This window comes from Sebastes umbrosus, chromosome 3, assembly GCF_015220745.1.
Source record: "Sebastes umbrosus isolate fSebUmb1 chromosome 3, fSebUmb1.pri, whole genome shotgun sequence".
In the NCBI taxonomy this organism is placed as follows: domain Eukaryota; kingdom Metazoa; phylum Chordata; class Actinopteri; order Perciformes; family Sebastidae; genus Sebastes; species Sebastes umbrosus.
The window spans coordinates 40930882-41002970 of NC_051271.1; the positions used below are offsets into that span (position 1 = coordinate 40930882).

Sequence of the window (72089 nt, forward strand, 5' to 3'; positions counted from 1 at the left end):
TAACACTGATCTTTTTAATTATGTTATATCTGTTATTTACAGCTTTAGGTAACTAAATTATTGACATGTTGTTCAGCTGCCCATTACTGACAAACATCAAACCACATTGTTTCTATGATGTACTGGCTTCTAGTTCCTGTGATAAACAGTTCCCAATGAATGGACCACAGGCTGCTCCATTCAGAGGTAGTGACCTCTAGTGGTAGTTAGAGGATTCCTATAAGATAGAGTAGGTCTAGCCAAGAATAAACCACAGCTATAGGCTATATTATAGTGCAAGCATTGAGAAAAGAGCAGTTTGGATAAGAGATAGACAGCATACTCATGTTAAACAGCAACAACCAAATCACTAGTAAATCTATGTATTACCCCCACTGACCCAAAGACCAGCACTTTGCCTGGTGGCCACCACCAGCCCCAAACAGAACTATTAATACAGACTGCTTAAGTGCAAATTCTCTCAGGTGACCAAGTTTGGTTTTAACACTTCTGGTCCAACATTTTGCCACTTGGATGACATTTGAGCTCGAGGCTAAACAACCAAATGGCTTCAACATGCGTCGCCTACATGAGGCTGGTACTCTGTCGGGAGGATATTGGGCTCTTATCCTGTGTGTTTTATTCGTATCTGATCTTATTCAGTTTGGTTTCGTCAAACATAGAGATCTCACTGATGTCTGGCTTGTCCAACATTGTTCAATGTAAAGCTCTTAGGAAAAAAAGTCCAAATGGACCGTGGTCCAGTTTTCAGACAAATAAAATAAGTGAGCTAAGGATTGTTTCAGCTTTCTTTAACAAGTGTGTACAAAGTGAGGAATAAAATAACCTCAGCAGCTCATTGACTGATGGTGTGATGTTTTATTTTGTTACAAAATATTTTAATTTTAAAAGGTAGCTCTAACTTAAACTCTGTTAGTTTAAATAAGATATATTGTGATCTCTTGTTAAAACAAAAACAGTTAAAGCTGCCAGTTCAGTTTCAGAGGAAAGGGGCTGTGCTCTCACTTCATTCTCTTTCTATTTATAACAGCTGGATGCAATCGACATGCAATCATATTTCAAAGCAGAGGATACTGTTGCTCTTGATTATAGCAGTTCCTCAGCTAATTGGTATGAACGTTTTTCATTGCAGATAGTTTCCCCAAAAAGCAAAAGTCCCACGAGGTTAGGGTTTGAATAGATCTCTAAATCATAAAAATAATAAATGAACAGGAAAAATAATTGTCCGAATTTTTTTAAGTGTAACGTTAGCTAAATTAGTCCTAGCTCTAGAGGATAAGTAATTAATGTTGTTACTAAAGGCAGGGTTGGTAGTCCAATTATAAACAATAACAACGGACGTTGCGTATTGTTATTGCCGACCCCGTCAGTTTGGACGAAAGTAACACAACGGTATAAACTTAAATTGTTTATATTATTGTTGATTTTATTGTCTGACAATGTCCTTGTTAATATGTGTGTTCAAAATCTCAAGCCTGTCTTTTCTGCGAAATCAGAGGCCTGTACTACGAAGCAGGATTTGGTGTTAGCTAGGGTTTCCGTCCTACGAAAGTGGTTCACTTCTTACCGGGGTAGTTCACCATGGTAACTGATGCTGAACAGCTAACCTGCTCCGGAGCAGGTTATTTTCCAGATCAGAGATCAACTCGTATGAAAGCACCGCCTACTGACCAATCAGAGTTCACTGCGGGGATCGTATGATAATATTACCAAAATATGAAGAAGTAACAGTCACAATCAGACCAAAAACAACACAGTTTAAACTGACAGATAGGACAGCTGGATTTATGCTGTGGGTGTTTACCACTTTGAATTATGTTTTTATATTTATTCTTTTGTTTATATATTTATTCACCGCCTGAGAGGGGGACGCAGCTGAAAGAGGGTTAAAATAGTCATGTCTGTCATGTCATGTCTGTGATTGGTCCGCCCCGTTCACGTGAACGCGCTCACAGCCAGACTGAGAAATCCTGGGTTGATTTACCGAGCTGATAACCACCGTTTTAGGAGCGTTTAGCGGGATCTCGTTTGTTAGGGTTAGTTAAACCAGATAACGAGAAGATACCCTGGGTATGATGAACTTGCACAGGCCTCTGATCCTCCCAGTATACATCTAGCTGCATTAACCAGAGTTAACCTCTTACAGCATACAAGGAGTTACTCTTAAATTAGGCACTGTAGTGGCTGTTATGGCTGTAATAGCGACACTGATTGTACATTGAGTTGTCAAATAAGGCCGTGTCTAGAAGGGAACCAACAAACTGGGGAAACTCCCGCAAGATGGTTAAGATTAGGCATTGACCTCGAATAGTTAAGGTTAGAATAGGTGGTTGGGCAGCGAGTCTTGCGAGAGTTTTAGCAAATCTCAAATCAGATTTTGCAATTTGAGGGTTCTCTTCCAGATATAACCGTTAATAATAACAGATATAGTTTGATGTCACACATCATCCCTGTGTGTCGCACACTGAGTGGGCAACCGTGGTTTTATGTGTCAGACTGTTGATGGCAGTGATGAGGGTTGGTGTGCAGTCTCTACTTTGTCCAGTACTTTTCCACTGACTGAGCTACCGGGCTGTGTGTGTGTGAGTGTGTAAGTGCCTTGTGTGCCTTTGTGAAGAAAATACAGCTGCACTCGCTGTACCTTATCAACCAATCAGAAGGGAAAGACAAAAAACAACAACAAAAAACAAAAAAGCAATCATTTGATGAAGTCCTAAACTCTTGGGGAGGAGAGGGATTCAGAAGCAGGATTTCACAATCACACAGCATGAGCATGAATTAGGCAGCAGTTAGTTAGAGGGGACAGCCTTGCCAACACTGGCACCTCAAAGTGTGCTTAATATGGCTCCCACAAAATCTGAAGCAAAGGAGGAGGTGTGGCTGAGTGAGGGCACAGTATGTGGCTCCCTCAGTGCCATGTACTGAGGCATCATAACAAGCTCTGAGCTGTTATGATGACTCTGAACACAAGTTTGGATTCATCACAAACAAACACATGCACAAACGGTGACACATTGATTATCGATAACAGTCATGCGCTTCCTTCTCTCGTTTAAAGCTGAAGTAGGCAAGTTGGAGTAAATATGATAAAAAAAAATTATTTTCGGTTACTATATCCTGACAGTAGAGACAGGTAATCTGAAAATATCATGTGCCTCTGTGTCCTCCAGTGTCCTCCTATGGCATCTGTGACCCGGCAGCCATGTTGAGATCAGCTGAGGAAATACCAAGCACCGCCCACCAGCAAACGTTCTCATTTTACAGCTAAACAGTACACTACAAGATATTTCTGAAAACATGTGAGGAGAGAAATAGGCATTACAGTAACAGAATATTGATTCATATTTGATCAGCGCTGCCTAGTTTGACCGTTTGATTAGAGTTCATGAGTGATTGACAGCTGCCTCCATTGAATGAACAACAGTTAAGGTTAGGCTTTGACCTGAATTCCTCTGAAATGATGGCCTTGTTCATTAAAGTGGCTTTATGGTTTTCATAAAACTATTTGTACCTATCTCTTTTATAGGTTAGTAATATCAAAAACATTCATCCTGCTCACGATATGGCCGGTTAGCTCAGTTGGTTAGAGCGTGGTGCTAATAACGCCAAGGTCGCGGGTTCGATCCCCGTACGGGCCACTTCGCATTTTGTTTGGTGTACTAGTTTGATAATGCAGAAAGCTACTAATATGCAGTATTCTCTCATCTCATTTCTTTACCACATGTTTATCATAGCCGCGGGAATTCTAGCAAACGTTAGGTCCTGTTAAGCCATAACGGAACATTCCGTTATATCTTTGTCAATGAGAAGCACAGATATTTCTACAGTCTTTTCAGTAGTTTTCAGTAAAACCAGACAGCCCATCAACTAAGCATCACAGTTCCTGAGTCATACTATATACTAAATAGATCTAACAAGCACAAAATGGCGTTACTATGGTTCCATGGTGTAATGGTTAGCACTCTGGACTCTGAATCCAGCGATCCGAGTTCAAATCTCGGTGGAACCTGTATTTTCTGGGAAACCGCTTCGCTAAATTATGTGAAAAACTTCACCTACATGTTAAATCTGTCTTCATGCCTTTTACTAAATAACAGGTAGTACTCTGGAATGGCAGATATTAATCTGCCATTCCAGAATGCTTTCTGGCATCATAAATACTATATACATAGAACAATCTACATCTTCATACTTGCAGTATTTCAGTAAAATGTGTGATTTTTTTTATTCTAACCAGAAAACTAAGATTAAATTAAGATCAACAATTTTTCCTTTTTATTTCAACTCACAATCAGCACCACAGATCTCAAATTCCGTACAAAACACATCACTTTGCAAACATAAATGAAAAAAGTCCTCTAAACATCCAAGGGTGATTGAGAATGTTTTTTAAGCCTACCTACCAAAAACCTTTTAAAGCCTTTCATCGTTCAAAATAATTTTCTATACATTTGAAAGCGCCGTCTGTTTCTAAATCGATCTAAATGGCTACAAACAAGAAGTAAACTTCATGTTCTCAGAGTAAGAATCCAACACTTGGAAGTGTTTCTGTACTGTATTTGATCCCAATTCTCAGCTATAGCAGGTAGGACTCATTTTAGCCAGACACAGGAGTCTTTATTATGAAGAGGTGCTGCAGTGTCTGGCACTGTTGTAGATATTCAGATCACTGACTGCAGCCAGCAGTGGATCCTTCTTTCATTTCTTCTATCTTTTCTTTGATGTTGCCGTCCCCTTCTGGTGGGAACTGGTTCCTGTATTTCTGAGAGCAAGAAAAGGGATGTTAATTAAAAAACAACATACATGCACCTTCTCAGCTGCTAACTGCATCTCTTATGCATCGAAAAGAAAATGGGCACACCTACTTAGGAGCTTTGTCTGGTGTCTCTGGATGAAGTATGACCACCTCCTCCTCTTCGCTGTCCGATATCTCAACCACATCTCCTGTAAGTCAAAACAAATTTCCAATTTATGTTTTCAAGTTCAAAATAAAACATACTCACAGAATAATCATTTATTACCCAAGGTTACATAAAATTTCAATGTGTTTGGGCATGTCAGCGTGCTAGTTTGACATCTGATTCCTATATATTGCATCACTTTCAAACTACTTTTACAGACGTAGGCAAAGTTGTTGGTAACGTTCCATTAAAGAGAGAAAAACCCACAATGGTCACTGAAATAACTTGAAACTGACAAAAGTAATAATAAATAAAAATGTACTGAAAATTAACTAATGAAAATCAGCTGTTGCTTTTGAATTGTGGTTCAACAGAATCATTTTAAAAAACAAACTGATGAAACTGGCCTAGACAAAAATGATGGTAGCCCTAGAAAAGATTGAAAATAATTTGACCATAGGGACATATTAAACTAAGGTGTGTCCTGTAATTAGCATCACAGGTGTTTTCAAACTTGTAATCAGTCAGTCTGCCTATTTAAAGGGTGAAAAGTAGTCACTGTGCTGTTTGGCATCATGGTGTGTACCACACTGAACATGGACCACAGAAAGCTAAGCAGAGAGTTGTCTCAGGAGATCAGAATTATAGACATCATTATAGACCTTCATGTTAAAGGTAAAGGCTATAAGACCATCTCCAAGCAGCTTGACGTTCCTGTGACTACAGCTGCACATATTATTCAGAAGTTTAAGGTCCATGGGACTGTAGCCAACCTCCCTGGACGTGGCCGCAAGAGGAAAATTGATGACATATTGAAGAGACGGATAATACGAATGGCAACCAAAGAGCCCAGAACAACTTCCAAAGAGATTAGAGGTGAACTCCAAGGTCAAGGTACATCAGTGTCAGATCGCACCATCCGTCACTGTTTGAGCCAAAGTGGACTTAATGGAAGACAACCGAGGAGGACACCAAATCATAAAAAAGCGAGACTGGAATTTTCCAAAATGCATATTGACAAGCCACAAAGCTTCTGGGAGAATGTCCTTTGGACAGATGAGACAAAACTGGAGCTTTTTGGCAAGTCACATCAGCTCTATGTTCACAGACGAAGAGATGAAGCATCCAAAGAAAAGAACACTGTACCTAATGTGAAACATGGAGGAGGCTCGGTTATGTTATGGGGCTGCTTTGTTGCATCTGGCACAGGGTGTCTTGAATCTGTGCAGGGTGCAATGAAATCTCAAGACTATCAAGGCATTCTGGAGCGAAATGTGCTGCCCAGTATCAGAAAGCTTGGTCTCAGTTGCAGGTCATGGGTCCTCAAACAGGATAATGACCCAAAACACAGCTAAAAACACCCAAGAATGGCTAAGAACAAAACGTTGGACTATTCTGAAGTGGCCTTCTATGAGCCCGGATCTAAATCCAATTGAACATCTGTGGAAGGAGCTGAAACATGCTGTCTGGAGAAGGCACCCTTCAAACCTGAGACAGCTGGAGCAGTTTGCTCACGAGGAGTGGGCCAACATACCTGTCGACAGGTGCAGAAGTCGCATTGAGATTTACAGAAATCACTTGATTGCAGTGATTGCCTCAAAAGGTTGTGCAACAAAATATTAAGTTAATGTTACCATCATTTTTGTCTAGGCCAGTTTCATTAGTTTGTTTTTTTAAATGATTCTGCTGAACCATAATTCAAAAACAATATCTGATTTTCATTAGTTAATTTTCAGTGAATTTTTATTTATTATTACTTTTGTCAGTTTCAAGTTATTTCAGTGACCATTGTGGGTTTTTCTCTCTTTAACGGAACGTTACCAACAACTTTGCCTACGTCTGTATGTGTTGATGCTCTATTCTTGTCTGTCTCTTTAGAAACAGAAATCATACCTAAACTAGAATGGCACTCAGGGTGAATTGAGGCATTTTGTTAATTCACTTGTAAAGCCTACAGAGGACATCTCCATCTACAGCGAGGCAGAAAAGTTTATCCGTGAGCAAAAGGGCTTAAATCATGGAATATCCCTTTTCTATTCTGTACTTTACTCTCATGATAAATATGACACGACCACATTGTCATGAATACAGTGAAGAAGACTGGAAGGAGGCAGTGCACCTGGTGCAATCAACCTTCACTTGCAACAGGCTTGCGGACATTCAATATAAAATATTACATAGGCTCCATATAGCCCCTGTTACCCTCCACAAAATATCTAGAACCATCTCTCCCATTTGCGGTAAGTGTAACACAGACCTTGGGTCTCATTTCCATTACTTTTGGGGGTGCAATCGGATTGCTAGATACTACACATAGCCTGTGAACTGAGCGGGATCTTTAAGACTACAATAAGAAAGGATCCAGGGTTATTTTCACTGGGTTTGCCCTCTAAAAGAAGTTTCTCTCTCGAGCAATCATTACAAATTGCTGGACAAATTTCTGCTCCTTGCTCGTAAATGCATCCTGCTAAAATGGGTTAAAGACATTCTGGTACAGGGAGATCTTCAACGTACTGCCACATGAAAGGATGAGTGCGGTCCTTAGGGGTAATGAGGGCTCATTTATTAAGATCTGGAACCCTGTCCTGGACTATCTACCATCAGAGCTCAAACACACTCCGTTGAAAGGCCAGTAGCCTTCAGGGTGGAAGCAAATTATGCCTAGTGCCACGTAAAACATAAAAGATATTTCTATGATCACCCTTTTCCATTCATGAGAGTCTGAGGACAATATACTTTACTCTATGAGATATTATCTGCTATTTCTATTGTTGTCTTTTCTTTTATATTTATTTTTACAGTCACATTTAACCACTATGTTATTTTATGTCAAATGTCCTTTCTCATCTGTTTTTATAATTCATTTATTGGATTTGGGGGAGGGGGGTGGGGTTCTGACTGTATTTAATAACTGTTGAACATAACATTGCCGTGAGCCTTCTGTTCTGAAAATAATAAAAACATGTTGAAAAAAAAAGAATGGCACTCCGAGAGCGCAGACCTCCGCCAAGCTGCCCGAGTACAATTCCCCCCCCTCTCCGTGCAGCTAGCACCATCATTCACGTACATTTTTGTTTATATTGAGATCAGCTGTACGTAGCGGAGCATCGTAAAACACTTCATTCAAACTGGACAGAAACAAACTAAATCTCACCTAAACCGTCGCCGTTACTCTTTCCAACAATCACCAAGTGTGCTTTGGTCCAACTCAGCTGGAATTTCACAGAGTTTAATGTGAAAAAACGCTGAATCTACAGGTGTGTCCCCCCTCCTTTAACCCCCCCCGCTCTCTCTCTGCAGGCAGAAGGAAAGAGGCAGGGTGATGCGCCATGAACGCGTCATCAGTCACACTGAGCATGTCTTAAAGCCTGTGTTGTTAATGCACAGGGTGACCGGAGTTATTAAAAAAAAATTCCCGAAGCCAGATCACTACCAAAATCTAATGGATTGTTCATTGTGCCACACCCCACCCCTCCAAAGTATTTCATTCAAATCCATCACAGACTTTTGGAGTAATCCTAACCAACTAACCAACAAATCAACAAACCAACAAACCAACAAACCAACAGACCAACAGACCAACCAACGCCGGTGAAAACAGAACCTGCTTCCTAGGCCTTTGGCCTTGGCGGAGGTAATAACTTTTAATTGAAAATACCTCCTCTGCTCTCCTCCTTTTCATGCTGTTCCTCTTCCATCTTTGTTACTATTTCCTCCTGTTCTTCACCACTGTTGTTATTTTCTTCTCCTTCTTCTACTTCATCATCCTCCTCCAGTCCCCAGGTGTTCTGCAGCCCCTGACCTACCTGACCAACACCTGGGACGGGCACCACTGGGGAGGGCACCCTGGTATGTATGGTTAAGGAGCCACAGGGGATATAATATGGCAAAGTGACAGATAGAAAAGGTAAAAAGGCACATTCTCCTGGTAGATACTGCTGTTATTGGGGCTCTGTAAAGAATACGTCTTAGGTGGCGCCTCGGCTTTCTGGACGAGGTCATTGGCTCTATCCGTCACATCTGTCATCTCCACTGAGGTCTCCTCCATTTTCAGCGCTGTGATTCGCTCCTGTGGCATAGACTCCGCAAAACCACACCTACCACCTGCCTTCCTGGAATGTGTAAAAGTACAGTTTGTGAATATCTTCTAATGACAACAGTTAAAATAGTAGGGGCTGGGAAAAAAATCAATTCACCTATTTATCACGATTTCTTTTTACGATTTTGAAATAGATTTTTGAATGCCAGAATGGATATATTAGCTTCATTTGAGTCTATGAGAAGGTAGAAGGAAGTTACCGCTTTAATTGTTGTAGTCTAAGTAATGGAACATCGGTAGAGGGCTGCGTGGATACGACCTGCACCCTCACATGTTAAATCCAGTGTGGTAAACACTACACATCCAGTAAAGGATGGAAACACTTTGGGTATCACACTTTCACACATTGACAGGAAAAGCAGAGCTAGACATCACGGCTGAAGCTGCATGCTAACTCTGTCACGGACAGGAAACGTTATCGTACTGCAGTAACGTGCGGTCAAACCAGCCGCCACTCTCATCTCCGCGGTTCCATTTAACATAAATGTCAGTATATGGGTGCTCTACAGTTGTAGTGTCGGCCCATCCCGGAGATGACGGCTAGTGTGACCTAGTGACGGACTTGACGAAGTTAGCGGAAGTATACAGTACATGTGTGACTACGTCAGGTTTTCAAAATAAGGTGTTAACAAAGGGAACTGTATAAACAAAATACATCTATGGAAATAAGATTAATTGGATTATATTCACCAGAAGTATAAAATATTACATGTCCCTTATAAGTTAAAAATATAATACCAAAAATGTAATAAAAATGTCTGACACATGACTGATATACTTGACTTCAGGAAATCTCTGACTACATTAATGCTTAAAATCAAACATTTTTACTGTATAAATTTTGATATTTTCCAAAGTAAAAGCCCCTATGATTCAACTTTTCCCAATGGTCTAGTGTTAAAAAAGTTTTAAAAAAAAAAATCACAATAAATTGTAATATCGAATCGCAATACTTAAAAATTCAAATACATATTGACTTGGCACCCAAGTATCGTGATAGTATAGAATGGGGAGATCGGTGAATCGTCCCAGCCCTATAAAATAGAGGTCAACAATATGTCCACTTAATACTGAAGTGTGATTATGTGATGTCACTGCTCACCTTGCTTTCTTGTCGTTCTCCAGAGCTTTGCTGATGAGTTCTGTGATTTCAGACACTTTGACGCTGGCAATTTTACTGCATCTCATAACCTTCAACACCACACACACAAAATAAATTGGTGTTAACAGTTTAGTATTTTTCTCATGTGAATAGGTTTTTTTGTGGGTTTTTTTATACACTTGACTTGTGTTCATGTTTTCTCTTTTGTGTGTTTTAGAGAGCAGCTCTTCCAGCAAATATGGACGTTTGTGAAGCTCTACACTGAAGTAAGTGACATTAAAATAATTGATCTTTATGGCTGCCAAACTAAAAGCAGCGGTGCCGCACTCTCCGTTCACCTGCTCTTTCAGCAACATGATGCCCCCGCTGGACTGGATGGAGCAGATTTCTCTGTGTTTGTTCATGGCGATCATCAGCAGGCCGTCCATCACCCGCTCCTCCCGTTCACACGGGTCCACCAGCAGGTAGGTTCTGCAGAGTCAACAGGAAGCAGAGAAGAAGAAAGCTTGGCATGAGGAAGGATACTGTTTATCCAAACTTTCCTGTTTGCTGCTGCCTTTAATTAAACCAGATAATGATCTTATACTGCACTAGAGCTTTTACTCTTTTGTGTTATATTCTATTTTAGCTTCTATCCTAGCTTTTATTTTTAGCTTGATTTTATTTTCTAATCTTTAATGTTTTTATGTTTTTATAACTGTTTTAATTATGTCTTAATGTTCTTTTGCACTTCGTCGCAATGTTCTTGAATGTTTATGTAAAGCACTTTGAATTGCCCTGTTCCTGAAATGTGCTATACAAATAAAGCTGCCTTGCCTTGCTGAGCTTCAATTACACTACTAGATACTTGTATTATATTAATAATATTATTTTTTTGTAGTATACACTCAGTTGCCAGTTTATTAGGTACACCTTGCTAAAACTAAAGCAGTCTATTGCAACAGTCCTGCAGTAAATCCTCCCCTCATGGAGCTCCTAATGTTTAGTTATTGTTGAAACCGGTGTCAACTATATGATTATTTTGGAGGATGTGGTTTGTGGTGCTGTTGAAATGTATTGTGTTCTACTGTCAGGTGTTTTTTTTATTTTGTCTACCTCATTTATATCAATGAGGATAGGCTAACAACTCCATCCTCCAAAATGACCATACAGTTGAACTAACTAGGGCGCGCCCCTCAAATAAAAAGTCTTAAAGAGGACCTATTATGCTTATTTTCAGGTCCATACTTGTATTTTGGATTTTTACTAGAACATGTTTACATGCTTTAAAGTTAAAAAATACACTTTATTTTCCTCACCCTCTGTCTGAAACTCTCTGTTTGAGCGCCTGCCCAGTTTGCTCTGATTGGTCAGTTGGCCCACTGTTGTTGTGATTGATCAACCGAACCAAACTCTTCGGACTCTGCTCCAGCTCTGCTCTAACTAGCTTTGTTTGAGGGCGTGCCAAGCGATATGCGATTATGCAAATGTATTACTTGGTGACATCACCACGTTACTGAAGAAAACTTCATTATCATAAAGTGGGCATGTCTGTAAAGGGGAGACTTCAAGCAAGGCGTTTCAGACAGTTCAGGAGCAGGGTTTCTGTGGGGGAGAGCAAGGCAAGTTTATACTTGCACGCGACACCGTGGCGTCGGCCTCCATAGATGGCGCACGGGCTACGACCATGCACAGAGGCGTTTATGCTCAGTGCGTTTTTTCGTTGCAGTATGCTCCGAAAACGCAGGGGGGGGTACAAATTCTCTGGATAAGCAAAAAGTCAACGAATATTACCAGAAGAACGTAACGTAAATAAAACGATGTACTTAAGAGCAGCTTTCACTGCTTTATTCTTTGGGAAGTCTGGTACCTGAAACATGTGTATATAGAACTTTTTTCCTTGCAGGGGAATTTTAATATTCTATGAAACCTTTTTTTAGCTTTCACAAAGCGATTTCTCATATTCTTGCACAGCCTGTGAAGCCTCTTCTTTCTCCACTGTGTTACCCATTTCTTTCCAAGTATTTAATGTCATGTGACTGTCCCTGTGGTCTCCTAATGAACAGTTGGAGAGATGTCCGTACAGGTGAACCTGCTCGGCCAGTCTTCCCTCGAAGGCGTCCATGTTGAAATGAAAGGCGCAGCGCAAGCAGTCGGCGAGTAGTAACCAAAAATCAGAGGTAGTCAACAAACTGCCGCAACAACTTGCGGAGCCTTCGCACACAACATGTAAGCCATGATGATGTAATTTTATGGCGCACCAGCTTCACTACGACGACCCACCTTAACTCCCTTTGATGTGGACTTTGTAACTTTGAAGACCTTTTACATGCACAAAAAACTATAGAACGCACTAAAGGAAAGGGAAAAACACAAAAGCATATAGGTCCTCTTTAACATTTTGGTACTTTGCACAGAAAATTATTCTGTCTTGTCAAATTTGGTGCCTTACCCTTGTTGGAAGAAGGAGAAGCTGACACTGATGGGCATGTGGTAGATGCTCAGAGGAATAGGGTCTCTCTCCTCTGGACTGTACTAAGGGAGCACAGGAATACATACTAAATTACAACCAACACAAGTATAAAAGAAATTAAAACCGTTTTGACATGAGTGACAAACTAAAACAGAACTGTGAGGTGTTTTTGTTTTGACAATAAAAAGATGCGTTGACTTGTGGTCACTGGAAGCAAAGCAGGAAAGTACCACAAAGTCCAGCAAATCATGTGGGCTTCATTGATAATTGGAACTCTTTCTGGGGGACTCTTGGTCTGATTAGGAGAGACGGCATTCATCCTACTTTGGATGGTGTGACTCTCTTATCCAGAAATCTGACCAAGATTGTTATTGGACCAAATCCATGACAAACCAGAGGTCATTCCAGGACGCAGAGCTGTAGTCTTACACACTTCTCTGAGCTTCCACTACAGCAGTTACCCACCCGTAGCTTAACCCCAAACCTAACTGAGACTGTGTCTGCCCCACCTAAATTAATTAAATCAAAAGTAAACAGAAGAGGAGTCAAACATAATAATCTAATAAAATCTAACACTAGCACTGCAATAAAGCAACAAAACAGGAGAATTAAATGTGGACTCTTAAATATCAGATCTCTGTCATCTAAAGCTCTACTAGTAAATGATTTAATATCAGATAATCACATTGATTTATTTTGTCTTACTGAAACCTGGCTGTGTCAGGAAGAATATGTCAGCCTAAACGAATCCACTCCCCCGAGTCATATTAATACTCCTCGAGACACCGGCCGAGGAGGTGGAGTTGCAGCCATCTTCGACTCAAGCCTATTAATAAACCCTAAAACTAAACTAAATTATAATTCATTTGAGAGCCTTGTTCTTAGTCTTTCACACCCAACCTGGAAAACACTACAGACAATTCTCTTTGTTATAGTGTACCGCGCTCCAGGCCCATATTCTGAATTTCTATCTGAATTCTCAGAGTTTCTATCAAGCCTAGTCCTGAAAACAGATAAAGTCATTATAGTAGGTGATTTTAATATTCATGTGGACGTTGATAATGATAGCCTCAGTACTGCGTTTATCTCTTTATTAGATTCAATTGGTTTCTCGCAGAACGTGCATAAACCCACTCACCGCTTTAACCACACCCTCGACCTTGTTATGTCATAATGCGGTTGAAATTGAACATTTCAATGTTTTTCCACAGAACTCTCTTTTATCAGACATTATTTAATCACTTTTGAATTCTTATTACTAGACTATACACCATCAGATAAAAGTGTGTACACTAGATGTCTATCCGATAGTGTTGTAGCTAAATTTAAGGAAGTGATTCCATCAGCATTAAATTCAATACCATGTCTCAATATAACAGAGGGCTCCTATGCTAACTTTAGCCCCACCCAATTTGATCATCTTGTAGATAGTGCTACAGACTCACTGCAAGTCACACTTGATTCTGTTGCCCCTCTAAAAAAGAAGTTAATAAAACAAAGGAAGTCAGCTCCATGGTATAACCCTCAAACACGCAAATTAAAGCAAGCATCGAGGAAACTGGAAAGGATATGGCGTTCCACCAAACAGGAAGAATCTCATTTAGTCTGACAAGATAGTCTTCAAACATATAGGAAGGCTCTCCGTGATGCCAGAGCAGCCCATTACTCATCATTAATAGAGAAAAATAAGAACAACCCCAGGTTTCTGTTCAGCACTGTAGCCAGGCTGACAGAGAGTCACAGCTCTATTGAGCTACAACCCTCAGTAGTAGTGACTTCATGAGTTTCTTTAATGATAAAATCCTAACTATTAGAGACTAAATTAATCACCTCCTACCGTCAACTGGTACCAATTTATCCTCAAACTTAGGAACCTTAGAAACAGCTGTACAGCCTGATATATATTTAGACTGCTTTTCTCCTATCGACCTCCACAAACTGACTTCACTGATCTCTTCATCTAAATCATCTACCTGTCTCCTAGAGCCTATTCCAACTAGACTGCTTAAAGAAGTTTTACCTCTAGTTAGCACCTCTTTACTGGATATGATCAATGTGTCTTTACTAACAGGCTGTGCGAATTACCACAGTCCTTTAAAGTAGCTGTAATTAATCCTCTTCTTAAAAAGCCCACTCTTGATCCAGAGGTCCTAGCCAACTATAGACCTATATCTAACCTTCCCTTTACCTCCAATATCCTCGAGAAAGCAGTTGCCAGTCAGCTGTGTGACTTTCTACAGAACAATCATTTATTGGAGGATTATCAGTCAGGATTTAGAGTGCACCATAGCACAGAGACAGCACTAGTGAAAATTACAAATGACCTTCTAATGGCATCGGACAAAGGACTTGTCTCTGTACTTGTCTTGTTAGATCTTAGTGCTGCTTTCGACACCATTGACCATCACATCCTATTACAAAGACTGGAACATTTAATTGGCATTAAAGGAACTGCACTAAGTTGGTTCAAGTCCTATTTATCAGATCGATCTCAGTTTGTACATGTTAACGATGAGTCCTCCATGCACGCCAAAGTTAGTCACGGAGTTCCACAGGGTTCTGTACTTGGACCAATTCTATTTACCTTATATATGCTTCCCTTAGGCAATGTTATTAGAAAACACTCCATAAACTTTCATTGTTATGCAGATGATACCCAATTATATCTATCGATCAAGCCAGACGAAACAAACCAGTTAACTAAACTTCAAGCATGCCTTAAGGACATAAAAACCTGGATGACCTGCAATTTCCTGATGTTAAACTCAGACAAAACTGAAGTTATTGTACTTGGCCCTGAGCGCCTCCGAAACAAATTATCTAATGATATAGTTACTCTAGATGGCATTGCCTGGCCTCCAGCACCACCGTAAGGAATCTGGGAGCTATCTTCGATCAGGATATGTCCTTTAACTCTCACATAAAACAAACCTCAAGGACTGCCTTCTTTCATCTACGTAACATTGCGAAGATCAGACACATCCTGTGTCAAAATGATGCAGAAAAATTAGTCCATGCATTTGTTACCTCTAGACTCGATTACTGCAACTCCTTATTATCAGGCTGCTCCAATAAGTCTCTTAAGACTCTCCAATTGATCCAGAATGCTGCAGCACGTGTACTGACAAGAACTAGAAAAAGAGATCATATTACTCCTGTATTAGCTTCTCTACACTGGCTGCCTGTAAAATCCAGAATAGAATTTAAAATCGTCCTCCTCACCTACAAAGCGCTAAACGGTCAGGTCCCATCATATCTTAAAGAGCTCATAGTCCCCTACTACCCCTCTAGAGCACTGCGCTCCCCGAATGCAGGGTTACTTGAGGTTCCTAGAGTCTCCAAAAGTAGAATGGGAGCGAGAGCCTTCAGCTATCAAGCTCCTCTTCTGTGGAACCAGCTCCCAGTTTCAGTCCGGGAGGCAGACATCGACTCTACATTTAAGAGTAGGCTAAAGACTTTCCTCTTTGATAACGCTTATACTTAAGCTACTATAGGCCTAGACTGCCGGGGGACTTCCTACGACACACTGAGCTCCTCTCTCCTTCTGTATATACTCATGTCCCACTCATTGTTACTAGCTTCATTCCTCACCGGGAGTCCTTGTGCCTCCTTGTCTCGCAGCTAACCGTGGAGCGGGGTCACACCGAGGTTATACCTGGAGCGGGGTCACTCCTGGAGCAAGGTTATACCTGGAGCAGGGGTACACTTGGAGCGGGGTTTCACCTGGATCTGGATGTCGCTACCGCGTCCGGTGCCTGCTTGACACCAACTGCTACCATCATTAATTATTTCCGTCTGTACGAGGGACTACCAAGGCTAACGAGGGACTACCAACACTTAGTGACAAAGTGGCAGCCTGGAGAATATCACTTCTCGGTCACTGCCAAAGACATCAAGAACTCCCAGCAAGCGTGCTGATGCTGCGGGAACCAACACACGGGCATCGATCACAGGGACGTCCCACACCAACACACATGGACGTACTGAGGAGAGATGCTGGACAGCTAGCCAGATGTATGGTGGACTGAGACAGCTGTAAGCTCCGCTTGATCTCACTCACTCTCTCTCTATCTATCTATCTATCTATTCCCCCAGCTGGTCTCAGCAGATGGCCGCCCACCCTGAGCCCGGTTCTGCTCCAGGTTTCTTCCCAGTAATCGGGGAGTTTTTCCTGCCCACAGTGCGCTTGGTGGATACTGTTGGGTCTTTAAACTATGGAGTACGGTCATAGACCTGCTCTATATATAAAGCGTCTTGAGATAACTTCTGTTGTGATTTGACGCTATACAAAAATAAATTGAATTGAATTGAATTGAATAATATCCCCTGTGAGTATTCAAATAACGGAGCAGTTTGGTGTTTGTTGGGCTTTTCCCAGTAGATACAGTGAAGTAGAGACACCGTCTGCTGCGTCGGGTGCTGACTCACCACTGTGACTTCATCTCCCTGGATGCCGACATCAGGACGTCTGAAGTGGCACAGAGCGGTGATGGCAGCAATGCTGGCAGCATCCATCAGGTTACCATCATGATTCAACATGTGGACATCCACTCTGATCTGCCACACCTGAAAACGCACACGCACATGCACACTAAGGTTCTTTTCACTTTTTTTCATATATGTGTGTGTGTGTGTGTGTGTGTGTGTGTGTGTGTGTGTGTGTTTTACCTTTTCTCCAGACACCACACACAGGGACTCAGTATCAATGCACTTGGAGTTCCTCAAGCATCTCTCCAGCTGTCTGTTCAGCTTCACTGACAACTCAGACTGTCTGGAGAGAAAGTAAACCCCACAGGTGATTTACACTCTCTGCACAAACAGCTGGACTAAATGAACCATGTTTCAGATACAGTTCTAGTCTAATATATCCCTTAACTCCGTCATTTTTCGATGTGACAAGTAGGGCTGTGTATTGGCAAGAAACAGGCGATATGATACATATCATGATACAGGGGTAACGATTCAATATATCGTGATATATTGCGATACTGTAAGCAAGGCTATATATTACGATTTTTTTAAAGTTAATTTTAGGAAATCTGTTATTTTTGCCTATTCGAAAATGGTTTGTTTCTGGTGTGTTCTTTTTTTCTTCTTTTTTATTTAAGGTTAAAGGAATACATACACATACTTGTAAAAGGGACATACAGAGAGCAACAACAACATATATAAAACAAACAAAAAAAGAATCATAAAAATAGAAACAGTAAATAAAAGTACTACCCGTTGTAATAGTACAGTGTCAAGAGATAAGTTCATATTCATATACATACATATTCATATACATACAATCAACCTCATATATAGATATATATACATACAGTATATACATATGTCTATATCCACACGCGCATACATATAGATATCCACTTTAGACATATTCGCTTACACATTTATCTATTCTACTTTACAGACAAAAAAAGGACATTTACATCCCTTTAGTTGACCTTTATCAACATTATTTATTTATTAATTTTGTTTAACTCCAATCCTCACCCTGACTCAAAATATCCCACCCACGCTCAAAAATTATATTCTGTTCTTTATTTCTATTAACATCCTTCTCAAGAACCCACTGATGTTTCAAAAACATTTTGAAACGTTCAGTGTTTAACTGCTGTCTTTTTATAGCTTTAAATATAAAGGATTTCCCCATCATCATCATCATGATGATGTTTTTTCAGGTCTTTTCCTTCTTCATCATCCCTTAAATCACCAAACATAATAGATAAAGGACAACTATCGAAATTTGATTTGTAGACTGAGATCCACTTTTCAACTTTAATCCAAAATAATGCAACTTCCTTACAATACCAAAATAAATGAATGTCTGACTCCTCTTCCTCCTCACAGAATCTACAGAAGTCACATTGTTGGATGCCCCATTTTTTTAGCATTCTCTTAGTAGGCAAGAATTTGTAGATTAGTTTTTGTTGTAAAGTTCTAATGGAGACATCAAAAGAAGTTGTGTAAATACATGTAAATACTTTCCTCCATGGGATACATTTGTCTAACAAGCAGACATGTTTTTAGATGCATGTATAACTGATATATTTTCTTGTTTATTTTCATCTTATTCATCCATGTTGTGTCCTTAATGTAGGGGCAACATGCCATTTGTTTTGTACATAATGATAGCTTCCTTTTCCAGATCTGAGGTATAGCTGCACAGAGTTGATTATATGTAAAAAGGTCACAAACATTACCGTATACTATTTTAAAAATTCATCATAAGACTTGATTTCGCCCCCACTATTCAAGAGGTCATTTATAAATAATATTCCTTTTTCAAACATTGATTCAATAAAGATAGGGTGATCATTAATCAAAATATTTCTATTGTACCACAACACTTGGCTCTGGATTTCATAACTTCACTCTGGTTGATGATATTGGTATTGAAACCAACTGACTATGGCCTCTTCCAAAAAGCCTGATAAGTATGGAAATGACTTTCTCTTTAATATAGTGAACTGAAAAGCAGTTAACTGGAGGTAAGGATAGAGTTCTTTGTGGAACAGAAGATGAGCAGACCTCAATAATTTTGCTGAAAACCACTGCGGATTTAAGATAAATTTTGGTATAAGGGATGCTTTTAGTGCAAAGTTGAGTGCCTTAAGGTTTAACAATTTAAGTCCACCGTGTTTGTAATCATTATACAGATAAGCTCTTTTCATTTTGTCAGGCTTCCCACCCCATAAAAAATGTAAAACATTTTGTTCATATTTTTTAAACAGCTCTTCTCCTGGGGAAGGTAATGACATGAGGATATAGATAAACTGAGGAATCAAGTAATTTGTCAATGTTATTTTTCCATATAAAGTTAAATTAGTCATTCCCCACATTTTTTATTTTCTGCCGACTGTATGTAGCTTTCTATCAAAGTTTTCCTTCGTGATAAGTTCCATGTCTTTAGGGATATGTATACCAAGGACATCTATTGGGCCATCTGACCATTTTAGTGGCAGATTACTGAAAAGTTATTCAGCTCTTCAACTAATGCTGTAAATGATGCAACATTTGGTTGAATTTGAAAGTTTACATCGTCCACATACATTGAGATTTTTGATCCAAACCATTTATTCTCAAACCTTCTATGTTGTTATTCATTCTTGCTTTTTGGGCTAAGATTTCTATAGCTATAATAAATAGATACGCAGACAGCGGACATCCATGTTTCAATCCTCTATATTGCTTAATTGTTTCAGAAAAAAAAACCATTGTTTATTATTTTACACTTTGGATTACTATACATTACTTTTATCCAACTAATAAAAGAATCTCCAAAGTTAAAATATTCTAAACATTTATAGATGAAATCTAAACGTACTTTATCAAAAGCTTTCTCAAAGTCAGCAAAAAAAATGAAAGCAGGGGTTTTTGTTGAGTCATAATATTCAATTATTTCGATTACTTGTCTAATACTGTCACTGATAGATCGACCCTGTAAGAAGCCACACTGATCTGGGTGAATAATATTGGGCAGTACTATTTTTAATCTATTTGGAAGACATTTGGCTAATATTTTAGCATTGTTACATTGTAGTGTGATTGGCCTCCAATTCTTTAAAGTAGTGGGATCTTTATACCTTCCACCTGAATCTTGTTTTAATAATAGTGAGATTAAACCTTCCTGTTGAGTTTCTGTAAGTTGTTTTTTGCTATATGACCAGTTGAAGGTGTTCAGCAAAGGTGTTTTAACAGACTCATAGAAGGTTTGATAAAAGTCTACAGGTATGCCATCGGCTCCTGGACTTTTACCTTTTTCAAAAGGAGTTAATGGCTTGATGTAAGTCCCTCACAAGATTTTTTTCTTTCTCTGTTAACTTTACGGTATTATCGTCTTGAGAATTGGGGCTAGTATTTTGATGCAACAAATCCTCTGGTGGGCTCTGAAATGAGTACAATTTTGAAAAATAATTATGTTGTTCTAGCAAAATTTCCATTGTTTTTTTCAATAATTTTATTTTCTACTACAAGCTTCAAAACATTTTTCTTTACAGTGTTTTTATATTGCAGATTAAAAAAATATTTGGTGTGTTCTTTATACTATGACATTTATACTGCATGCAAAAAACTGCACGGTTTTGGCCCCAAACTGCATGTGATTATCATAAAGTGGGCATGTCTGTAAAGGGGAAACTTGTGGGTACCCATAGAACCCATTTACACACGTGTACAAAATTGTTGGTACCCTTCCGTTAAAGAAAGAAAAACCCACAATGGTCACTGAAATAACTTGAAACTGTAATAATATATAAATATTTACTGAAAATTAACTAATGAAAATCAGATATTGCTTTTGAATTGTGGTTCAACAGAATCATTTTAAAAAACAAACTAATGAAACTGGCCTGGACAAAAATGATGGTACCCTTAACTTAATATTTTGTTGCACAACCTTTTGAGGCAATGATTGCAATCAAGCAATTTCTGTAACTCTCAATGAGACTTCTGCAACTATCGACAGGTATTTTGGCCCACTCCTTGTGAGCAAACTGCTCCAGCTGTCTCAGGTTTGAAGGGTGCCTTCTCCAGACTGCATGTTTCAGCTCCTTCCACAGATGTTCAATAGGATTTAGATTAGGGTTCATAGAAGGCCACTTCAGAATAGTCCAATGTTTTGTTCTTAGCCATTCTTGGGTTTTTGTAGCTGTGTTTTGGGTCATTATCCTGTTTGAGGACCCATGACCTGCAACTGAGACCAAGCTTTCTGACACTGGGCAGCACATTTCGCTCCAGAATGCCTTGATAGTCTTGAGATTTCATTGCACCCTGCACAGATTCAAGACACCCTGTGCCAGATGCAGCCCCAGAACATAACCGAGCCTCCTCCATGTTTCACATTAGGTACAGTGTTCTTTTCTTTGTATGCTTCATTTTTGCGTCTGTGAACATAGAGCTGATGTGACTTGCCAAAAAGCTCCAGTTTTGTCTCATCTGTCCAAAGGACATTCTCCCAGAAGCTTTGTGGCTTGTCAATATACATTTTGGCAAACTCCAGTCTCGCTTTTTTATGATTTGCATCCTCCTCGGTTGTCTTCCATTAAGTCCACTTTGGCTCAAACAGCGACGGATGGTGCGATCTGACACTGATGTACCTTGACCTTGGAGTTCACCTCTAATCTCTTTGGAAGTTGTTCTGGGCTCTTTGGTTACCATTCGTATTATCCGTCTCTTCAATATGTCATCAATTTTCCTCTTGCGGCCACGTCCAGGGAGGTTGGCTACAGTCCCGTGGACCTTAAACTTCTGAATAATATGTGCAACTGTAGTCACAGGAACATCAAGCTGCTTGGAGATGGTCTTATAGCCTTTACCTTTAACATGAAGGTCTATCATTTTCTTTCTAATCTCCTGAGACAACTCTCTCCTCAGCTTTCTGTGGTCCATGTTCAGTGTGGTACACACCATGATACCAAACAGCACAGTGACTACTTTTGACCCTTTAAATAGGCAGACTGACTGATTACAAGTTTGAAGATACCTGTGATGCTATTTACAGGACACACCTTAGTTTAACATGTCCCTATGGTCAAATTATTTTCAATCTTTTCTAGGGGTACCATCATTTTTGTCCAGGACAGTTTCATTAGTTTGTTTTTTTAAATGATTCTGTTGAACCACAATTCAAAAGCAATGTCTGATTTTCATTAGTTTATTTTCAGTAAATTTTTATTTATTATTACTTTTGTCAGTTTGAAGTTATTTCAGTGACCATTGTGGGTTTTTCTTTCTTTAACGGAAGGGTACCAACAATTTTGTCCACGTGTGTATATTCACATATCTTGAGGTCAGATACCGAGGGACCCCTTTGCGTAACTTTGGAGCATTATTTAGCCTCCCTGTCGAGCCCGCTACAACCTCCGAATAGCAGCTGTCAGATTTTTAAGAGGTTAACTAAAAGTCGATAGTGTTTTAGAGAATCAATACAGTATTGCACAACATAATATCGCAATGTTTTCTTACACCCCTTGTGACAAGTAGAAAAGTACATACAAACACAATCTCTTTTCCTTTTTCTCACCTGCCTTGTTGAAATGCTGGTGAGGCCATGGGTGACAGCTCGATGTTGAACATCATGATTCCCTCGTTTGGTCGATTCTCTTTAGGAGCCACCAGCTCACACGACACCTGGGCCATGACCCTGTAAAGTGCAGCACATTGATATTCCATTATCACAAAAAATATATAACTTAATGGTCTTAGTAAATCAAAAAAATCAATATGAATTCAGGTGCATTGCATGGGCAAGTGCCTGAATATAATATCATTGCCTTGAAGACAAGCCCATCCCATCCCTTTATTTCAATGTGTATTATAAAATCCCAAGATTTTCAAAGATACCACATTTGTCGTGCAGAATTCTAGGGTTAATGTTTATGAAATGATGCACCAGACATCTTGAATTGCCCACCTGATAGAATGGTGCAAATATATATCTTAAATACAGTATATGAAGCTGTCAAACTATACAGAAAAAAAGCATAACTTTAAGGTTAAGTAAGAAAAATGTATGGGAAGATTTATGAGGAGGGTTTAAACATTAAACGGTGAGACCAGATAGAAAAAAAATACTTAAATGTCTTTTTGATAACATTTTTATTTAGACGAATATTCTTTAAAATATAATACATCCACGGAGCCTTTAGAATGGTTCTGAATAAAAGTATGTCTTTTCCTAAAAACAAATTGATAGCGAATTTTGGCGGGTCCAAAATTAATGTTTTGTTGATTTGTTGTTTTCTGATGTTCGATTCCCTCTTCTAAAAAGACTTGTGAGCCAATTGTATAACGACGTTGGTATGACGTGGTATCTCTGGGTCGTCAGTTAGGTTGCATCCGAAATTCCATACTAACATGCTATTTAGTACGCTAAAACAGTATGTGAAACCTTAGTATGAAACCAATAGTACGTGAATTGCATACTATTTTCAGTGAGATATTACAGTATGCAACGCTGGACACTAAAGTAGCATAATATCCCACAATGCAATGCGGTACTGGCTCAGAGGGTAGAGCAGGTTGTCCACCAATCAGAAGGTCGGTGGTTGGATCCCCGGCTGCTCCGGTCACATGTCGATGTGTCCTTGAGCAAGATACTTAAACCCAAATTGCTCCTGAAGGCATAGCCATTGGTGTGTGAATGAGTATTTAGATTAGATCCTGATGGGGAAAGTTGGCACCTTAGCAGCCTCTGCCATTAGTGTATGAATGGGTGATATGTAGTGTAAAGAGCTTTGAGTGGTTGGAAGACTAGAAAAGCGCTGTATAAATGCAAGTCCATTTACCATTTAGTGGCAACAACAGCTCTGTAACATCAATAACGCTTCAATTTATCTGTAAGTATAAGATTTCACTTTGCTGGGTGTTATCATATAATTTCTAAAACAATTCAGAATTTGATTCTTACAAACCGTCGTTGTGGGCACATGAGGTTGGCACGGGTTACCATGGTTACATGTCTCCAACTGGTAAGGAGGCTCTCAGAAAGTGACTACGTAAATTACAGTTCAGTGCGTCTGAAAAGATATATACTACTGTTTATTCACACAAAAGTATGTTAGTACACATATTGGGTATGTAGTGCATAGTGTGCGATTTTGGACGAAGCCCTTGTGAGCTAATAGTATAATGACGTTGGTATCATAAGTGTTTGGCAAGGACTTGTTGTTAAGTAAATGCAATGGAACGGGGAAGGGAAAATGTGACATCTAGTGGCTGAAGGTTATCAATAGCACCTTTAACGCATATTTGGCCAGTTTCACCTGGTTTTTCCTAGATCCACAAAGCAGCATCCATAGTCAGTCCCAAATGTGATCTTCAACTTTCTGTAGTCGTAGGTCTGTCTTCCATCCAGGCGCTGCAGGGAGAGGACAGGACCATGGGATAAACTTTCACTTTAAAATTCATGAATCAAACTCATTGAAATATTTCCATTTCCAATTACTGGAGACTGACTTAGTGAACTGTAGTGTTTGATAATAGTCCATCTTCCGTTTATTTGATGAATTACTGAGAAATATTCTTCATTCTGCATCAGTTACAGTATTTTTGTCGAACATCTTTAGAGTCAGTGCAGTGGACACAATGTTCAGAAACCAGCTCACCTTTTTCTCTTCGATCGCTTTGAGCAAGAAATCCCGCTCACAGTTAGACAACGGCGAGTCCTTCATTCTGCGGGTTTATAAGTGGCTACAGTTAGATTTCAATCATTGAACTGCACTGCCACCGCTCTGACAAGCATGTGGCATCAATATTTCCTGAACTCTACCCTGGAAGTGCATACGACATGCCATAGTAAAGGTGGGGGGGGGAAATAATTTTCTTTATCTTACTTGTTTAAAATGATTTTGAAATGGCTATTATGTTAGCATGTTTGTGTTTATTTATTATGAACTAGATCTTGGTTCGTACTATGCCCGCGGAATATTTGTAGTAGAATATATTGAAAGTGAGCTTTTACTTTGAAAGGCCGCTGCAGGGCGAATTTGTGATGCCTTAATGTGCTCCTCGTGAAATAGTTGTTTGGGGTTTTCAAAGTTGTATTGACAGCAAGTATCCTACCATGCTGGAATTTTGAAACATGAATGCGTGTATTGCTTTCGTTGGAACACTACCAGAAAGGACCCTGAGAGTATTTTGTAATTGAATCTGTGATTTTGTCCTCAGCATCGACAGCTCTACAAATCAATTATGCTCTCTAATACGTATAGACATGACAGTTTAAGTGGTTGGTGAATAATTCTAGTCGTTTCAGTAGCAAATGTAATTTATTCATTCCGTATCTCATTAAAAAGAATAGCAATGTTGAAGCGAAAACTCCACTGAGAATTACAACTGCCGGTGGCACGTGAATGCACCATTCACGCTGTCCTTCTGCGCCATGTGCACATGTGCGCATGCGTCATGCCCATTTGCAGGGACTCGCTCGCACTTTCTACCGCGTCCCGTTATTACCGTTATTACCGTTATTACCGTTATCCAGGCCAAGCTGTCATCCTAGTTCCATCTTCTCCAGCCCAACCGGACACGGCGGGCCTCGCCTCGGTGATACTAGCGGGACAAACGCACAACATACTTCCTCAAGTGGAGAAGCAGCTTTTACTGAGACCTTTTCTCTCAAGGTTTGTCTGTGTGGGCTCATTCATTCATTCATTCCCTGTGCGACATCTCTGCTAACTTAGCAAGTTAACCGTTGCTATCCAATCAATTCTTCACACTAACAATACCATTTCGGCCATTCTCTACTTTGAAATCTATTTTAGCCGTTTGTGTTTTAACGACATCTTCATGTTTAGTTAGTGGGCTCCTTGTATAAGCCCATTAGCTTCTAGCTAAGCTGATGTTATACTAACGTTTGCTGCTTGTGATTGGCGCGCCGTCCTGGTAGCATAGCCATAGCATAGCCATAGCATAGCCATAGCGGAGCAGCAGCCACAGCTAGTCATCTAAAACACTTTGGACATTGGCAGCCATGTTAGCTCTACAACCCTTTTGTGCAGTTCCTAGGTGTGTTCAGTAATACACTTCTCTTACATTAGTTATAGTAAATGAAACAAGACCTGGGTGGCTGTGTTAAACGTGAACCAGAGGCTGGTAAGGGATGTGACCCCAGTAACGTTGCACTGACTGGAGGACTGCAGCTTCATGGGAAATAGAAGAGAAGTGTATGGCATATGAACTAGTCTTTCATTGATCAATGTGGTATGATATACCATACCTGTGTCTTTTAACTCCGCTGCATGGCATATTTGTGTCTTTTCACATTTCATCCTAAGATCAATATTATGATTTCCATATTTTATTTATGTCTTATTGCTTCTCTGCATGTGTTATATAAAAATGGTTATAATCTGTATTGCTTGGCTGTGTTTTGTTGTTCGTGTTGCTTGCATGGCTACATGTACCCAATAGTGGATATTGTTGCTGTATTATTGTACTAATGTTTTGCTGTTTCCTGTTGTTCTGCATGGCTTGTTGTCTTCTGTCTGTAAATTTGAACCATCACCTCATTGTTTTCACATCTTGCCAAAGGAGTTGAAAATTAGCTAGCTGGCTAACACTGGCACATTTACAGAAATGTTGATTAATGTGCATTGTCCTTATAAAAGAATGAATTGAAATGAAGTTGGGGAATGGCCTGTTTAGGATTTTTACAGCACACACTGTACAGTCAGCTCCTTTGCCTATACTTGGATGGTAATGACAAGCTTGTCTTAATGGATGTGTGGTTGAGGTGACTTGTCAAAGACGGTGGCAGGTCACTGTTGAAAGATATCTTGTTAGACTTTGGCCACAACTGGACTCATTCTCCAAAGTGAGACCTTACCTATATTACTGTTGGATTGACAGCAGGGAAGATATTTTCAAGATATCAGTGCAATTCATTGGTGTTTACTTTTGTTATATCTAAATGCTGGGGTTATATGAGCTCCACATTGCTGTTGTTGAATCCTGTCTGTGTTTAGTTAGCTAAGTAAGGCTAAGCTGTGATATGTTTCATGAGGAAATAGCTTAAAACTTATTAACAGGAAGGCCAAAATTGGGATAGTTATGTCTGAGAGAGAGCAATATTGATTTGTACACCGTTAAGCTCCTCTGGTTCTGAAAAGTCAAGCCAATGCAGAAGTGCCTTAAACTTGCATTCTTTCTAATAGCCAGCAGGGGCCGACTCCTCTGGTTGCAAAAAGAATAGGATAGGAGTCTATGAGAAAATGAGCCTACTTCTCACTAGGGATGCACCGATACCGATAACGATACCTTTGGGTATCAGCCGATACCGAGTACCAATCTGATACCAGTGTTTAATTTATAAGCTGTATGCCTCACTGTGTGGAATTGACTGGGATCCTTCTGTTATGTGTAAAGAAACATCAGGCTTGACTTAAATATTGCTTTGCTAACTTTGTAAAACATCATGCATCTGATAATGTACGTCGTACGTCGTACAGCGGTTGCAGATGATGATGATGATGATGGATGGTATTAAAGGAAGTGTGTAGGATCTAGCGACATCTGGTGATGAGATTGAAATTGATATTGATATTTTCTCATATCAGAATCTATTTTTGGCAGTCACCTGTTCCTACATGGGATATGGCCAAGATAAACACAAAAGATTAGAAATTGTTTATTGCTTGCATTCAGACCAAATATGCAAATAAGGCGCAAGATTTGATGCTTTTCAAGATAAGATAGCTCTTAAATGTGCTCCCAGTTCATCATCCCTCCCTTATGTGTATCCTTTTGATCCTCCTGCGCTCTGATGTTAGCAAATAGAACAACAGCAGTATGGGAATTAAAGTTAATTAGGAATGAAGGGAAGCGTGCTGCTTTACTGTCTGCAGTGATGCTTTTCAATTCCTGCTGCTCACAAGAAGAGTGAGCAGGTGTGGCCTGATCAATAGGTCATTGAAGCTGTTGTTTGGTGTAACAGATTTCAGCAGGGTACAGTTTCAGATGCATTTTAGGACACACACAAAGACTATTTATTGGTACAAATCAAGACTAGTAAGGATGTTTGGGAAAGAGCACATATTGTAAATTCAAAGAGGCTTGTTGTATGCTACAGAAAGGGCTGGGCATATATCAATATTATATTGATATCTTGATATGAGACTAGATATCGTCTTAGATTTTGGATATCATAATATGGCATAAGTGTTGTCTTTTCCTGGTTTTAAAGGCTCCATTACAGTAAAGTAATGTAATTGTCTGAACTAACCAGAGTGTACTAGCTGCTCTGTTATTTGCCTTTACAAACTTAGTCATTATATCCACATTACTGATGATTATTTATCAAAAATCTCATCTTGTAAATATTTTGTAACCGCACCTATAGTCAACCCTAGAATGTTATTGCAATATTGATATCGAGCTATTTGGTCAAAAATATTGTGATATATTGCCCAGCCCTAGCTACAGATTTGAAAGCACAGATGTTTCTGGCATCTGCTCAGAAGGTGTCTGTCTTTATGATTTATGTGGTGGAAATGTGTTACAGCAGAAAAGGAGCAGACTTAAAGGTTCTGTAAGGAAGTAGTGCGAAAAATGTGAGTTTAGGATTTGATCCGAGGACACAGGTCCTACATCAAGTAGCACTGTGTACTAATGTGACCTCAATCTATTTTTGTTTTATCTCTCACCCTCTTATCCCTCCATCCTTTTATGCACTTGTGTTCTCTATTTATATCACTAATGCCCCCCTCCCACACACACACACACACACACACACACACACACCCTGTTGCTCTCCATAAATAACATCTCACACCTGCCTCTTCTCCCCATACCTCTCCCTCATCCTCCCATACCACGCCCTCCTCGCTCTGCTCACACCATGCTCATCTCCGATACCATTGTTGCACACTCTGTTCACCCTTCTGCTCTCACCCCACACCCTCTCTGCCCCCTACAGATGAAGTTGGACAGGGGTTGGATGTGGTGCATGCTGCTCCTGTGCTCCCTGGCTGTGGCAGCTGTAGCGGCCCAGGAGAAGAATTTGGAGATTGATGTTTCAGATGTTGATGAAGACATGGGGTTGGACGAGGAGGAATTAAAGGTTCTGATGGCAGAAGAGGAGGAGGAGGAGGAGGAGGAAGAGGAGGCGACAGTGATGGATGAAGATCACTCTGATGAGACAGACGGCACAGCAAGTGCTGGAATGGATGCAAATGTCTCCTTCCAGGTCAGGAATTGGTTGTAGATTAAATAAAGGTCATATGTGAAACTGAACTATATTAAAGATTCTCTTCACAGTTGCAAAGCTCAAGAGATCAACTTCCAATTATGTTTTTTGTTCCCCAGGTAACATACAAGACTCCTGTTCCCACTGGAGAGGTCTACTTTGCAGAGACGTTTGATGATGGATCACTGCACAGGTAGAGCCTGACAAATTTACCACCAAGGGCTTCTAAAAATACAGCGTAAATGTTTGATGCATGCTATGATACATGAGCCTCCGATGGTACTGAGTGACCAGGATAAACTTACACAATCAGTGGTTGTAGTGTGTTTGCTCACCTTTTCTTGTGTGGAATTTAATGGTGTGGTCACACCAAGTGCGATACAAACTTTTTGAGCGGCGTAGTTACATACAAAGTCAATACGTTGCGAATTCGTGACACGAATGATGGGATATGTAATATTTCAACTCGAGTGACAAATTTGCGTGTCCCTGTGTCGCGAAAGCCTATCGTTGAGTTTCTCCTCCTGTTGTCACTGACGTCCTGACGTTGAATCAGAAATGGAGGAAAAATATATTGTAGCTGTGTGTGGGCACTCAGAGCTACAAAGTACATAATATTTGTACAGAAACAGGACCAAACTCTGTATAAATGTATGTGTATTAACCACAGACGGTCTGTGGTATAAACAACAACGTTGCTGCTCTATTTATGCCTGGATGACTTTATCTTGAGTGTTGATGGAGCAGCTGCATAGCATTGCACTGATCGATCCAAACTCCATTCAGAAAACAAGCATTTTAAAAGTTGTTTGCTTGTCGTCTTGAGGACAGATCTGACAAAGTAAGAATTTAGACTTCTTACAAATCTGCATTATTATGTGGTTATTTCGGCATCCTTTTGTTCCCTTTATTGCAATGAAATCACAGCACAATCTGTTTATTTTGGGTTCTTACCACAGTAGCGACGTGTGGCTTGCTAGATACAGTCAGTGCAATGGCACTGTATGTGAACACAGCTCGCATCTGGGTGATGTTATGAACCCAGACACAACGGTGTTTGGTTTTGTGACATATCTGGGACTCCACAACATGTACAAAGGAGCAATAGTGGTTATTTCTTCCATGGTTGATGGTAGAAATGGCGGAAAGAAAAGTTGTAGGTACCTATGGAGACAAGCCCCTTCTCTCCGGCGCGTCTAGCACGAATGAACACAAATTGTACCGATGGTCCAACTCGCGCGAGGTAAAATGTATTTTGCTCTGCTCTTGTTCTGAACACAGCATAAAAGTTTTGTGGTGTTGATCTCAACAGTTGGCATCTGTCAAAGACGGTGAAGGGGGATGCAGATGATGACATCGCCAAATATGACGGTTTGTTGCTTTTTCTCCCCTCTATTAATTACAGACGTGTGCGTATGAGAGCTTGTACAGAGGCACAACTTGCTGTTTTGATCTTTACCTCGCACACCTCACATGTATGATGCAAATAAAGTTATTTACAACCATGGGTCTTATTTTAGTTTGGGCCACCATCCCTATTGGTTATGATTACACTTCACTTAGCAACGTAATTGCTGGGATATGAGGTAACAAGGCATCAGTTTGAGACACTTTCAAACAGCGTTTGCAATTTTCTGTCGAATTCACGAAAGCTGTCTGAAGCAGAGACTCTGCACTCACAACATGACCATGAAAATGAATGTTAAATGTCTCCTCTCCGGCTGTAGGGAAGTGGGCTGTGGAGCAGCTGAAGGAGAACAAAGTTCCAGGAGACCAGGGTCTGGTGCTCAAGTCCCGGGCCAAACACCACGCTATCTCTGCAATGCTGAACAAACCCTTTGTCTTCCAAGATGAACCTGTGGTCGTACAGTGAGTTCAAGCGTGCACACACTCTCATTTTTTGGACTTTTTGCATGAGCAACAGTGGTTAAAGGATGTATAAGTGAGTGACTAAAATCTGTAATTTGCATTTTACGGTTAACAAAACAGTGTGAGATAATGTGACCACCCTTGTTAACATTTTTTATTGTGTTCTGGTTGCAGGTATGAGGTGAATTTCCAGGATGGTATCGACTGTGGTGGAGCATATATCAAACTGCTTTCAGACACTGGCAAACTCAATCTAGTTAGTATACATGTTGTCATTCTACCTGATGTACACAGGCCAGTTGATGGGCATTTATATCCAAAGCATCTCACACTGGAGCAAGTACTTAAAGAGATAGTTCAGATTTGTTGAAGTGGGGTTGTATGAGGTACTTGCAGTATCCATAGTCATTGTATTTCCGCCCAGAGCTTGAAGAAACAGACAGGAGTACCAGCATGGGAGCAAAGCAATGTACCGCTGTGGACGGGGGCAGCAGCAAAATATATTTTAGAAGCCTAAAAAAAATCTATATTTTCTTTACCTTGCTGTCAGACAGCCCTTTCAAACAGGGAACTGAAACTGTTATCTTTGCTCTCTTCAAAGCCACCACTGCTTTGACAAAAACAGTAATTTTACCTTGCAGAACACTGGAGCTGCTGGTCTACCGCTGCCTCCATCAGTTAGTTTGTTTGTGTTATTGTGTGACTTTGGTGTTTTAAAGGGTTAGTACAAATTCACCAAAGTCACACGATAACGTAAACAAAAATCCAAAACCTTCAGAGCATTCCTCCTCTGTCTTGTAGAACTGAGGTAATCGTTATCCAGATTAAAAATAAATAGACCCTATTTACTCTTTAAATTCAACTCTTGTAACTTCTGCACTGTAGGAGCAATTCCATGACCGTACACCCTACACCCTCATGTTTGGACCAGACAAGTGTGGCGAGGACTACAAGCTGCATTTCATCTTCCGCCACCAGAATCCTCTGAACAAAGACACGGAGGAGAAGCATGCCAAGAGGGCTGATGTCGACCTCAAGAAGTTCTACACTGACAAGAAGACTCACCTCTACACTTTGGGTACAGAAACAAATCAAAAAGAGAATATGTATGTTTTTATTAGGGCTGTCAAAGTTATCCCGATAATAAGGCATTAATGCAAATTCATTTTAACACCACTAATTTCTTTAACACAACTTGCTCAGTTTTAAAACTAGAGAGAAGATTGGCATAATTTGAACCTGGAAAACCTGAGGAGTCCATTGGTACCAACCAGGTCATACTAGCTTGCGACGGAGGAGGCTAAATAATGTTCCAAACTTAAGTTAAATTTTGGTGAGGGAAAAACTGTCATGGCCATTTTCAAAGGGGTCCCTTGACCTCTGACCTCAAGATGGGTTCTATGGGTACCCACGAGTCTTCCCTTTACAGACATGCCCACGACAATCACATGCAGTTTGGGGCAAGTCATAGTCAAGTCAGCACACTGACACACTGACAGCTGTTGTTGCCTGTTGGGCTGCAGTTTGCCATGTTATGATTTGAGCATATTGTTTTATGCCAAATGCAGTACCTGTGAGGGTTTCTGGACAATATCTGTCATTGTTTTGTGTCATTAATTGATTTCCAATAATAAATATATACATACATTTGTATAAAGCAGCATATTTGCCCACTCCCATGTTGATAAGAGTATTAAATACATGACAAATCTCCCTTTAAGGTACATTTTGAACAGATTAAAAATGTGCGATTAGTCGCGAATAGCTATTTTAATCGATTGACAGCCCTAATTTTTTATATCTGTCTTAAATGTGTCTTTTATATGTAATACTTTTCGTACAATAAAATAGCTTCAACTTCAATTTCACATGTACCTGCATACCTTTCTGTGCTTTTATAAAATGTACATTTTTCATTTTGCTCACACATTCATTCAGCATTTTCCCCCTGTTGTCAGTCCTGAACCCAGACAACAGCTACGAGATGTTCATCGACCAGTCTAGTGTTAGCCGCGGCAGCCTGCTGCATGACGTGGTACCTCCAGTCAACCCACCCAAAGAGATAGACGATCCCAATGACTCCAAGCCGGAGGACTGGGATGAGCGGGCCAAGATTCCTGACCCTGAGGCTGTCAAGCCTGACGACTGGTGACTACAACCCCTATACTAGTAGATAGTACAGATTGTGTTTTGCAGATTGGACATGTTTAAACGTTAGGGCCTCAGTGACCTAGTCATTAATAACAAACATGGCCATGTGACTCAGGGATGAAGATGCTCCAGCAAAGATTGAGGACCCTGACGCTTTGAAGCCGGAGGGCTGGCTGGACGATGACCCAGGGTTTGTCCCCGATCCTAACGCTGAGAAGCCAGAGGACTGGTAAGAATTCACCAAACAAACCCCTAACCAGCATTTGAATGATGTTACAGTAAGGAAATGATCCAGACTGACGGCTCTCCTCTGTGTGCAGGGACGAGGAGATGGATGGAGAGTGGGAAGCCCCGCAGATTCCTAACCCAGCCTGCGAGACGGCCCCCGGCTGTGGGGAGTGGAAGCGTCCCAAGATCAATAACCCTCAGTACAAGGGCAAGTGGAAAGCCCCTCTGGTGGACAATCCCAACTATCAGGTAACTATAACTTTTACCTTATCCACTCCACTCCTCTTTTTCATAGATTTGTATCTTTTCTAGGGGGGTACAGGGGCTTTAGGGGAAGATAGCAGGTCAACATTAGATGTCACATAGAAGTGGTGTTCATCATCTGAAAGCTGGGAACCTAAAGATTAATTTGAGATGCAGCTCAGCACTGTGTGTCAAGTTCTTCTAGTCATAAATCAGAAATAAACAAATAACTCTTTATTAAAATAAATTGTCAAAGTGTATAAGGGCTAAGAACATTATGATAGAAATATATATGAAGGCCATAAATTGTTGCAGCAATTTACACAGATTTGGTGAATGGTAAATGGCATATATTATTTATTAATGGCTTGCTTTTATATAGCGCTTTTCTAGTCTTCCAACCACTCATAGCGCTTTACACTCCATGTCATCATATCACACACACATTCATACACTGATGGTAGAGGCTGCTAAGGTGCCAACTTTGCCCATCAGGATCTAATCTAAATACTCATTCACACACCGATGGCTATGCCTTCAGGAGCAATTTGGGGTTAAGTGTCATGCTCAAGGACACATCAGCATGTGACCGGAGGAGCCGGGGATCGAACCACCGACCTTCCGACGACCTGCTCTACCCTCTGAGCCACAGCCGCCCCGAGGCTAAACTTAACCATTATTTACCACTGGAAAATTGATAAGAATGATCAATAATCCCTCCAAAATACCACATTAAGACACCAAGACCTGGAGGAACACCATAGAAATAGCCATGCTGTGATTTGGGATCAAAAACTTCTGCAAGAATTGCAATTTTTGGATGTCAAGTGCTTCTGTTCTGGAAACTGCTCAGAAACCCCCTTATTGTCAATCTACCTAGTAAAGCCATCCATCCTCTGAATGCTCTAGGTCTCTAGTCTGATCTATCCATCCTCTGAATGCTCTAGGTCTCTAGTTTGATCCATCAATCCTCTGAATGCTCTAGGTCTCTGTGGCTGTCATTATCCTAGAGGTCACCACAGGTCATTTTATACAGGAAGGTTAAATTTTAAAAAAAAAAGTGGTCTCACTACAATGAAATGTCTCCTATGGGGACTAACATCATCACACATGAATACAGTTGGGCTCATTGGATCCACAAGAGTCTCAGCTTTACAGTGATACCTAATTTATGGAATTCAAGACTGTTTAGGAACCCCAGTATGCAGAAATATTCAAACACATCATTTTAGAATAGGCTAAAATAACACATTTATACTGCATGTGATTATCATTAAGTGGGCATGTCTGTAAAAGGGAGACTCGTGGATACCCATAGAACCCATTTTCTTTCAGTTATCTTGAGGTCAGAGGTCAAGGGACCCCTTTAAAAATCGCCACACCAGTTTTTCCCTCGCCAAAATTTTGTGTAACTTCGTAACGTTATTTAGTGTTCTTCCCGACACGCTGGCATGACATGGTTGGTATCAGTGGATTCCTTAAGTTTTCATGTTTCACATGATACTAGTACCTTCAGCCTCTAGCTTTAAGCCTGCTACAGCCTCTGAAAAAAGTAAAGTCAGCTGAGGGCGTTGGCGCACTCAGGGAGTGGAAGAGAAGAGAACTAAACCAGGTGCTATCAGGCTGATTTGGGCTCAATAGAGTTTTGTTTTACCACACTGATATCTGATTAGTCTATTTCTCCTATATTTACTTTCCTAGCTTTTGTTTTTAAATCATGAATGATGAGGTGCGCACTCCAGCACTTGGCCAAGAGACGGTTCACTCTCTGTGTTACTTGGTACAACTGTAACCTGTCCTGTTGGAGACGCTGTATGTTTGTGCACCAGCTGAAACCATCCTAATTCTTTTCCTCTTCATTCTTTGTCTCCTCCCAAGGGAGTCTGGAAGCCGCGTAAGATCGATAACCCGGACTATTTTGAGGACCTGCAGCCGTTCAGGATGACACCTTTCAAGGCTGTGGGCTTGGAGTTGTGGTCCATGACCTCAGATATCTACTTTGACAACTTCATTATCACCTCTCACAAGGAGGTGGCCGACCGCTGGGCCTCTGACAGCTGGGGGCTGAAGAAACTGGTGGCTAGCGCTAACGAGGTCAGTGTGATGTTTTGTAAGGTCAACAGGAACATGGAGCAGCACCCTAACAGATACTTACATTGTCACTATGTGCATATAATTTACCACAGGGCTGTCAGTTTCCGTGAGGGAAAAGCTCACAAAGGCTCACTGTTTGCTCTTGCTCTCTGGTCCCTTGTCTTCCCTCGCCCCTCAAACCCATCAGCCGGGGATTTTTGCTCAGCTGATGATTGCTGCAGAGGAACGGCCGTGGCTCTGGGTGATCTACATCCTGACAGTTGGCCTGCCTATAGGACTGGCTGTGCTCTTCTGCTGGCCAAAGGTACTGTGAACCTAATGAGTCATTTATTTATTGCATGTTTCTGATCCCCGATTAATGCAGAAGCACACCAGCAAACCCCTCTAAGTGGCCTTACACATGCCGCGTCTTTTGCGCACTGAAATCCATTGTTGTCAATGTAGATGCGCGGCAGTCGCGGTGCGGCACGCTACCGTTCCCAAGCGCTTATTTCTTGGGCCGCGACGGCTGTGCCCCGAGATAAAAATAGTTCAACTTTTGGAATGCTGCAGCGCTCACCACATGTCATGTGAAGAGAAACAACCAATCATAACCGGCAGATATCTTTTCTTTCTAGCGTAATTATCAGTCTATAGTAAATATATGGAGGAGAAGTTAATCATTTTAGTGCAGGGCTACCCAGAGCTTTACATCTGTCCCACGGACTATTTTCCTGGCTTCACCCTTTCTGTTTGAAGAAAGCACAACATCTGGTTGAAAGGTCAGCCAAATTAACACAGAGTAATCGATACTGTGAGGGATTTATGGTGCTGGAAATGCATTTTGTCTTTGTTTTGATTGTGTTTAGTTTAGTCAGCGAGGCTTACTGCTAAATTACCGCAACGTCATCATAATCGTCAAACGCAGGTTTTGTTTTTTTAGTAACGGCAGGCACGACAGAAGCGCAACCTCCCAAGCACATTGGGAAGAAAACAAGCGGCACAGCTGGCATTTTCCACGCGTTTTAGATGCGGCTTGTGTACTGCCCCTGAACTTGACTGAAATCCCATCTCCTGTTTGTGTCATAGAAATCAGATGACGACTACGTATACAAGAAGGTGGATCCTCCTCGGGCTGATGTAGAAGAAGAGGAAGAGGAGGAGGAGGAGGAAGAAGAAGAAGAAGACGAAGAAGAAGAAGAAGAAGAAGAAGAGGAGGCAGCAGCAGAAGAGGAAGACAAAGCAGCTGAGGCTAAAGAAGGAGCACCAGCAGCAGGTTAGAGGGTCAAACACAGGTCATCACACATCCTCCTCTGTTGGTGCTGTATTGATCAGAGTATTGTTCATTGTTCTAGAGTCGTATTTCTTTGTCCTCACTGTCATCATCGTTACTCTCCCTTTTTCAAAAGCAACAGAAGAGGAGGAGGAGAATGAAGTCGATGCAGGAGGTGACAATCTAGAGGGTGATGATGATGAGGAAGAAGAGGAAGAGGAGGAGGAGGAGGAGGAGGAGGGAGAAGAGGAGAGCAGAGCTCCTGAGAGAACATTAGAAGAGGAGGTTAGTGTAATTGTGAGTTCTTCTTACCTCTACAGCAGCATGAGCTGATGGTGTTGGTAGATATCAGGCGGTTCATGTGGTGCGCTCTTGGAATTAATACGTGGAACCAGATCCTCAGATATCACCACCTACTTTCTCTTAATTTTATCCGTCTGGTTCAGGATAATAACAGGAGAAGAAGAAGAAGAAGAAGAAGAAAAAAGTTACTTTATTAATCCCCGAGGGGAAATTCAATTTTTTCACTCTTTTATATTTTACATATTACATAGTACACACAGGCCCGAAATACACACACGTGCACAAACAGGAACTATATACATGCATTAATGGAGAGATGTCAGACAAGGGGGCTGCCCCTGACAGGCGCCCCGGGCAGTTGGGGGTTTGGTACCTTGCTCAAGGGCACCTCGGCAGTGCCCGAGAGGCAAACTAGCAGATTTTTCAGACCATAATTGACTTTGTGACTCTGGGTGCTGAGGATGCTGTGACAACAAGACTACAGTTCCTTTGCCTTCGCATATGGCTTGCAGTTGCCGCCTCCCCCATGTTGGAGATGTCGAATGATTTTACACAGACTTTGCATACAGATTTCTTTTTATGGAGGACGGAACCTGCCAAAATCAAAAATAAATGAATAAATATATAAATGACTCGATAAATAAATAATTGTCATTAAATGTAGCAAAAATAATATTAAAAATAAATGTAGCCATTAATTAATTGATAACATGTGACAGCAGAGCTGTTTTGCAGTCTACAGGCAGTAGCAGCAGCTCTGCGAATGAGTGTGCGTTCGGTCGCACGCCATAGCCTACTTCCTATATTGCTTTAGACAACATCAAGCTCAATCTGGTCCGTGCTCTCTCACACGGTGGTAAATATTTTGGCTGCAATGGCTGCTCAGAAAGCCATGAAAAACACTCTGCTGCTTTTATGATCAATTTATTTTTATAAATTCTGAATTTTTATATTATAGAAAACAGAGTAGGGGCAATAATCTGGAAACACAAATGTTTTTCCATACTGCGTAGGAACCCTGTGTGTATGTTTTAGCTTAAAGGAACAGTGTGTAACATTTAGGGGGATCTATTGGCAGAGATGGAATATAATATTAATAAGTGTGTTTTTTTTAGTGTATAATTACCTGATAATAAGAATTGATATGACCTAGAAAATTCGAACAATGTGAATTGTATGTTTTCACTACAATATATGGACCTTCAGAGCAATGACAGCAGATATTACAAGACGCTCCATCTGTCAGAGTCGGTCTGTGTGAATAGACAGCCACACTTGTTTTAACTCATATGGTAGGGTAGCAGTTTGTCTAATGCTGATGTATTCTGAGCACAGAGCTAGAACATCATGTTTTTATACAGTATTTAACAATGAAGGTCTGCAGGTCTTTCAACGCTCTTAAATATTGGAATCAGGGGTGGATGATGGTTCAATACAAAGTATCAGTTCTACTATACAAAGTCTTGTGCGTCATTAGGATTGATAGCAAAAAAGGATCACTGTCACGGTTAGGGGTGCAGAGGTACACAAAAGTCACGGTTCAGTTCATACCCGGTTTAGGAGTCTCAGTTTGGTACAGCAGAAAAAGAGCAAATGCAAGGATCCATTTATTTTCATTTATTTTGAACAGACCGTAGTACAAGTGTCAATGATAGACAAAATCCTCCTAATGGGGACTGAGGTAGCATGTTGCCTACTGGCAACTTTGCTAAACTATTTTCATTATAAAAATAAGAACATAACACACTTCTGTACTACACTGTTCGAACACTGAACAAACACTTTCCCAAAAGCAGGGTTCCTACACAGTATGGAAAAGTATCAAATTTGATTTTGGTAGTTTGTATGGAAAACAGAAAAGAGAATGGAAAAATATTTCTGTTTACAGACTATTGCCCCAATTCTATTTTCTAAAATATAAAATTCAGAATTTCTAAAAATAAATTGATCATACAAGCAACTAGGGATGCTAATTTTGAAAAAAAAAGAAATAACCAATAACTGACCCTCATTAAAGCTTCAGTAGGCAGTATATTTGTGGCATCATTGGGCAAAAATCCCATAATAACCTTTCAGCATATTGTAATTCAAGTGTTCTGAGAGAAAACTAGAATTCTGCTCCTCCTCATGACTCTGTTTTCAGGCTTTAGAACATCTAGTCCGTGACGGGAGACTTTGACCAATCACAGGTCATTTCATTGAAGGAGCATTCCTATTGGCTGTGCTCCCATCATGTGACTGGAACTTGGTGTTCCTTCACCAGATTTCACAATGGCGGTGGCCATTTCTCATTTTACAGCTAAACCGTGCACTACAAGATGATTCTGAGAACATCTGAGGAGAGAAATAGGCATTAACGTAACAGAATATTGATTCATATTTGATCAGCGCTGCCTAGTTTGACCGTTTGGTCGGAGTTCACGAGGGATTGACAGCCGGCTCTCATAGACAGCAGATGGACAGCAGATCTCAAATCAGCTCTGACAGCTTGGTTTCCTCCGGTCTGTAAAATCTTGCAGAACCCGTTAGGAGCACCGGAGGACACAGAGACACATGATTTTTTTCAGGTTACCCGTTTCATGTACTACTGTCAGGATATAGCGTTCATAAAAATAACTTTTTTTAAATCAGATTTGCTCCAATCTGCCTACTTCAGCTTTAACCGTTAACCAACAAGATAAGTGCGTCTCATGTAGCGGTGCACCAGCTGCAGTGTATGAGTACAACAGACAACTGAGTCCCCAGTTCACCGTCCGGGAGCGTCACTGTAGCAGCCACGCTGCTGCGTTCACTGTCGTGGACACATGCAGCCACTTCCCCAGTAAAAGTCTCCACCGCACATTTAGTTTAGTTTAGCAGGTTGTCAGCTGTGTGTCTGGCTTGCGTAACGATAGCGAGTGTCAGACAAACCTTGTGTGTGTTTGTGATACTTTAGCAGCTCTAGCATTGCCGGTGGCTTCGTGCTCGCCATTGTCACACACATACGCTCTGTCACAGCGGCGTAACATTAGCGAGTGACTGGCAGACCGTGTGTGTGGCGGTGGTGAGTGTGGGGTTGTTGGTGGCGTTTTAGCTGAGAACGTAGCTGTAGCAGTGTGTGTACAGTTTATTTGTCGGTGAATAAATGCTACGACTCCTCCGCTCAAGCGAACTCATGACCGGAGCCTACTTCCTGTATCTTGCAACGCCGGCTCAGACTCTCTTAAGGTGGACCAGCTTTTCTCCTTAAACTGACAAGCTGCTCCTCTGAGTTTTGCTCAGCTTTTTAATTAATCATTAATATTTCTTTTAACCGATAGGGTTAATCGGTTAAAGTTCTTAATGTCGGTTAACGGCTAAACGGTTAATTATTAACATCCCTACAAGCAACAGAGTGTTTTTCATGTCGTTTGGAGCAGGCAGCCAAAATATTTACCACTGTGTGAGAGAACGCGGGCCAGAGCAATCTTGATGTCATCTAAAGCAAAGCAAGAAGTTGGCTATGGCGTGCGACTGACGCACACTCCTACGCAGAGTTGCCTCTACTCCTGTGCGTCACAGCCAGGGCCGGCGCGTCCATATAGGTGAACTAGGCAATTGCCTAGAGTGGCCATTCTGCGCGAAATTATTCATTATGAGCAAAATATTAATAATAATTAAAAGTAACCAATAGCAGTATCTGCGGGCTGACAGAACAGAGCGGAACGCTGTCTGTCAGACTGGGCCGTTTTTTACAAATCGGATTGTCTCAGTCATTTACATCGTGAACGTGATGAACTGTGACTACTGTTCCAGCTCACCTCAGCTTGCCTGGCCGGTCTGGTTTAGATTCAGTGCAGTGGTGACATGCTGATACAAACTGAGGAGGTGTCATCCACTATGAGGAGTCTTGAAGGTCTTCAGCATCATCAGATTCTCTTTATACCACAAAAACTGTAAAATGCTCTCATAAAAGGCCTCTCCATCTCACAGTCCTGGGATGAATTTCTGTCCCAGTCTGTCCTTGTTGCTATAGAGGGGTGGCATAACTGCTTATTGCCTAGAGCAGCAGAAGTACAGACGTAGGCAAAATTGTTGGTACTCTTCCGTTAAAGAAAGAAAAACCCACAATGGTCACTGAAATAACTTGAAACTGACAAAAGTAATAATAAATAAAAATTCACTGAAAATTAACTAATGAAAATCAGATATTGTTTTTGAATTATGGTTCAGCAGAATCATTTAAAAAAACAAACTAATGAAACTGGCCTATACAAAAATTATGGTACCCTTAACTTAATATTTTGTTGCACAACCTTTTGAGGCAATCACTGCAATCAAGTGATTTCTGTAACTCTCAATGAGACTTCTGCACCTGTCGACAGGTATGTTGGCCCACTCCTCGTGAGCAAACTGCTCCAGCTGTCTCAGGTTTGAAGGGTGCCTTCTCCAGACTGCATGTTTCAGCTCCTTCCACAGATGTTCAATAGGATTTAGATAAGGGCTCATAGAAGGCCACTTCAGAATAGTCCAATGTTTTGTTCTTAGCCATTCTTGGGTGTTTTTAGCTGTGTTTTGGGTCATTATCCTGTTTGAGGACCCATGACCTGCAACTGAGACCAAGCTTTCTGACACTGGGCAGCACATTTCGCTCCAGAATGCCTTGATAGTCTTGAGATTTCATTGCACCCTGCACAGATTCAAGACACCCTGTGCCAGATGCAACAAAGCAGCCCCATAACATAACCAAGCCTCCTCCATGTTTCACATTAGGTACAGTGTTCTTTTCTTTGGATGCTTCATCTCTTCGTCTGTGAACATAGAGCTGATGTGACTTGCCAGAAAGCTCCAGTTTTGTCTCATCTGTCCAAAGGACATTCTCCCAGAAGCTTTGTGGCTTGTCAATATGCATTTTGGAAAATTCCAGTCTCGCTTTTTTATGATTCGGTGTCCTCCTCGGTTGTCTTCCATTAAGTCCACTTTGGCTCAAACAGTGACGGATGGTGCGATCTGACACTGATGTACCTTGACCTTGGAGTTCACCTCTAATCTCTTTGGAAGTTGTTCTGGGCTCTTTCGTTACCATTCGTATTATCCGTCTCTTCAATATGTCATCAATTTTCCTCTTGCGGCCACGTCCAGGGAGGTTGGCTACAGTCCCATGGACCTTAAACTTCTGAATAATATGTGCAGCTGTAGTCACAGGAACGTCAAGCTGCTTGGAGATGGTCTTATAGCCTTTACCTTTAACATGAAGGTCTATAATGTTCTTTCTGATCTCCTGAGACAACTCTCTCCTTAGCTTTCTGTGGTCCATGTTCAGTGTGGTACACACCATGACACCAAACAGCACAGTGACTACTTTTCACCCTTTAAATAGGCAGACTGACTGATTACAAGTTTGAAGACACCTGTGATGCTAATTACAGGACACACCTTAGTTTAATATGTCCCTATGGTCAAATTATTTTCAATCTTTTCTAGGGGTACCATCATTTTTGTCCAGGCCAGTTTCATCAGTTTGTTTTTTAAAATGATTCTGTTGAACCACAATTCAAAAGCAACAGCTGATTTTCATTAGTTAATTTTCAGTAAATTTTTATTTATTATTACTTTTGTCAGTTTCAAGTTATTTCAGTGACTATTGTGGGGTTTTCTTTCTTTAACGGAAGAGTACCAACAATTTTGCCTACGTCTGTACATGCACTGGGCCTGGTTACAGCCTGCAAAACAGCTTTACCCCAAGTGCAAGATGTTTGACAAAGGAATGTTGTCCAACTTCCTGCGTAGGACTGTGGACTGAACAGCCACAATGGGTAAATGTATGTTTTCCTTGTCTCTGGAAAAGTATGGAATTTTGAAATAGAAAATGTGTAAGAACCCTGCCAAAAGGCAACAGGTCACAATAGGCAATACAACTGAAAAGCATCTCTTATACTGTGAAATTGAAAATACCAAAATACATAGAATAATAAAAAAGAAAAATGTGCATTAGGACTGTTGCAATTAGTTCCACCTCGGCTATATTTAAACATTCAAAGCACCCAAACATGTAATCATCCCGGTGATCATCCCATCTGGGTGATGGCATTGACTGTGCGTTTGCATGTTTGATGGGTTTCAATTCACAGACCGTACAATGGTGGAACAGCGCCGACACACTGTCCTTGTTTTATACACAACCTGGGTGTTCCTGCTCCGGCGTTACATTTGTGCTCGCCATAATGTTACTGACTCGCACGCAATCTGCTTGTTGTGCTAACCTCAGCACGTTTTAACAGTGTACAGTCAGCTCAAAGTTTTCTGGTGTGTGCAGCGATCACCTCATTAGTTTAGAGAGTTCACACAATACACATATTTGTTGTGTCTCAATAAAAACAGTCTTGTAGTTTAACATGCATGATTATTTAATTAACAGAAAATAGTAAAAAGAAATGCTTATGCCTGTTTGAAAGTCACCCAGTGGTAATGAAAATGTATTCAGAAGTAACCTATTAATTCACCTCATAAATCCTGATGCATGGCTTTCTCCTACATAAGCGTATCTGTACCAACATTGGTCATTTTGATTTTGACTAGGTATCTGATGGGAACCCCTCCGTTTAATTCACTTCATACGTTTGCTAAAGTCACTGTTTGGTGGTATACTGTTATAGGGTATTCATTCATATTCTCACACTTATGGTTCGCCTCTCTCTTGTGGCCTGCTGACAACACACACTGAACAGGGTCATTCAGACACCTCCCTTCTGTTTACACTAGTTCATGTCTCTGACACTGTGTCCTTGTCCTAGTGACAAATGTGCACCGTCAGGGAGTCGTTTTCATTTTCAGTGATTTCACTTTTGAGAACGATCATGCATTTCATTCTACTTGGCATTTAAAAGGTCTTAATTTAATGAAGACAGTTTAATTTGACTTGATAAAATGTCCAGACACCCTGTAAGATGTGGCTAACTCTACAATTTTGTTGAAGTTTTGTTAAAAAAAGGTTATTTTTATAAAACGGTCACTGTATCCTGACAGTGGTGTATGAGACAGGTAATATGAAAAAAATCATGTTCCTCTGTGTCCTCCGGTGCTCCTAACGGCATCTGCAAGATTTCACAGACTGAAGGAAAACAACCAATCAGAGCCAAGCTGGAGCCTTGCCGTCTCTGAGCAGCTGTCAATCACTCACTAACTCTGATCAAACGGTCAAACTAGGCAGCGCTGGTCAAATATGAATCAATATTCTGTTACTGTAATGTCTCATTCTCTCCTCAGATGTTGTCAGAATCATCTTGTAGTGCACGGTTTAGCTGTAAAATGAGAAAGTTTGCTCCGGCTGGTGAGCGGTGCTTGGTATTTCCTCAGCTGATCTCAACATGGCTGCCGGGTCACAAAGGTTCTCATTTTACAGCTAAACAGTACACTACAAGATGATTCTGAGAACATTTTACTCAAAAAAATAGGCATAACAGTAACAGAATATTGATTAATATTTGATCAGCGCTGCCTAGTTTGACCGTTTGATCTGAGTTTGCGAATGATTGACAGCTGCCTCTGTTGAATGAACAGCCAATAGGAACGCTCTTTCTCTCTCTGAAATGACCTGTGATTGGTCAAAGTCTCTCGTCACAGACTAGATGTTCTAAAGCCTGAAAACAGAGCCATGAGGAGGAGCAGAAGTCTAGTTTTCTCTCAGAACACTTGAATTACAATATGCTGAAAGGTTATTATGGGATTGTTACCCAATGATGCCAAAAATAATCTGCCTACTGCAGCTTTAACATTTTGGTAATGTGGCAAATGCAAGAGTGATGTTTCATATCTCATGCGTTTGATTTTTTTGCTTTTTATTTCATTCCGAATGTGGCCCGCAGCCAAAGGAGGGAGGAGATGTTGCCGGAGAGAGCCACAAACAAGCTGTGAGGAAGAGGAGGGTACGGAAAGACTGAGGAGGTGAACCCCACGCCTACTGTCTCCTTTCTCCCCCCGATGCAGAGGAGATGGAAGGGCCGTCTCCGCTGCTGCTCCCCCCCTCTCTCCAAGCGGAGCAGCATGCATTTCCTCCAAACCACCTGGTAGCCTGCAGTCACCCCTCAGCTACACCCATCACAGGGCCGCAGCCTCCATAACCACATTCTGCATCGTTCTTCGTCTCGTCCTGTCTCTCCCTCCTGCCTGCTCATTGAACGATCCCATGAATCCCCCGGAGATTCTGTGCATTTAGATGTTTTCCCTCCTCTCATCCTGAGCTACCACTTTCTTCATCCTTCTCCTCTTCTCTAAGCCGTCGCTGTCAAAAATGCCTGTCAGCCCTAAAAAGGGCCGCCTCTTCCACCGCCGGTCCTGTTCACCCCGTCTCTTCTGTCAGTCTTCTCTCTGAATATACGCCATCATAGATCTACCAGTCTGTATCCTTTGAGAACAATGGCAGCAGCAATCGTCTGTGCTGCTGTCGACTCCAGTTGTTCATACCATTTTACATCATATCATAGGGGCTACATCTCACAAGTTAGACTTTATTCTTGTGTCCTTTTTGTTTTAAAGAACACGTTCGAGGACACAGTTCCATCCTCATTTGAAATTGTTGGGGTTTGAAGAACAGGCCGGGAGGAGAGGACGCCTAGGAAAGGCTGTTTGAAATGTTACTACAGTGTCAAGACATTACAGCTGATAAGTCGCCTCAGCTTAGGGTTCAAAGTTTACCTCTTTAAAAATGGATGTTCTGTTTAGATTTTAGCTAGTTTGTAATGAGCATCAGTTACTTTTGTGTTTTTTACTCAGTTATAGCAGTTTAAGATTTGAGGATTAGCACATAGATTACCCTATTTATTTGTTTTGTTTTATGCTGGTATGAATACAGATTTAATAATTCAGTGTTTTGAGTGACTTGAGGCAGTTTTCTTGAATAAGATATGCCACTGATGTGCTTATTCTGAACCGAGGTCTGTTTGAAATGCTTTACCTGATCAAACACTGAATGCCTTGGCCATCAGTTGTCAGTAAATATGTGGGTTTCTGCAGTCTCATTCAGTCATTACACAGCAGTACTTTACCAGAATATCTAGACCAGTTGGAGTTCAGATCCTACATTATTGCCTGAGAAAAAAAACATTGATGCTAATTAATTTGTTTTATATTATTGTCTCAAGCTTTTGTAGTTCATGTTCTTGCCAGATTCTGGCAGATATACCCGTTTACATTTGTTTGCAAATTGTACATTGCTCTTGAAAATAAAACTATTTAATACAAAAAAAATGTCTGATCAAATGAGGTAATATTTTGATTTATATTCATATTCTCTTGCTCTCTGACAGATAATGTAGGGTTGTGTAGGTGACAAAAGAGCCAGAGAAAGGAGTGATCTTAGGTTTTTATTAAAACAAAAACGGTTTAAAGGCAAAGGTGCGGGGTGTCTACACACAAGACAGTCGGTACCAGGGTGTGTGTAGGTTGGGCATATTCAGCATGCCAGACAGAAATTAATGACTGTACAACTGTTAAAAATATCAAAATAACCTTAATAAATTACAGCATATACAGTGTTCATAGCCTTCCGTGAAATTAGCAATTCCTCCCCTTTCAATCAGCACCACAATCACTTGATGTTTACACATGAATTAATGCTTTCCAGATATTATCGAAAGAGAATATAAATTTGTTCAGATTACATGACTTTTCATCTCCTTCCACCCTCATTCCTTTTTGTCTTTTTTTTAATCTGAGACAGCAGTAGTCTTGGAGGACACACCCTCCACTCTGCTGTACACTGAGGACATCAGCGCATTTTCCAGTCCAACCCCTCCTCTAGCAGGTGATGTATTCCAGGCCTGGCTGAGTGGATCAATAGCACTCACGGCCTCTTTACTGCTTGCAGTTAAAGGATAAAGCATCCCTCTCTTCCCTCCTCATCTCCCCGTCTCATCTATCTGGCCTGTTCACCCCCTCTCTTCCCCTCCCCGTTCCTCTCCCCCTCCCCCCGTGGACGTTACAGGATAAGAAAGGACACAAAGTGTAAGAATGTAGGGTTTACATTACAGTCTGGGCCACAACACGCCTTAATGACATGATAAACTGAAAAGGTTACAAATACTTTCAAGTACAGAACAAAAATCTGGCATCATTGTGATTTAAAAATTGCAATAAAAACATCACTGATGTTAGTTAAGACCTACACTTTTATAGAGTTTACACAACTTCTAGTTTCTCTGTGCTTTTACTTGCATTTTTGTTGAGCTCTCAATGGTACCTTTATGTATCCACCTATTGTTAAAAAGTCCTCAGTAGCTTTATACAATGTAATTTAGCGGTTATTGATTTAATGACATTTCATTAGATATACTAAACTTTCAAACTAAAAGAACTCATACATGCGATCCAAATACATTGTTCATTCTCAGTAATACTGTTCAGTTTGCCAGCTTTTAAATTGGAGGAATACAGTCATGCTTCTTATAGACATAATGACATCCAAGGCCTACCGAAAAACTCAGATCCAGCTGACGTAGAAAATACTTTACAAAAAGAAATAATAAACCAGTGTTGAAATGAGCTTCATAGTAAAGCAGTATTTGTAATATTTGTGGTTTATTTTCACCCACTCACAGGTCAGTTTGAGACAGGAACACTGTGAGAAAGTTGGGGGAACAACAGACAATCAGAATTGTCCTCAAACAGAAGACCAAGCAGGTAAAGCGGAGCCAAGAATGACTTTACAGATACGACTTTGAAAGAGAGCATAAAGAAGAAACTCAAGTTACAAATGACCCTTAACCACTTCTTATACATAGTCTGGTTCCATTTTTATGTTTGTGATTAAAGGGTGAGGTCTACCTCGTCTGTAGTGTGGAGAGGAAGCTGCTGCACAATAGACCTGGGTCAGACTAAGGCAGCATCCACGCTAATACCGTTTTGTTATTAAACGCAGTTGTAAAATGAAAACAATCTCCATCCAGACGAGCATTTTAGGGCCGTTTCAGAATTAATCTCCGTCCATACTACCACGCCTGAAAACGCATACACTGGGCATGCGCCATGCCGGTCTAAACCAGAAGCGGTGCTAGATACGGGAATTTTCACAAAGCGCTCGAATAATAGCTTGCCTCCTGCACATGTAGGCAGTAGTAGCATTATAAAATGCCGGATTTTTTAGCTGCTAGCATAGACAACAAGATCAGCAACGCTTGTATCTCGTCTTCAATGTTGAAATGAACCACTGGTGGTGGAAGCTGATGTTTGTTTTCTTCCGGAAAAGGTTCACGTGATGGGGCGTAACGAATCAGGGAAGGACATGTCGTGACTGATAAGACCCAATCAAGAAGCGAACGTGGGTGTCTGCGTCATCATTTTCAAAGACTTTTCAAGACTAAAACGCAACCCCGGAGTGTTCAAACTAAAACAGCTTCTGCAGCGTTTTCAAACGTCCCTGTTTTAGGGGTTCGAAAACGCCGGAGTAGTGTGGATGCTAGGCATAAACGTAGCAAAAGTTATGTGTTTTAAAACGTATTAGTGTGGATGTAGTCTAACATTTAGTTGATCTATTTCTGAGTCAGCAGGACAGGTGACAAAGTCGGTTTATGATTATTAATCGTTAGTTTTGACTCTGGTAAGTAAGTGAACGGTTACAGAAAACGCCAGGGTCTGCTGAGAAAACAACCCCCTCTCCACGTCTCAATGGTGGGTTTCCTCTCCCAGCTGCTGGCCTGGGACTTTGGGTTCTTTTTTCTAAGGGTACCTCACTTCCGTTTGCTCTTGGTGTCGGTGGTCTGGAAGACGCTGGAGGCGGACATGAGGTTCTCGATGTACTGACCAAGGACTTGGTTCTCAGACTTCAGCTTCAGGTTCTCCTCCTTGACTGCGTCGACACGTGCTGACAGGTCTGCAACAAAGATAAAGAACGGGAAGTTAAGACACAGAATTCATCACTGACTAATAAATCCAGTGCTATCCGCTAATCCTATAATAATCTACAGTTCTGAATTTTTGTTTTTGCACAATGTGTGAAATGTTCAAATTTCATCGCATCTACGACAGGGGCAGAATGCAAATCAGACTCCGTACACTAGTTTGTTTGTTATCAAGGTATTATCTGGAGTGGTGTAGCCGCTTTGGTCAACGGAACACTATTGTGTAGTTTTAGCTGTATTCAGTCTATCCATTCCTGCTGGGTAGCTAAGGACATACTGATCATCAGGCTGATGTCATGAAACACAAGCAGCAGTCAGATGAATCAGTGTTCAGACCTTTCTGCTCTGTTGAAACTAATTATTAAATCAGATGTCAGTAGTCTATTTAGTTGAAGTACTTAGTAATGACAGTCCACAGCTGTGCGGGGTAACCTGTAGTTTTTCAATATGCATTAGAATGACAGCCTTGCAGGTGGTATTATATTATTCTTGCTCAACTGTCAAATTAAGTCCTAAAACACGATGTGTCAATGTGTTCCTGCATTTTGAAGGAACAAAAATATTTTAAAATCGTGAATTGTCCCCAAGCTTGGGAAAACAAATAAATAAATAAAAATACAAAAAAATCTCCATTTTCGCCCAGCCCTTGATGTATATAATGTCAATTTAAAAAATATATTTAAAAAATGGCTTTATACTAGAGCTGTCAAAGTTAACGCAAATTTGTTTTAACGCCACTAATTTCTTTAATACATTCACGCAACTTGCAATTTTTAGGTTGTAGTGGGTCAGTTTTAAAGCTAAATAATGCTCCAAAGTTACGCTAAATTTCGGCCATTTTCAAAAGGGGTCCCTTGACCTCTGACCTCCAGATAAATGGGTTCTATGGATACCCACGAGTCTGCCCTTTACAGACGTGCCCACTTTATGATAATCACATGCAGTTTGGGGCAAGTCAATCAAGTCAGCACACTGACACACTGACAGCTGTTGTTGCCTGTTGGGCTGCAGTTTGCCATGTTACCTGTGAGGGTTTCTGGACAATATCTGTCATTGTTTCTTGTTGTTAATTGATTTCAAATAATAAATATATACATACATTTGCATAAAGCAGCATATTTGTCCACTCATGTTGATAGGAGGATTAAATACTTGACAAATCTCATTTTAAGGTACATTTTGAACAGATAAAAAACGTGCAATTAATCACAATTAAATATTTTAATCGATTGACAGCCCTACTTTATTTATTATTTGTACATGTTTTGTTAAGAAAAAAATTCTATTAACATGTTTACTACACCTCAAGGATACACACTGTGTTTTGGGGAGAAACATTGAATGGGAACAATTATATTTGTTTGCAAGGAAAGACATGGCACAGGAAAAAGGGACATGCATGGTTACAGTATGAGGAGGAGCATCCACAAAATCTGCTTCTGTCTGTTGTTCAACACTGTTAAGATTAAAAAAGGTTCAGTTTTTAAGCTATCGTGGACATTTTTTCCCAACCATCACCACTTGTACTTGAAAAAAAATCCCTCCGCTGGACAAAAAAACTTGAGCTCATGTGCATGGTGTTAGTGAATGTGGAAAAGAGACGGAGGGAGAGTGTAGGAGACGTAGAGCAAGTGCATTAGCACAGGACGATATGAAGACAGCAGAACGGCTGAGACGAGGAACAACACAGAGGAAAGAGCAGCAGCACAGGGAGCAGCATCCCGTGTTTTAAAACTTTAAAACAGAGATGATTTGGTGGTGAGGAGAGAGCAAGTTTGGGGTCTTATTTATTTGGTTTGATTTGAGAGCAAGACAAGGACTTAAATACAGATATAAAGTTGTGTGTGAATGTTACCTTCCAGCGTATGCTGAAGTTCCAAAACTTGATTTATTAACCTCGTCTTCTCCTCCATCTCCACCTGGTTCTCCATGTCTCCTGCAACAGACACAAACGCTGATGCTATTTACATGTACTCACAACACATTATCTCATTATTAATACATGATAGGACATTAAGTGTTTTGCAAAGTTGCATGTGAGCAGACGTACCATCTATATCGCAGTTCATGATGAAAAGCTCGTTCTCCTGTTTAGTATACAGGGCTGCAGATCCACTGTCGACTGTGAAAGACCAAGAACAGACACTGTGAGCTCAATGAAGCAGTCATACTACTGATAACAGGAGGTTTTAAAATGATGAATATTTCAAAAGCAGGCAGAGATTCCTGACATTATCCACTTCTCTCTTCGTATAAATAATACCAATCACTGGGGATTCAGGGTTTTCCCTGTAAACTGCTTAGTCGAGGTGGCAAACCACCCAGATCCTGACACATCTTGTCTTGTGATTATTTAAGGTAGATGATGGCCTAAACACACACACACATTAAACATGGCATTTGTTGTATGAAATAGCCCCTTTTTGTTGTTTCATAAAAGTGTATTGTTTTATGTTAGCAGAGGTGGTCTTTGTTTCATGCAAGGTGGCCCACCTCCGCTGTAAAAACACAGGGGGAATCCTGGACTCAATGTGAAGGACATAATGGAAACTACATCAGTATTCACTTGTGAATATAATCACTAAACGGTACTGCCTAGTAGGGATGTAACACATCGATCTGGATCCATATCCATATATTTTTTCAATGATCAATGATCCAATATCATCGATGCACATGAAAACATTGATACATATCATCTTTAAGATACACCTTTATTATGAAATTCCCACTTTATATTTATTCTTTTTGTTAAAAAGAATAGATTTGTTTTTCATTTAAGTGTCTGGAAGAGCTCAGTAATAGAATTGTCAAATCATATTTTAGTTGCATTTTGTGAGTTGATATAAATGAAACTGATTGTATTAAATGCTCATATGATATGTCTCATATCAATCACAGGCCTCTGAATTGAATCAAATCGAAATTGTATCATAGCAGACTTTGTGATATCGGCAAGTATCCTATCGTTGTCCAAAGAATCCTTCTATAGTATCGTATCTTGATGAAACGTGTGGTTTACACCCCTACTGCCCTGCTTGGGTTTGCTATGCAAACATGCTACATGTTGCTAAACAGGATTCCTGCTATGTTACTGTCCATAAGGCCTTCCCAGCTAAGTGATGAAGATGAGGCATGTTCTCCCTCCACGCTAAGGATGATGGGAGCTGACACCGCACCCAGGGAGACAGCCAGGGCCGAGGGGTGACATGATGTGGTGATGCTGCCTACAGTTGACCCGCTAAAGTGCCATTGACATGATTGTTTGGAGCCAAACGCGTCTTTACTTTACAACAATCTCCAGTGTTGGCTACTACAGCCACAAAGAAACGAGCGACTGACGCCAAATTACAGTCGTGACAAATCAACGTCAAGTCACAGAGCCACAAGTCTACTGACAGCCACACTGTTAGCGGGCTAGTAAAGCCCAGCTATTAAAGCCCAGCTACTAAAAGACAGCTATTAAAGCCGAGCTATTAAAAGCCAGCTAACGGAGCTTTGATTCTGGCCCGTCTCTGCTCATCATTGTCTTCACGTCAATAGATGGGACGTCTTCCATCTCGATGGTGGACTGCTGCTCCTTCATTAGCTCGGCTGCACACAGCTGTGCGATGTCCGTAAACGGGGATTGGGCCGACTCCTTAAATAGTCAGAAAACATGGAGGCAGCTTTACTAAATATGCCATTAGGTTGTCCCGTCTAGCTAACTGTTAGCATGACCCAGTGGGTTGGTCCATGTGGAGGCTGTCTGCAGCCTTTCTAACTGTTAGCATGACCCAGTGGGTTGGTCCATGTGGAGACAACGATATATGGCAATATATGTGTCCGATAATGGGCGCGTCCATATTAGCTCTGGAAGCTAACTAGCGGACCGCTAGCGGTGTGGCTAGCTACGCCAACGGAGTAACTACTTCAACACCAAAAGCGAGCTAAGTGTCTCACCGGAAGCAACCAAAACGACATCTAGTTGGTCTCATATTTAGAAACGACTCCCTGATCATTTCCATTTCATAAAGTGCCAACTGACATCAGCCGGAGAGCTGCTAAACTGTTACCGTTACAAGCTAACTGCTGCTAACTAGCTTTAGCTTCAAATGGAAAGTCTGCCTGTGATTAAGCGACCTTACTCACACAAACCAACAAGCAGCTCATGACGGCGTTAAACTCACCTCCAGCAGGAATGTGTGCTCCGTTTAGCGGAGTGAGCCTGAGAGGGACCCTGTGAACACACTACAGGTTCTGCTTCTATGGTGATGATGAGGAGGAGGATAGTGATGATGATGATAGCGACGTCACTCTGTGTGTGCGTGACAACAATGACCGACAGGGGGAGCAACTACTGCACGCGGACACAACACACGCACACACACACGCACACACACATACACACACTTAGTGCAGTCCTGACAGATGCTCAATGAAAGCCTAACCAGCAATGTCATCCCCAGACCTTTGTGTGTGTTTGTACCAGCAATGTCATCCCCAGATCTTTGTGTGTGTTTGTTTGCATCTAGCTCTCTCTCTCTGTCCGCCCGTCTGTCTGTCTGTATGCATGCATGGAGTGGCTGCCTGCTGGTGTGAACATGAATACATGTCTGGGTGTAGTATTCTTGCAGTCTCTGCTCGCTCTGAGGAGTCCATAATGCTGCTGCTTGTTAGCCAAACTAAAACCTGGGACACTGCTGCTGCAGCCAAGCCTTTATATGACCAGTCTACTCCCTCTCCATCTTTCTATCACCATCTCTATTGTCATCTCACATAATCATTAATGAATTTATACATGTACTTAGGAGACAATAGGTCCAAATAAAACACCGCCAAATTATGCTTGTTTAGTGAATATTTACAATGTTTAAGATAATCAGTGTTACAGCTTAATATATTTTAAATGTGTCACTCATTTATCAGCGCCGTTTGTTTGAGACGTCCGAGTGCGATCTGCTGTGGGTGTATGTTTCCCGAACTGTGAGATATCACTGGCTGAAAGTGCCAACACTGCCATACCCCCAACCACTAACATTTCAAAATTAGGGCTGTCATTTGATTAAAATATTTAATCGAGAGTGGGCAAATATGCTTGCTTTATGCAAATGTATGTATATATGTATTATTGGAAATCAATTAACAAAACACAGATGACAGATATTGTCCAGAAACCCTCACAGGTACTGAATTTAGCATAAAACAATATGCTCCAATCATAACATGCCCAACAGGCAACAACAGCTGTCAGTGTGTCAGTGTGCTGACTTGACTATGACTTGCCCCAAACTCCATGTGATTATCATAAAGTGGGCATGTCTGTAAAGGGGAGACTCGTGGGTACCCATAGAACCCATTTACATTTACATATCTGGAGGTCAGAGGTCAAGGGACCCCTTTGAAAATGGCCATGACTGTTTCTCCTCGCCAAAATTTAGTGCAAGTTTGGAGCGTTATTTAGCCTCCTTCGCGACAAGCTAGTATGACATGGTTGGTACCGATGGATTTCTACGGTTTTCTCGTTTCATATGATGCCAGTATCTTCACTCCAGCTTTAAAACTGACCCAACAACCTAAAAATGGCAAGTTGCGTAAAGTTGCGTTAATCCGAAATTAGTGGCGTTAAAACAAATTTACGTTAACAAATTACTATCACAATTCATCAATAACAAAGCTATGAGTGAAAACATAAGCAATCAGCTTGCAAGTCAAGATTTTAGGGAGTGCAGAGAACCTGGGCAATTGGTTATTTAAAGTGACACTATTTAGCCAAACCTTTGATGAACAGCGGCCCCGGTAGAAGTTAACGCACTACGAGATAATAATGATAAATACTCAAATTTAGGCTAATGTAACAGTAGCACAAGAAGAGAGGAATTATTACAGGTACAATTGATAACGTTCAGCGACTAGATGTCACATTCTCCCTCCCCCGTTCTATTGCATTTACTTGACAACAGTTGCCAGACACAATCTCAGCCATTTATCCGTTTTATCCACACTAACTGACAACACAGAGACACCAGGTGATGACCATTGATCCATTTTGGATTTGGTTAGTTGTCGTAGAAGGCTGTTCCTGGTGGAGACCCTTGGCTCTCGTCTTTTGGATGTGTGCCTTGTAACTGTTACAGTTACATATGTCTGATGATAAAATGATCAGCAGTTGCATGGCAAATGTTTGGCTCAGATGGACTAGGGACTTTGATGGCTAATCTCAAAGATAATTTTACATTTCAACAGCTGTTAATTTGAACATTTTAAGCAAAGCCCAGTGATGGCCTAATTAGTGGGGTGAATGTCCAACATAAGTGTAAGAAGGGTTAATTTAGATTCTTGAATGATGCACAGAACTCAAACATGAAATGACGTGTGCCCTGTCAAACATTTGCAAAACTAATTTTCTATTTTTTGTGTGCCCCCAGCCATGCCCAGTAATGTCTCCAGTGGTTCTACCAGATCCCAGACTCTTGAAAATGCAGAAAAGGAAAAAACAAAATGGGATTTTTCCCCATGACTTCTTAACATTTAGTCAAATGTTTTTGTCCTCGTTATCTAATTTAGTTGAAGGAAAATGACTCTGCCTATTAATAGATATGCAGTGAATACCAAAAAGAAAGGCCTGCAGCTGTGCAGGAGCCACACCTCAGTGCTGTTACAGCACAACACACCAACATCACCACTCTGGTTCTACAAGCTGGCCTCATTTGTTCAGTCACATGCTTATAAAAACTGCCTTAACTGTCTGTCATGTGTACCGTCACTCACAACAGAGAAATAAATATATAAAGAAATGATAAGTTTGAGGTTTAGATAGTTTGACAGTGTAGACAAATAGTCACTTTACACCTGAAGCATGTTCCATATTTACAATATATCTTTGAAGACTAAGGCTGTCAATTGCAGTTTCTCCATAGAATAACACATAATATAGAATTGCACATTTAAAGGGACAGTTTGTAGGATTTGGCGGCATCTAGTGGTGTGGTTACAGATTGCAACCAACTGAGTACCCCTCCGCTCACTCCTCCCTTTGCAAGACTGCGGTAATGTGAGCCGCCGAGTGCAAAACCATGGTAACACCGTTTGCCTCACTCAGAGGCCATCTTTACCATAATAACACTACTTTAGGAGCAACAGAAGTCAGACAGCGGCTGGCAGTACCACAGTATTGCACTCTGCGGCTCACGTTACCGCAGTTTCACAAGCGTGAGAACTACGGTGGCCTTCAGGAAATGTAAAAACGCAGAAGGCCCTCTAGAGCAAGTGTTTGGTTTGGCTGTTCTGGGCGACTGTAGAAACATGGACTCGAAGAGGACCCGCTCCCTATGGAGATATGAAGGACTCATTCTAAGCTAACTTAAACACAACGATTCTTAGTTTCAGGTGATTATACACTAATGAAAACATAGTTGTGAATATTATATTGCATTTCTGACAATAGATCCCCAGAATTGTTACACACTGTTCCTTTAAAACAATTTAAAAAGAAATGTAGAAAGAAAGAGCTCATCTAACATGTTAAGAAAAAAAGTTTGTATAATACTTTGACTGGTTCCTCAGCTGCAGATAATCAGGTAATGCAGTTTGTTTTGTGCATATAGAAAAAGAAGGGCAGAAAAGGGTTAACTTTGAAAACAACCGAAATAATAGTTGAATAGTCCCTTCAGGCTTTACCTGTGTCGTCTGCCAGAGAGATGTTAGTGAACGTCCCATCATCCTCGTCCTCCTCGGCCTCGATGGCCCGTTTCTCCTTTCCTTCCTCCAGCATGGTTTCCTCTTTGTTTTGAACTCACAGACTCATTCATTAGTGTCTCTCCGTTTAAACTTTGCTCTCGTCTCTTCTCTCTTGTCTTTTGGCCCTGCCTCCACACACACCTGCTGCCTGAATCATTCACATCGTCACGGTTACCTGCCCTACCTGACTGGTGGATCAGGTTACAGAGTTGTCACGAGAACGGGTCGCTATGGCAACCACTGGACCAAAACATAGAGACGGACCGTCCCCCAGCAGGGACACTATCAGGGGTCAAAGTTTAAGTCCCAGTCTGCTCATGTGAAAGGGAGCCATAAAGACTACACTGGGTCACACATTAACCTGAAAAGTGAGAGTGTGTGCTGTTTAATGAGGGTGTGTAAATACAGTCAGATGATGTAATGTTTAGTTTTATCTGCTGTTTTTCTTCCATTTTGCTCAAAAACCAGAACATCACAAATCTGCAGTGCTGTAACACACATGACAGTATAAATCAGTTATTTACCATGATTATTGGTATATTTTCACCTAATTAGACAATGAATGCCTCAGTGCAGCATTGACCTAAAATGACAGGAGAGGAAACCAATTTCATTAGATCTGTGGGAGCAGCCTGCACTCTGGTGGTTAATGTTGAACACTGCAGATCAGTGACAAGTAACATACTCCATCATGCTCCATCTGAGAGCAGCCTGCAGTGATGGTGCAGTTTACACATACATAGAGCAAAGAGGAAGACTTGAGGCTTTCATAGTCTAGAGCTGCTTTATGCTAGAGTTAAACCACTGATATGAAACACATTTTTGCAGGTTAAAAATGTATTCAGCCTGTGATCAATTTTACAGGTATTTAGGTTAGATATCTTCACTACTAGTAGGCAAGAAAGTAGAAAATTTCGCAAGAAATTTTGACCAGTGTGCCTGGTGCTGGGAGGGGGGGGGGGGCAGATTCAGACTGTCTGAGGTTTATAGTGAGGTCATCACTGTAGGCCTATTCACTGATATATAATGTTTACATAGTTTTGAAAATGTCTACATTTGCTGTGATTGGCTAATGGGAATTTTGCTCCTCTTGTTACTGTATACACTGATATATAATGTTTGTCATGTCGTCTTCATCTCTATATTTGACACACACACGTGCGCGCACTGCGCGCGTGTCTGTCACTAGTTGCCATGGTGATTGGGGGGCCGTATCTATATCTTGGGAACGGAAGGTCGTAAAGAGTCGGGACTAAGACTGGCGTGTTCAGCGTCCCAAAAAAAACCCCAGTTGGATGTTGGTTCTGAATCTCTACGACCCTCCTGAGATATAATATTCAGTATTTAATTGAATCTTTTTTTTCATTTTTTCGTTTAACATCCACAAAAAAGCACTTATTTGCTTACTTTAGTTTTCTTGTTTTTACAAGTTGCTATGTAAATGGACTTGCATTTATACAGCGCTTGTCTAGTTTTCCAACCACTCACAGCGCTTTACACTACATGTCAGCATTTACCCATTCACACACACATTCATACACTGATGGCAGAGGCTGCTAAGGTGCCAAATTTGCCTATCAGGATCTAATCTAAATACTCATTCACACACCGATGGCTATGCCTTCAGGAGCAATTTACGGTTAAGGACACATCGACATGTGACCTGGAGCAGCCGGGGATCGAACGACCAACCTTTCGATTGGTGGATGACCTGCTCTACCCTCTGAACCACAGCCGCCCACAATCTATGTCTAAATAGTCTTTCACAGTAGCATAGCAGTAGCTTAGCAGTTAGCGATGGCTTCTCTCTCTCCCTATCCTGTTTTCTCCTGCTCTCCTGCTCTCTCTCCCTCTCCCTCTCCTGCTCTCCCCTGCTCTTTGTGTCTCATGTTTAGTTATTCCTCTGCCTCCTTTAGCGATAATGGTACATGTATTAAATGTAGTGCACTTGCTGCATTGGAGGCGAGGGTTAGTGAGTTAGAAGCCCGGTTCCACACCATGGAAACTGTATCATTAGCTACTGTAGTTAGCCAGCCCCTAGCCGGTGCAGACCGGTCAAGCGTAGCTTCTGCTAGCCGTCCCCCGGCAACCCCCGAGCAGCTGGGAGGCTGGGTGACTTTCCGAAGGACGCATAGTCGTACCCTGAAGCCCACGGTTAACCACCAACCACTTCACGTTTCTAACAGATTCTCCCCACTCAGCGACACACCCGCTGAGAAACCAACTTTGGTTATCGGCAGCTCCATTTTGAGGAATGTGAAGTTAGCGAAGCCAGCTGCCATAGTTAACTGCATCCCGGGGGCCAGTAAGATTGTTATTCACGTCGGCGGTAAAGACACCCGATTACGCCAATCGGGGGTCACTAAAGTTAATGTGGAGTCGGTGTGTGCATACGCAAAGACAATGTCGGACTCCGTAGTTTTCTCTGGCCCCCTCCCCAACCCGACCAGTGACGACATGTTTAGCCGCATTAAGTCATTCCACAGCTGGCTGTCGAGGTGGTGTCCAGCAAACCATGTGGGCTTCATTGACAATTGGAACTCTTTCTGGGGGACTCCTGGTCTGGTTAGGAGAGACGGCATTCATCCTACTTTGGATGGAGCGGATTGTTAGTGGAACAAATCCATGACAAACCAGGGGGTCAAACCAGGAAGCAGAGCTGCAGTCTTACACACTTCTCTGCGCTTCTATTAGAGCAGTTACCCACCCATAACTTAACCCCAAACCTAACTGAGACTGTGTCTGCCCCACCTAAATGAATTAAATCAAAAGTAAACAGAAGAGGAGTCAAACATAATAATCTAATAAAATCTAACACTAGCACTGCAATAAAGCAAAAAAACAGGAGAATTAAATGTGGACTCTTAAATATCAGATCTCTGTCATCTAAAGCTCTACTAGTAAATGATTTAATATCAGATAATCACATTGATTTATTTTGTCCTAATGAAACCTGGCTGTGTCATGAAGAATATATCAGCCTAAACGAATCCACTCCCCCGAGTCATATTAATACTCACATTCCTCGAGACACCGGCCGAGGAGGTGGAGTTGCAGCCATCTTCGACTCAAGCCTGTTAATAAACCCTAAAACTAAACTAAATTATAACTAATTTGAAAGCCTTGTGCTTTTATTTCCTTTTTCCTATTCACATATTTAAAAATCAAAGTTTTAGTCATGTTTTTGTTGTCACATCCAGAATAAAAAATATATTGTGGACCAAGTTCAAAAGATGTAACATCTGTTACTTCTGTTGAATGCAACTTAAATACTATATACTAATATTTCAGTTTAGTACAGCAGATAAACATTTAACAAGAATGTTTTTCTTTTCTCACTCACTGTGATCTGAGTTAAAAACATTAGTGTGCGATTGTTGGACCACTTTGTTCCCTTCACTGTGTAGATGATTCTGAAGCCATATGTTCCATTTAACCCGATTAGTGTTGTGATTGGATGTTACCATTTCAGAGTTACACGGATTAAAAAAATCCGCAGCAGGTCTCCAAGGTGAACAGCCTCTGGCATGTTAGATTAAGTCTTTCACACCCAACCTGGAAAACACTACAGCCAATTCTCTTTGTTATAGTGTACCGCGCTCCAGGCCCATATTCTGAATTTCTATCTGAATTCTCAGAGTTTCTATCAAGCCTAGTCCTGAAAACAGATAAAGTCATTATAGTAGGTGATTTTAATATTCATGTGGACGTTGATAATGATAGCCTCAGTACTGTGTTTATCTCTTTATTAGATTCAATTGGTTTCTCGCAGAACATGCATAAACCCACTCACCGCTTTAACCACACCCTCGACCTTGTTATGTCATATGGCGTTGAAATTGAACATTTAATTGTTTTTCCACAGACCTCTCTTTTATCAGATCATTATTGAATCACTTTTGAATTCTTATTACTAGACTATACACCATCAGACAAAAGTGTGTACACTAGATGTCTATCTGATATTGTTGTAGCTAAATTTAAGGAAGTGATTCCATCAGGATTAAATTCAATACCATGTCTCAATATAACAGAGGGCTCGTATGCTAACTTTAGCCCTACCCAAATTGATCATCTTGTAGATAGTGCTACAGACTCACTGCGAGTCACACTTGATTCTGTTGCCCCTCTAAAAAAGAAGTTAATAAAACAAAGGAAGTCAGCTCCATGGTATAACCCTCAAACACGCAAATTAAAGCAAGCATCAAGGAAACTGGAAAGGATATGGCGTTCCACCAAACAGGAAGAATCTCATTTAGTCTGGCAAGATAGTCTTAAAACATATAGGAAGGCTCTCCGTGATGCCAGAGCAGCCCATTACTCATCATTAATAGAGAAAAATAAGAACAACCCCAGGTTTCTGTTCAGCACTGTAGCCAGGCTGACAGAGAGCCACAGCTCTATTGAGCCATGTATTCCTACAACCCTCAGTAGTAGTGACTTCATGAGTTTCTTTAATGATAAAATCCTAACTATTAGAGACTAAATTAATCACCTCCTACCGTCAACTGGTACCAATTTATCCTCAAACTTGGAACCTTAGAAATAGCTGTACAACCTGATATATATTTAGACTGCTTTTCTCCCATCGACCTCCACAAACTGACTTCACTGATCTCTTCATCTAAATCATCTACCTGTCTCCTAGACCCCATACCAACTAGACTGCTTAAAGAAGTTTTACCCTTAGTTAGCACCTCTTTACTGGATATGATCAATGTGTCTTTACTAACAGGCTATGTACCACAGTCCTTTAAAGTAGCTGTAATTAAACCTCTTCTTAAAAAGCCCACTCTTGATCCAGAGGTCCTAGCCAACTATAGACCTATATCTAACCTTCCCTTTACCTCCAAAATACTCGAGAAAGCAGTTGCCAGTCAGCTGTGTGACTTTCTACAGAACAATAATTTATTCGAGGATTATCAGTCAGGATTTAGAGTGCACCATAGCACAGAGACAGCACTAGTGAAAATTACAAATTACCTTCTAATGGCATCGGACAAAGGACTTGTCTCTGTTGTTTTCGACACCATTGACCATCACATCCTATTACAGAGACTGGAACATTTAATTGGCATTAAAGGAACTGCACTAAGTTGGTCCTGTTTATCAGATCGATCTCAGTTTGTACATGTTAACGATGAGTCCTCCATGCACGCCAAAGTTAGTCACGGAGTTCCACAGGGTTCTGTACTTGGACCGATTCTATTCACCTTATATATGCTTCCCTTAGGCAATGTTATTAGAAAACACTCCATAAACTCTCACTGTTATGCAGATGATACCCAATTATATCTATCAATCAAGCCAGACGAAACAAACCAGTTAACTAAATTTCAAGCATGCCTTAAGGACCTGCAATTTCCTGATGTTAAACTCAGACAAAACTGAAGTTATTGTGCTTGGCCCTGAACGCCTCCGAAACAAATTATCTAATGATATAGTTACTCTAGATGGCATTGCCCTGGCCTCCAGCAACACCGTAAGGAATCTGGGAGCTATTTTTGATCAGGATATGTCCTTTAACTCCCACATAAAACAAACCTCAAGGACTGCCATCTTTCATCTAGGTAACAATGTGAAGATCAGGCACATCCTGTCTCAAAATGATGCAGAAAAATAAGTCCACGCATTTGTTACTTCTAGACTAGATTACTGCAACTCCTTATTATCAGGCTGCTCCAATAAGTCTCTTAAGACTCTCCAGTTGATCCAGAATGCTGCAGCACGTGTACCAAAAAGAACTAGAAAAAGAGATCATATTACTCCTGTATTAGCTTCTCTGCACTGGCTCCCTGTAAAATCAAGAATAGAATTTAAAATCGTCCTCCTCACCTACAAAGTGCTAAACGGTCAGGCCCCATCATATCTTAAAGAGCTCATAGTACCCTATAACCCCACTAGAGCACTGCACTCCCAGAATGCAGCAGGGTTACTTGAGGTTCCTAGAGTCTCCGAAAGTAGAATGGGAGCCAGAGCCTTCAGCTATCAAGCTCCTCTTCTGTGGAACCAGCTCCCAGTTTCAGTCCGGGAGGCAGACACCCTCTCAACATTTAAGAGTAGGTTAAAGACTTTCCTCTTTGATAACGCGTAGAGTTAGGGCTGTCTTTGACCAAGAGGAGGAGCGACATAGAGGACAGACATGGAGAAGTGACATGGAGGAGCGACATGGAGGAGTGACATGGGGGAGCAAGGATGAGCAACATGGAAGATCGACATGGAGGAATGACATGGAGGAGCGACATGGAGGCGTGACACGGAGGATCGACATGGAGGAGCGACATGGAGAAGTGATATGGCAGAGTGACATGGAGGAGCGACATGGTGTATCGAGATGGAGTAGCAAAATGGAGGAGCGACATGGAGGATCGACATGGAGGAGCAACATGGAGCAGTGATATGGAGGAGTGACATGGAGGAGCAACATGCAGGAGTGACATGGAGGATCGACATGGAGGAGCGACATTCCGGAGTGACATGGAGGAGCTACATGGAGGAGAGACATAGTGGAGCAAGGATGAGTAACATGGAAGATCAACATGGAGGAGTGACATGGAGGAGCAACATAACGGAGTGACATGGAGGAGCAACATGGAGGAGTGACATGGAGGATCGACATGGTGAAGCAACATGGAGGAAGGAGATGGAGGAGTGACATGGAGGAGTGACATGGAGGAGCGACATGTAGGATCTACATGGAGGAGCAACATGGAGGAGTGACATGGACGAGTGACATGGACGGGGGACATGGAGGATTGACATTCTGGTGTGACATTCTGGAATGACATGGAGGAGCGACATTTTTGAGTGACATTGAGGAGGAAAATGGAGTAGCGACATGGAGGATCGACATGGAGGAGCGACATGGACGATCGACATGGAGTAGTGACATTGGGGATCGACATGGATGAGTGACATGGAGGATCGACATGTAGGAGCGACATGGAGGAGTGACATGGAGGAATGACATAGAGGAGCGACATGGAGGAGTGACATGGAGGAGCGACATGGAAGATCGACATGGAGTAGTGACATTGGGGATCGACATGGATGAGTGACATGGAGGATCGACATGTAGGAGCGACATGGAGGAGTGACATGGAGGAATGACATGCTGGAGAGACATGGAGGAGGGACATGGAGGAGCAACATGGAGGAGTGACGTGGAGGATCAACATGGAGGAGCGACATGGAGCAGTGACATGGAGGAGTGACATGGAGCAGTGACATGGAGGAGTGACATGGAGGAGCGACATGGAAGATCGACATGGAGGAGTGACATGGAGGATCGACATGGAGGAGTGACATGGAGGAGTGACATTGACGACATGGATGAGTGACATGGAGGAGCGACATGGAGGATCAACATGGAGGATCGACGTCGAGGAGTGACATGGAAGACATAGATGAGTGACATGGAGGAGTGACATAGAGTATCGACATGGAGGATAGACATGGAGGAGTGACATGGAGGAGTGACATGGAGTATCTAGATGGAGGAGCAACTTAGAGGAGCGACATGGAGGAGTGACATGGAGGATCGACATAGAGGATCGACATGGAGGAGCGACATGGAGCAGTATTATGGAGGAGTGACATTAAGGAGTGACATGGAGGAGCGACATGGGGGATTAACATGGAGGAGCGACATGGAGGATTAACATGGAGGAGCGACATGGAGGATTAACATGGAGGATCGACATGGAGGAGTGACATTAAGGAGAGACATTAAGGAGTGAGATGGAGGAGTGACAAGGAAGAGTGACATGGGGGAGCGACATGTAGGATTTACATGAATGAGCAACATAGAGGAGTGACATGGAGGAGCGACATGGAGGAGTGACATGGAGGAGCAATGATGAGCGACATGAAGGATCGACATGGAGGAGTGACACGGAGGAGCGACATGGAGGAGTCAAATGAAGGATCGACATGTAGGACTGACATGGATGAGTGACATGGAGAAGCGACATGGAGGAGCGACATGGAGGAGCGACATGGAGGATTGACATGGAGGACCGACATAATGGAGTGAAATTGAGGAGTGACATTCTTGAGTCAAATTCTGAAGCGACATTCTTGAGTGACATGGAGGAGCGACATTTAGGAGTGACATGGAGGAGCGAGGAAAAGCGGATTGGAAGATCGACATGGAGGAGCAAGGAGGAGCGACATGGAGGATCGACATGGAGGAGTGACATAGAGGAGTGACATGGAGGAGCGACATGAAGGAGTTACATGGAGAAGCGACGTGGAGGATAAACATAGGGGAGTGACGTGGAGGAAAGACGTTGAGGAGCGATGTGGAGGGGCTACGTGGAAGAGCGACATGGAGGTTTGACATAGAGGAGTTACATGGAGAATCGATATGGAACGAGATGGAGGAGCAGCATGGAGGATAAAGGAGGTGCAACATGGAGGAGTGACATGGAGGAGCGATATGGATGAGTGACATAGAGGAGTGACATGGAGGAGCAAGTAGGAAACACATGGAGGAGCAACATGGAGGAGTGACAAGGAGGAGCTAGGAGGAGCGACATAAAGGAGTGACATGGAGGAGCGACATGGAGGAGTGACATGGAGGAGCTAGTAGGAGCGACATGGAGGAGCGACATGGAGGATCAACATAGGGGAGTGACGTGGAGGAAAGACATTGAGGAGCGATGTGGAGGGCTACGTGGAAGAGCGAGTAGGAAAGACATGGAGGAGCAACATGGAGGAGAAAGAAGGAGTGACATGGAGGATCAACATAGAGGAGTTACATCGAGGATCGACATGGATCGACATGGAGGAGCAAAATGGAGGAGCAACATGGAAGAATGACTTGGTTGAGCAAGGACGAGCGACATAGAGGGGAAAGGAAGAGCGATATGGATGAGCAAGTAGGGGCGACATGGAGGAGCAACATGGAGGAGTGAAATGGAGGAGCGAGAGGAGCAATATTGAGTGGCAAAATTGTGGAACGATATGAAGGACAGACATGGAAGATCAAGGAGGAGTGGCATGGAGGAGAAACATGGAGGAAAAACATTGAAGAGCGACATTGAGGAGTGACATGGAGGAGCAAGGTAGAGTGACATGGAGGATCGACATGGAGGAGCAAGGAGGAGCGATATGGAGGATCGACATGGAGGAGTGACAGAGAGGAGTGACCTGGAGGAGTGACATGGAAGACATGGAGGAGCGACATGGCGTAGGGACATGGAGGAGAAACACGGAGGAGTTACATGGAGGAGTGACATGGAGGAACGACATAGTGGAGCGAAATGGAGGAGTGACATGGAGGAGTGACATGGAAGACATGGAGGAGCGACACAGAGGAGGAACATGGAAGAAATTGATGAGTGACTTCGAGGTGCGAAATGGAGGAGCAACATGGAGGAATGACAAGGAGGAGTGACATGGAGGAGCGACATGGAGGATCGGCATGGAGGAGTGAATTTGAGGAGTGACATTCTGTAGTGACATACTGTAGTGACATTCTTCAGTGAGATGGAGGAGCGACATTGAGGAGTAAATTGGAGGAGCAAGGAGGAGTGACATGGAGGATCGACAAGGAGGAGCAAGGAGGAGTGATATGAAGGATCGACATGGGGGAGTGACATAGAGGAGTGACATGGAGGAGTGACATGGAGGAGCGACATGATGGATCGACATGGAGGAGTGATATGGAAGAGTGACATCGAGGAGCAAGGTGGAGCGACATGGGTGAGAGACATGGATGAGTGGCAGGGAAGAACGACATGGAGGAGTGACATGGAAGAAATTGATGAATGACATCGAGGAGTGAAATGGAGGAGCGACATGGCGGAATGACATGGAGGAGTGACATGGAAGAGCGACATGGAGGAGTTACATGGAGGATCGAAATGGAGGAGTGACATGGAGGAGTGACATTGAGGAGTGACAAGAAGAAGTGACATGGAGGATTGACATGGAGGAGTGACATGAAGGATCAACATGGATGATCGACATGGAGGAGTGAAATGGAGGAGAGGCATGGAGGAGTGACATTGAGGAAAGACATGGAGGAGTAACATGGAGGAGAGACATGGAGGAGTGACATGGAGGATCGACATTGAGGAGTGACATGGAGGAGCAAGGATGAGTGACATGGATGATCGACATGGAGGTGTGACATGGAGGAGAGACATGGAGGAGTGACATGGAGGATCGACATGGAGGAGTGACATGGAGGAGTGAAGACCGACATGGAGGAGCGACATGGAGGAGTAACATGGAGGAGTAAGGATGAGTGACATGGAGGAATTGACATGGATGAATGACATGGAGGCAACATTGTGGAGTGACAAGAAGAAGTGACATGGAGGATCAACATGGATGATCGACATGGAGTAGTGAAATGGAGGAGAGGCATGTAGGATTGACATGGAGCATCGACATGGAGGAGCGACATGGAGGAGCGACATGGAGGAGCTACATGGAGGAGCAACATGGAGGAGCGACATGGGGGAGCGACATGGAGGAGTGATATGGAGGAATGACATTGAGGATCGACTTGGAGGATTTACAAGGAGGAGCAAGGATGAGCAACATGGAGGATCGACATGGAGGAGTGACATGGAGGAGCAACAAGGAGGAGCGAGATGAAGTAGTGAAATGTAGGAGCGCAATGGAGGAGCGACATGGAGGAGTTACATGGAGGAGCGATATGGAGGAGACACATGGAGGATCGACATGGAGGATCAACATGGAGTGGTGACATGGAGGAGTTGCATGGAGGAGTGACATGGAGGAGGGACATGGAGGTGCGACATTCTGGAGTGACATGGAGGAGTGACATGGAGGAGCAAGGATGAGCGAAATGGAGGATCGTCACGGAGGAGTGACATGGAGGAGCGACTTGTAGGAGTTACATGGAGGATCGACATGGAGAAGCAACATGGAGGAGAGAGATGGAGGAGTGAAATCGAGGAGGGACATGTAGGATCTACATTGAGGAGCAACATGGAGGAGTGGCATGGAGGAGCAAGGATGAGTGACATGGAGGCGTGACATGGAGTAGTGTCATGGATGACATGGAGGAGTGACATGGAGGAGCGACAGTGAGGATCAACGTGGTGGATCAACATGGAGGGGTGACATAGAGGAGCGACATGGAGGACTGACATGGAGGAGCGACATGGAGAAAACACATGGAGGAGCGACATGGAGGATAGAGATTGAGTAGTGAAATGAAGGAGCAACATGGAGGAGTGACATGGAGGATCAACATGGAGGAGCAACATGGAGGAGTGAAATAGAGGAGTGACATGGAGAAGTGACATGGAGGAGCAACATGTAGGGTCAACATAGAGAAGAAACCGGGAGAAGTGACTTGGAGGAGTGACATGGATGATCGACATGTAGGACTGACATGGAGGAGCTACATGGAGGAGCAAGGATGAGCGAAATGGAGGATCGACACGGAGAAGTGACATGGAGGAGCGACTTGGAGGAGTGACATGGAGGATCGATATGTAGAAGCAACATGGAGGAGTGAGATGGAGGAGTGACATGGAGGAGCGACATGTAGGATCTACATGGAGGAGCGACAAGGAGGAGTGAAATGGAGGAGTGACATGGAGAGGTGACACGGAGGAGCGACATCAAGGATCTACATAGAGGAGCCACCGGGAGAAGTGACATGGAGAAGTGACATGGAGGAGCGACATTGAGGATCAACATGGTGGATCAACATGGAGGACATGGAGGAGTTACATGGAGGAGTGACATGTAGGGGAAAGGAGGAGCGACATGGAGGACCGACAAGGAGGAGTGAAATGGAGGAGTGACATGGAGGAGTGACATGAACGAGTGACATGGAGGATCGACATGGAGGAGTGACATGGAGGAGTGACATAGGAGACGGAGGAGTGACATGTAGGAGGGAAATGGAGGTGTTAAATTGAAGATCGACATGGAGGAGTGATATGGACGAGGGACATGGAGGAGGGACATGGAGGAGTGACATTCGGGAGTTACATTCTGGAGTGACATGGAGGAGCAACATTCTAGAGTGACATTGAGGAGTGATATGGATGAGCAATTAGGAGCGACATGGAGGAGCGACATGGAGCAGTGACATGGAGGATCGACATGGAGGAGTGATATGGAGGATCGACATGGAGGAGCGACATGGAGCAGTGACATTCCGGAGTAAAATTCTGGAGTGATATTCTGGAGTGACATGGAGGAGCGACATGGAGGAGTAAGAAGGAAGAGCGACTTGGAGGATTGACATGGAGGACCGACATGGATGAGCGACATGGAGCAGTGACATGGAGGATTGACATGGAGGAGTGACATGGAGGAGCGACATTCTTTTTTTTGTGATCAATTCTTTTTTATTGAAAAGGTATAGAGAAAGATGTTACATATCAATCATTTTATCCCTTTTATACATCCCCCTCCCCCCATACACAGGTACATATACAAAGCCCTCACTCCAGGTCTAATGCACAACCCTATGTCCCCCCTCCCTTCCCAAGGCGACCCCTAAATACCCCCCCACCCCTGATCTCTTTCCCCCAAAACAAAAAAAAAAACAAAGTCGAAGTTACTGTCGATCACGCTATGTTTTTATCTTTAACTAGATTGTAAGCTGCATCCCACGCTCTGAGGGTCTTACCGCTGGCCCCGTGCATTCGGGCCACGGACCCCTCCATCAAGATAATTTCTAACATCGAGTTAGTCCACTGTTGTCTAGTCAAGGAGTGCGGTGGTTGCCATCTTAAGGCAAGCATTTTCTTGGCTGCAGTAAGACCAGCCCATAAAATACGTTTCTGTTGCAAAGACAGATTTAAAGAGGAGTCATCAGTTAATAAAAATAAAATAGGTGAGAGTGGAATCCTAACTTCAAGAATGTCGCTTAAGGTGAGAGATATTTGCTTCCAGAATTGAGACACAGCGTGGCATTTCCAGTACATATGCAAGAATGAACCCAGAGCACCAGATGGACACAGATCGCAGTTGGGAGATGTAATGATCTTCATAGAATGACGCTTTCTAGGGGTGAGGTACATCCTGTGGGCAAATTTATAGTGTATTAATTGATGATCTGGATTTTTAGATGTACCACACAAATTTTTCCACACCGTGTCCCAGGAAACCTCTTCGTCATTTATATCGGTTAAGTCCCTACGCCATGCAGTTTCTACTGATAAATGTTTACAAGGTACAGAAATAAATGTGTAAAGTTTAGAGACCATCCCTCGTGTTAATCCCACTGAAGCCAATATTTTATGAAGAGGGTGTGTAAGGAGCGTTAATCCCCATGGTACACCATATGTCCGCATGGCTGACCTCAACTGCAAATAGAAAAAAAACGATGAGCCCGGGAGATCATATTCAGCGTGTAAATCGTTAAAGGCTCGTAAGCCACTATCACCATACAGGTCCTTTAATATATTTACTCCCCTGATCTTCCATTGTGGAAATGAGAAAGGTATGTTGCCGGAAAGAAGGGAGAAATTATTGAAAATTGGTGAATGATTGTGCCATTTAAGACCTGCATGCGTCTGCTTCATTACAGTACGGTAGGTTACAAGTAGAAATGAAATTATAGGGCCTAAACGTAATTTGGCTTTTTTCAATGGTATGTTGGAATACACTAGGTCTTGTAGTCTATGAGGCGACGATAAATTTTCCTCAATTGGTCTCCAAGAGGCTGAAGAACTTGGGTTGAGCCATGTAGAGAGAGGACGTAACACAAAGGACCAGAAGTACACCTTAAAGTTTGGTAGACCCAGCCCTCCCTGTGTCCTGTCTCGTTGGAGGGTTGTGAATTTTAAACGAGGCCTCTTTCCTTTCCATATGAATTTGGAGATTGACGTATGAAGTTTTTCCCAAAACCCAATAGGAGGAGCAAGAGGTATCATAGAAGAATAAAAATTAACACGAGGGAGTACATCCATTTTAACTATTGCTATTCGGGCTTGGAGTGAATTTGGGAGATTTGCCCAGCGTTCGAAATCCTTCTCTAAGCAATTGTATATATTTTGAAAGTTTCGTAGTGCAATGGCTGATATAGAGGGGAAAATATCAACACCAAGATATCTGAAACACTTAACTATTGGTATATGGGAGGGCATGGGAGTTTGAGAAATAACTGAATTTAAATGCATCAATGCTGATTTTGTCCAATTGATTTTATATCCCGATAGCAAGCTGAACGAATCGAAAGTAGAAAGCAAATGTGGTAAAGAAGGACCTGTGTTACCTAAATAAAGAAGGATATCATCAGCATACAATGATATCCGGTGATCAGTGTTACAAAAAGTGATGGGATGTACTAATGGATGTTGTCTGATTTTATGCGCCAAGGGTTCAAGGGACAGAGCGAATAGTAGCGGTGAAAGGGGGCAGCCCTGGCGAGTTCCCCTAGAAATTGGAAACTGAGCGGAGTAAGTATTGCCAGTGATGACCATTGCCAAAGGATTTGCATATAAAACTTTGATCATGTTAATAAATTGTGTACCTAGTCCAAATTTATCTAAAGTAGCCCAAAGATAGTCCCATTCTAGCCTATCAAACGCTTTCTCAGCATCCAACGATAGGACCGAACAGGGAGAGTCAATACTACCCGTTGCATGGATAATGTGCAACAGACGACGTACATTATCAGATGCATGACGAGTTTTAATAAAACCAGTTTGGTCATTGTGTATCAGTTTCGTAAGATGTACCTCTAATCGGGTTGCAAGTACTTTAGCATATAATTTAATATCTCCATTCAGAAGGGAGAGGGGTCTGAAGTTACCGCATTGAGTCAAATCTTTATTTGGTTTGGGAAGCACTGTGATTATGGCTGTGTTGGCACTTATGTTAAATTTACCCTTGTCAATTGCTGTATTAATCATATCCAGTAGCAGTGGGCCTAGTTTATCCCAAAAAGTAAGATATAGTTCCGGTGGAATTCCGTCCAAACCTGGGGATTTGCCTTTCTTCATATTACTCAAAGCCATCCTTACCTCTTCTAGGGAAATGGGGGTATTGAGCACTTCGTTGTCATTGTCAGATACAGAAGGCAGATTGAGTCCTTGAAAAAAACCTGTACATGTACTTGTATCAAGTGAGATTTCAGATTTATAAAGGGTGGAATAAAAGTTCTTAAATTCAGTGTTGATATCCCG

At 41.8% G+C, this 72089-nt stretch overlaps 3 protein-coding genes and 2 non-coding genes across 10 annotated transcripts; 3 read left to right on the top strand and 2 right to left on the bottom strand.

The window, feature by feature from the left end:
* The first annotated feature begins 3564 nt into the window (after positions 1–3564).
* trnai-aau lies at positions 3565–3638 on the top strand. The gene has a single exon. It is a non-coding gene; the product is annotated as a tRNA-Ile (tRNA).
* Positions 3639–3937: 299 nt separating this feature from the next.
* On the top strand, positions 3938–4009 carry trnaq-cug. The gene has a single exon. It is a non-coding gene; the product is annotated as a tRNA-Gln (tRNA).
* Positions 4010–4252: 243 nt separating this feature from the next.
* Positions 4253–24832, bottom strand: exosc9 (exosome component 9). Of its 2 annotated transcripts, none has more exons than XM_037764391.1 (12): positions 24665–24832; positions 24323–24417; positions 22582–22701; positions 17223–17325; positions 16983–17120; positions 12534–12616; positions 10441–10573; positions 10103–10191; positions 8867–9013; positions 8560–8747; positions 4866–4944; positions 4253–4762 (listed from the first exon to the last, which is right to left on the bottom strand). In XM_037764391.1, the coding sequence occupies exons 1-12, from the start codon at positions 24728–24730 to the stop codon at positions 4708–4710; spliced, it is 1296 nt and encodes a 431-aa protein (XP_037620319.1). In that variant the 5' UTR covers positions 24731–24832; the 3' UTR covers positions 4253–4707. The 2 variants fall into 2 exon arrangements, with proteins under 2 accessions (XP_037620319.1, XP_037620320.1); XM_037764392.1 differs by having other exon boundaries at positions 4862–4944.
* Positions 24833–25441: 609 nt separating this feature from the next.
* On the top strand, positions 25442–46588 carry clgn (calmegin). Of its 4 annotated transcripts, none has more exons than XM_037764394.1 (15): positions 25442–25681; positions 28975–29244; positions 29364–29437; positions 30557–30615; positions 30972–31113; positions 31288–31369; positions 31999–32191; positions 33072–33261; positions 33380–33493; positions 33585–33741; positions 35614–35829; positions 36017–36133; positions 36898–37084; positions 37218–37366; positions 45208–46588. In XM_037764394.1, the coding sequence occupies exons 1-15, from the start codon at positions 25457–25459 to the stop codon at positions 45280–45282; spliced, it is 2250 nt and encodes a 749-aa protein (XP_037620322.1). In that variant the 5' UTR covers positions 25442–25456; the 3' UTR covers positions 45283–46588. The 4 variants fall into 4 exon arrangements, with proteins under 4 accessions (XP_037620322.1, XP_037620323.1, XP_037620324.1 ...); XM_037764395.1 differs by having other exon boundaries at positions 37224–37366; XM_037764396.1 differs by having other exon boundaries at positions 31288–31294.
* Positions 46589–46691: 103 nt separating this feature from the next.
* Positions 46692–57087, bottom strand: scoca (short coiled-coil protein a). Of its 2 annotated transcripts, none has more exons than XM_037764398.1 (4): positions 56896–57087; positions 51287–51358; positions 51092–51172; positions 46692–49208 (listed from the first exon to the last, which is right to left on the bottom strand). In XM_037764398.1, exons 1-4 carry the CDS (start codon positions 56987–56989, stop codon positions 49066–49068), a joined length of 390 nt encoding a protein of 129 aa, XP_037620326.1. In that variant the 5' UTR covers positions 56990–57087; the 3' UTR covers positions 46692–49065. The 2 variants fall into 2 exon arrangements, with proteins under 2 accessions (XP_037620326.1, XP_037620327.1); XM_037764399.1 differs by lacking the exon at positions 56896–57087 and adding an exon at positions 53406–53575.
* Between the last annotated feature and the right edge of the window lie 15002 nt (positions 57088–72089).

Coding starts and splice junctions, on each gene's coding strand:
- exosc9 (XM_037764391.1), bottom strand. CDS start 24,730: ATGAAGGACTCGCCGTTGTCTAACTGTGAGCGGGATTTCTTGCTCAAA. Junction 24,418..24,664: donor AAGCGATCGAAGAGAAAAAG/GTGAGCTGGTTT, acceptor CTCTCCCTGCAG/CGCCTGGATGGAAGACAGAC. Junction 10,192..10,440: donor TCATGTTGCTGAAAGAGCAG/GTGAACGGAGAG, acceptor GTGGTGTTGAAG/GTTATGAGATGCAGTAAAAT.
- clgn (XM_037764394.1), top strand. CDS start 25,457: ATGCGTCATGCCCATTTGCAGGGACTCGCTCGCACTTTCTACCGCGTC. Junction 30,616..30,971: donor TGACATCGCCAAATATGACG/GTTTGTTGCTTT, acceptor CTCCGGCTGTAG/GGAAGTGGGCTGTGGAGCAG. Junction 36,134..36,897: donor TGCTCTTCTGCTGGCCAAAG/GTACTGTGAACC, acceptor TTTGTGTCATAG/AAATCAGATGACGACTACGT.
- scoca (XM_037764398.1), bottom strand. CDS start 56,989: ATGCTGGAGGAAGGAAAGGAGAAACGGGCCATCGAGGCCGAGGAGGAC. Junction 51,359..56,895: donor CTCTCTGGCAGACGACACAG/GTAAAGCCTGAA, acceptor GGTCTTTCACAG/TCGACAGTGGATCTGCAGCC. Junction 49,209..51,091: donor ACTTCAGCATACGCTGGAAG/GTAACATTCACA, acceptor TCTTTGTTGCAG/ACCTGTCAGCACGTGTCGAC.